The sequence below is a fragment of the Dermacentor silvarum genome, chromosome 10, assembly GCF_013339745.2.
Source record: "Dermacentor silvarum isolate Dsil-2018 chromosome 10, BIME_Dsil_1.4, whole genome shotgun sequence".
Lineage (NCBI taxonomy): Eukaryota > Metazoa > Arthropoda > Arachnida > Ixodida > Ixodidae > Dermacentor > Dermacentor silvarum.
The window spans coordinates 89,774,336-89,846,424 of record NC_051163.1 but is presented as its reverse complement, the minus strand read 5'-3'; the positions used below and the strand labels follow the sequence as shown (position 1 = coordinate 89,846,424).

The following is a 72,089-nucleotide window of genomic DNA, read 5'->3' as shown; positions in this document are numbered from 1 at the left end:
TAAATGGCCGCTTGATGAAATAATGCGGTAAAATGAAATCTGTTCAAACAAACCTCCATTGCATTTATCATGCCAGGACGGAAATGGTACGAGAACAGCATCACGGGTGGCCGCGGATCAGACCAGCGCTCATGTAGTACGGCCGGCAGAAGACTATCGTCTTTCGACGACATTTGCAGCGAAGCACGCAGATACGCGGCAATTTTTTGTAATCGGCCCGCACAATTTCCTAGAATTGGTCCACGGTTCTCGTTTTTTAAGGGGGTAGCTAGATGACCAGTAAGCTGAAAAAATATGGTTTGAGAAACCCTAGGATGATACAAAAATAAAAATCGGGTAGCTCTTTGCACGGTCACCGTCATTTCTCTTGGCGAAGGCTGGAACAATACTGTTCAAGCCCCATGGACTATCTTCAGAGCCAAGTCAAACGTGACGTGCTTTGCAGGGCGGTACGCAATTAGCAAGGTGGCTTACCTTCTCACTAAGTTCATTTGAGAGCACAGTCCTCGAAGGGCATGGGAGCTTAGTATCGCGGTAAATTTTAAAATATTTTTGGCTTTCGTTTCACACAGCGAAAACACGCAAAGTTCCTCGAGCGGCCAGTCGCGCTGTAATTTAACGTGTAGTCAGGGGGGCTTCATTCACGCTTAAAAAAAAAAAAACGCTTTTTGTGTATCACGTATTGAGCAACAGCAAACTGTATCAGAAGTTTTTCATGTTGCTCTACAATTTTGTTATTGACGCTTTTCATCTAACTGTAATATTTGAGAATTTTATATATTAAGACTCATAATTTTTTTAGTCGGACTGTAAAAAATAATATGGATATCTCCAAGTGACGGCAAACAGCGTTGCCTTGGTTCTGCCCAGCTACGTGGTACTTGCATATCTTTAATGTTTGGCTAACGTTTACGTGGGACACCCTGCACAGTACACGTTAACAAAGACGACACATTAACATAAAATCGAGCTCCCTCTGTCTGTCTATCTAGATCATATACTATCCTCCTAAGACCCTTTGTACAACACATTGTACATTGCCTCTTAAATTTTTTAAATAAATTCACTCGGAAGTAACTACGCAAAATATTCATTCTGGGTATAAAATATGGTGCATGTGTAACTGTGAAGAAGGGGTTGACGAATATTCGTGTCATCCGCTTTCGAGGAATTTGACACACAACTGATTTATACGTTTATGTCGTCACAGACGGCCGAAAGCAGCCATGAGGTGTGTTTCGCGACCACTGAGATTGCGTGAAATTACTGAAGGCGTCAGCAACATGGTAATCTACTGCAAGTAATTTTATCTTCATCCTTGCCTTTAAGCAATGAAATGCAGTTTTTACCACAGCAAACATGAAGAGATCAGGAGATGTTCACGTACATGAAAACGCAGTTGTTGGCATCTAACCGCAGTATTTAGATTTGAAAAATTGCTTTCTGTGTTCATAACATAACAGTAGACAACCGAAGTGACCTTTCAGAGCTTATATCGCATAGTTGTTTCGGGTCCAGGAGTATGTACACGGTGGTGCTGCGAACGCTATCGAAAAGTTTTAAAAATTAGCATAATTCTAATCCATGAGCTAGTCAACTTCACGAGGCGATGTTCCTTGCGTAATAAATTGAAACAATAATTGACTAGTTAACAAAATTTTATGTAAATAGTTTAATTACCTTATAGCACAAATTTCAAGATACATATTCTATCGGGTGAGACTACAAGGAGTATCGTATTGAAAATATTTGTGTTGACCATATAGGACAAATGCGCCGCCACACTTGCGCTAAAAATGCACTCTCGTTCCACATACTTTCTTAACAAAACGCCATTTTATGCACTGACAAACAAAACAAGAAAGCCAATGCACAAAGTTCAGGAATTACTATCTGGAAACTGGCGTCATCTTCAGAAAACGTTCCCAGTGAATCCGCCTTGTCAACTCTCTGGCTAGAATATGTAAATTGAAATAGCTGCGAGAAGGTAATTATTGAACAAGTGAATAAATCAATTTTTATTCTTTATCGATTATGCATTCCTATTTTTTGTGCAAGTAGGGTATGCACATTCGAATAGACCAGCTGATGGGCTAGAATTGGGCCGTCTGCCACTTGCAATAAAAAAAAATTCTTAATAGTGCTCGCTGAAGCACCCGGTACATATTAATATCAGCATCGATCATCATCAGACTATATTTACGTCCACTGCAGGACGAAGGCCTCTCCATGGGATTTCCAATTCCCCCTTCCTTCCGCTAGCTGATTCCTCATTGCGCCTGCAAATTTCCTAAATCATATATATATATATATATATATATATATATATATATATATATATAATGCTGGTATACGTCGGCACAGGTATCGGAACAGGAGCAGTTGTGCTGTGAGCGTCTCTTTGTGGATATTAACGTGACGTCGTGCCGGAACACCGCTGTCTTCTCTACCTTCTATTACAGTTGCCGCAGTAGAGATCAGAGGTGGCACTGACGACGACGCCCTTGAAAGGAACTTCGACAGCCATGAGGTTTTGTCAAATGTCGTGAAAGGCAACCTTGACCCCCTCCCCTCCGGTTCGACGCATGATGTCACCATTGCCCTTCCCAGGAACTGGGAGACGATGACCCATGGCGACAGGGACTCTATGCTGACGGCGTACCTGGCGGCGCGTGTTATAAACGCGGATGGACTCAAGTCAGAGGTGTCTAATATTGTTAGTGCTGAGTTAAAAATTTTAAATTTTACCGCCATATCGCCCACAACAGTAGCTGACACCACCACGCGGGCTGGGCAGCATGCGAAGCCTGGACAAGCAAACACAGCGCCAGAAAAACCGTATAAGAAGACAGACGCAGCAACGACCTCAACACCCTCGACCAAGGCGGTGCCACATCTTGATCCGGCGCCGACAAACACAGCAGAGACGGCGCATTCGAAGAACAAGGACAACTCATCCGTCATTATTTGGATTCTGCTGGCGCTAGTTGCCGTAGTGGCCATGACATCCATCACAATTATGCTGCTGCTCAGGGCAAAGTCGAGCACCACTTCCGAAAATGAGGGTGCCGCCACGAACACTGAAACAACGACAACTATGTGAAATTCAATAGGATAGACCGTGTGTTCTTTGTGCTGAAGTGTATATGAAACTATGTGAAGCTACTACACTGCGTGCTATCCGCGGTCAAAATAAAGCAATACGGCCGCCTGACAGCGCAAGACATTGTTTGACACACTCGCTAGCAGGGTAAGTTCTTTTTGCGATTTTCCCAGTGGCATCATTAACATGAGCTATTTCATTGTTTATTTTGACGAATCGTCAAACGTACCCCAGTGGTACTTCTTTAGTTGCTATTATCCCCAAGATGGAAGGGAAAGTAATGTTGCTTAGTTGTAGGGCCCAAGGAAGGGGGCGTCTATTGCTGCTTGCAGCGTAGTGATTTCGGTGAAAATGGTCGCATGATCAACTCCTAGAGTTAGTCGAGCTACCAATGCGTGGTGAAGCCATGTAGTCTCTCTCCCGGGAATGTCTCGCGTGCATCCCACCTTACGTAACAAGGTCCAACATTCATGAGGAAGGCATTCTTTGATTAGTACTATCGATCATTTCGGCACACATATTGCGAATGCGGCATTAAAGGTTGTCAGTAAAAAATGCATGTCGCTTGATAGAAACCCACCACCACAAGTCCCGGGATATTCATCGTCTATATCAGTCACGAAATACCCTATAATCCTACATGGTTCATATCACAGTGCTAGGGAAGACGTTATGGTAAACAATGCTTAAAAGGCTGGCTTGTTACATTACAAGCGCGAGGATGCCTACCTGTAATGTAAGCTCCTGCCAGTATCACAGATTCTAATGAGCTTGAACAACAAGTGGTGACTAGTTTCAACAAAATAAATGAAGCGTAAGTAGACTTTAGCTTTTCGACGAGAAGTTTTTTAGTTGCTACACCATAGCGACTGAATCGTAGCCTAAAAGTCCCGTGGTTACCACGGATAGGTTTTGTTTTCAGTGGGTTGCGCTGCCACACACATAGAGAAACTGCATGCGGACACCCTAGATAGAGGAAGGGGCTGAACACCGCACAGACCTAAAGAGCAGAGCGGCCGTCACTGCTGCACTTACTAATTTTGTTAGGCAATTAAAACCCAGTTGTCATGACGCGTCTTCACTGCGCAGCTATGCGGCATGAACCAAATCTGCCGTGATTACGTAAGCTTCTGCTGCTGCGTTGTAAAAGGTCGTCTCTTAAGAAACTCCCTCATGCAGTACAATTTCTGCTCGTGTGCAACACATAGAAAAAGCGGTTGGTAGAATTACCCGGTAGTTCGGTGTAAGCACGTCTCCTACAATCTTGCAGCGTTTTCGTATAGGAAGAAAACAAAATCCGAGGACACCTAAGCAGTTTGGGTTGTAAGTTCGAAAGCAATACCGTCCAATTGAACGGCGCTGAGTGGTCCTACAAGTTTTGCACTGCGAGCAATATACCAAAGCGGTACGTGCTGCCCAAGCCAGCAAGCCAGCCAGCGTAGCAGCACCAGCAGCACCAGCCTAATTTTCCTTACGCTTTCCTTGCTGTCGCTGTTGGCTTCTGATGATATGACTATTAAAGATCAGTGTTTCTATCGGGGCTTTTCTTGTAAAGCGACTGTATAGTTAATCAAAAATATAATGCACATGACATCTAACAACTTTATTGACCCCATACCAAACAGGCTTGCAATTAGCGCACCAACGAGTGAAAATAGCAACTGTAACGCGACGCCTTAAAAGTAATGGATTTCCATATTGCGAGAGATTTTTCAGGCATCTGAGGACGATCTTTGCTGAAGAAAACTCGTGTTCTATGTTTGCACTTGACACACTGATAGCAAGAAAATCAAAGGAAGCTTTTGTAGAGGCCAGTCATTCTTTCCTGTGCGCTCTCCAGACACTGTAAAGGCAAACTTTAGTAGGTGAAACTTTATACAAATAATATTCGACGAGTACCTCTTTTAAAAATAAGACGTTTATAAAGCTCACGAGAGGAAAAACATTCCAATAAAGTATTTTTCTATTATCATTGGTTCCTTCTTCCTGTTCAGTGCTTTGCTGCTGTATTGCGGGTCAACGATGCAAATTTCTTCCCGTGAAGCTGGCGTCGTCTGCTTTTTTTTTGTTTTTACTCCGGAGTCACACGGCACCGCTTCCCTGCAGTATAGTTATACAAGGAGGTCATGTGATCATTCGCGCGATCACGATGAGGAGAGGGGGGAGGGGGGTGAGCGCGCGTCTTGTCTAACCTGGCCATGGCTCCGCATGCGTGGCCCACGCATCCTATGTCGGGGGTTGTCTCCGGCGAGTGAAAGACTCAGCCTGGAGAACCAAAGTAAGCAAGAGATAGACAGCCCCATAGAGCCCAGCGGCCGAAGTGACTTTAATGCGCCCCAAGCGGCTCTTGTCACATTGAAGCAAACTTCCGGTTTCGGGGGCAGGTGCGCGCAGTTGGAACGCTAGATAGTACCTGTTGTGCCAGCTGCGCTAATCTGCGCAGCATTTGTTTTCGCTGCGGGATAAAATTTAAAAAAATAAATATAAACACGTGTAACGTAGCAGTATACAGAAACTGCAAGGGAATATTTTCAAAAGAAAGAGTTTGGGGTGCGACTGTTTTCACAACAATTCCGTGCAAGGGCCGGGCCTCTTCTCGATGATGTATCACCATTTTCTTTTGTTTTTTCGACAAAGACGACGACGCCCGAAAGCGATGATGTGGTTCACACGATGATGTGGTTCACACGCAAGCGTGGTTGTATGGTCTAGTGTTACGAGGCTCGCTTTGATACTGGAGTTGCGCGGCTTGGAAGCCCACCTCGGCAAGCTTATTTTATTTTTTCTTGGTATCACCAATTTCTTCTTTTTTTCCTCTCTGCTGACGCGGTCGGTTGTGCCCAGGTGCCGCGGCGGAGGCCGCGGTGCTGGGCGCCGACGCGAAGCGGCGGTCGTTGGAGTGTTGTGGAGCGTAGAGTAGCAACACCCCAAATAAAACCATACTGCTCCAGTCAGGTAGACTGCTCCCTCCCTGATAGTTTTGGATCATCAAAACAGTCATGCATTTATTTAGGAATACCATCGAGCCCTTAACAGCAGCCACAGTAGTGCCTAGTCACCAACAGCCCAGCGTGTTCTCCGTTCCCGCCGTCAAAAAGAGAAGAAGCCTACTCACCACGAGCCCAGCGTGTTCTTCGTTCCAACGCCGCCAAACACAGAGGAAGAAAAAAATGCGAAAATGATCATATGTCATCGAGGCGAGGTCCCGCCCCTGCACGGATTTGTTCTGAAAACAGTCGCACCCAGGAGTTTGAGAGTATGCGAAGCATCTGTATCCATCCACGTAGTGGCAAGGACTTTTCTTCAACTAACCCTTGAGACCCCTTGCCTGTCGCGTACTGCATATTCCCCGTTCTTCTGCGGCAGGTGAAAGAAACTGGTCCGAGTTTGGAAATGTACACACCAAGGTACGCAGCACCCTTGCAGGGCATAACCCTCTACATGCAGATAACCCCCTATGGGCAGTTCATAAACATTGGCATACGGTAAAGGCGTTTATACGCATAGTCCAATGGTATCGGTGTGCTTTCGTTTTTTTTTGTATATGGTACAACATATTTCTTTCTTGCTCTCTTAAGATGAACTACCAGACGAGCCGGTTATGTTTACTGGGGAGGCACAACTATTCAGAGTCCCTGCAAGGCAGGACTAATGGAATGGTTAAGCTCTCTGCAATTTCGTGATTCCAACACTGCCGGCAAGCTTTTCCTATCTATATATGCTTCTATAGGCCTACTGATATCTCTTCTGCGGGCTAGTTCACTGTGACGTTTCTGGCGCTTTGTAGTAGCAGAGGATTATTTGCAGGCATATGCTAAATTTTACTTTGTTAAGCTGCGGTAGCAGCAACACGGTGTGAGTTGACGACATGGTAAATGGTGGGACAAAAATCTTTCATCAATGCCTTCCCGATCACTTTTGTCTGCTTCGTTTTGTAATGCATTATAGTACTTCACAAATTTTCCGGGGGCTTTTGTTTATATGTATGTATGTATGTATGTATGTATGTATGTATGTATGTATGTATGTATGTATGTATGTATGTATGTATGTATGTATGTATGTATGTATGTATGTATGTATGTATGTATGTATGTATGTATGTATAAATGTATGTATGTATGTATGTATTGAGAAGTGGTTTATTGGCGGTGTCCTTCAAGGACCCTACGAGTTCCGAAAACGGCGAGGCAGCGTGGAGCACCGTCTCCAAAGACACCAGAGACCAACAGCGCGAGCAGAGCGGGCCAAGCGTTGGCGATGCGGCTGGACGGAGGCACGTCTTCTTTACAATCGCCCCCGCAGAAAAAGAGCCATCCTGGCGGCCTAAGAGGTTGCTGGCAGTGGGTCATGGTAGGGCTTGAGACGCGCCACGTGGACGAGGTCACGTCCACGGCGGCGCATGTCGTCAGATGGAGAAAGTGGCTCGATGACAAAATTTACCGGGGACGTTCGCTCCAAGACGCGGTAGGGCCCTTCGTACTTTGGAACGAGTTTTGAGGAAAGGCCGGGAGTTTGGCAAGGAACAGCCAGCCATACAAGAGACCCTGGGGCATACGTGGGACTGGGCGGCGAGTCGGCGCGTCCTTCCTTCTGGCGTTGTTGTTCTTGTGACGTAAAGGGGCACGCGAGCTGGCGGCACTCTTCGTCTTGTCGGGCAGCTTCGTACACAGGTGGGCACTCGGAAGCGTCAGGACGGTATGGAAGGAGAGTGTCGATAGTATGCAATGGCTCCCATCCATATAGGAGGAAGAAAGGTGAAACTCCCGTAGTAGCTTGTATCGCGGTGTTGTATGCGAACGTTACAAAAGGAAGTACGCGGTCCCAGTTCCCATGATCAGATGCCACGTACATCGCGAGCATATCACCGAGAGTGCGGTTAAACCGTTCCGTGAGCCCGTTAGTTTGCGGATGGTAAGCCGTGCTCGTTCGATGAATAATGTGGCATTCCGGAAGCAGAGCTTCGACTACCTCGGAGAGGAAGACGCGACCTCTATCACTGAGGTAGTTCTCGAGGTGCACCATGTCGAAGGATGAAGCGATGCTGGACGAAAGAGGCTATATCCCGCACTGTAGCATTCGGTAGAGCAGCAGTTTCGGCGTAGCGTGTCAAATGGTCCACAGCAACTATGATCCACCGATTGCCATCCGGTGTCATGGGAAGCGGGCCGTAGAGGTCAATGCCTACACGATCGAAGGGTTTGGCAGGGCACGGAAGCGGCTGCAAGGCGCCAGACACACGTAAAGGTGGTAATTTGCGACGTTACAGTCAGTGCAGCACTGAACAAACTTTCGTACAAAAGTGTACATTCCCCGCCAGTAGTAGTGATGGCTTATACGTTCGTAAGTCTTAAATACTCCGGCGTGACCACATTGCGCAATGTATGACGATCCGCGCGCGCGCGCGGATCGTCATGAAAAGAGGCACAAATTTGGGATCTTAAGCTGCGGGGAATGACTAGTAGCCATCTGCGGTCTTCGGGAGCGTAGTTGCGTCGGTGCAGGAGCTGATCACGAATGGCGAAATGAACAGCTTGGAGTCGGAGGGATCGGGATACTGGGGTGGTCGATGACCCAGAAAGATAGTCGAAAAGAGAAGCGATCCACGGGTCACGGCGTTGTTAGATGCCAATCGAGTCAAGGTCAAGAGATGACGGGGGGTGAGCGCAAGTGGTTCCGCAGGCCGAGTATGGACGTAGAGGTGAACGGACAGGGCGTCTGCGTCAGTGTGCTTGCATCCGCAGCGGTAGACGACGCGAATATCGTACTCCTGGATTCGGAGTGCCCAGTGTGCTAAGCGGCCAGATGGATCTTTCAACGTGGCGAGCCAACAAAGCGCGTGGTGATCCGTTAATAAATCAAATGGGCGGCCGTATAAGTATGGGCGGAACTTGCCAAGCGCCCATACTAAAGCCAAGCACTCTTTTTCAGTTACGCTGTAATTGGTCTCTGCTTTTGTCAGCGTATGACTCGCATAGGCGGCCACGTATTCGGAATAGCCGGGCTTGCGTTGTGCGAGGACGGCGCCAAGACCAACCCCGCTGGCGTCTGTATGTACCTCAGTTGCAGCTGTCGGGTCGAAATGGCGAAGAATAGGTGGAGATGTAAGAAGACGACGCAGTGTAGCAAACGCGGCGTCGCATGCGAAACTGCGTAGTTCTTTGACATTGGTAGGCTTCGGGAACTGAGCGACTGCGCGAAGTTTCGCATGGTCCGGTAGAACGCCGTGCTTGGACACGGTGTGGCCTAAGATGGTCAGATCTCGTGCGGCGAAGCGGCACTTCTTCAGGTTCAGTTGCAGGCCAGCGTTCGTGAGACACGTCAAAACATGCCGAAGGCGAAGGAGGTAGGTCGGAAAGTCAGGCGACAAAACCATGACATCGTCGAGGTAGCAAAGACACATAGACCACTTGAGGACACGCAGCTTATTGTCCATGAGTCGTTCAAACGTGGCAGGTGCGTTGCAAAGTCCAAAATCGTCAGTCCGACGTTTTTTTGCCGAGCGGATTAACTGCCCTCACGTAGGCGCATATAAAGATCATTTAAATCCCAGATCATTGAAATGCACGAGCTCTCTCAGAGGAACCAATTTGACACACCAGCTTATATCGCCTTCGGTTCCAGCAGTCTCTGAACGCGAACGCATTACTGCAGCGTTAGGTTAACATCTAAAGGGCCTGTTGTCAGAACTGTTATCTATGAGTAGTGCTGCAATACATTGTATTTTCACGTGATTATGACCGCAAAGCCTACAATATTGGGCCAAATGCTGGAGCAGATGGTACGCGAACAGTATTTACCGTTTACTTAGTAAAATGGCATATTTTTGTTGTTTACAAGGTTCATATCTCTGTGCGAAGCAAGAAGTATAAATGATTGAGGATAAGGACACTGAGCCCATACCAGAACGTAAATTGAACAACCACTCTCCAAAATGCACTCCATAGGGCACACGTTTAAATGAAACGAACCCTGATGGGCCTTTGCACTGGGCAACTTCCTTTACTTATTCGTACAATTAGGGTGTATAAACTCCCTGCATGTGTAATACGACTATACGCAATAAAATTACAGATGACACCGCACGTTAGACAATTCCAGAAGCCCTTTAAAAGTGTATGTATGTGAATCAAATGATATCTAGGTATAATGAAGTGAACGTCAATGCCTAATACTGGTACACAATCGAACTTACAAACCTTATGTTTCAATTTCAGCGAAATAACCTTTCATTCGTTATGTCGTTGTAATATTTGCAAGTATCTTTCACACGAATACTTGCTGGAAATGCACCGGGACGGCGATAGCCAACAACACAGTAAGCAGGAAATTATGCGAGTAGCAGATTCAACGGTGCCGCTGAAACAGAAGGAAGCGCTAGAAAGCCGTGTCGTCTGAAACACGTGGTCAACGTTTTGTTTAAAATAAACTTCTGTTTGGAATTTCCACGTTTAATATTGTCGGATGAATGCAGCGTTTCAACAAAGGTGGCTTGCAATGCATACTGCGTATGCTGGGTATACTGCAGTAATCGTTTTGATGTACCATGTGTCCTGCATACCTTGCGACCATTTTTTTAAATATGCAAGAGCCACGCACTTAGACAGAACCAAGGTAACGTTGTTTGTCGTTGCTTGAAGGAAGTCAACTATTTCCTTTATTTAGCCTAAATGCATAATTAGTTATTATTTATTAATTGCTCAAATAATATATTGGGAACAAAGGTGTCAATGGATAATTGTCGTAGTTTCACACTAAAGGCGAAGCATCAATTACGATAGCAAATTAGTAGAGAGCTATACGGAGTAAGGATAATAGTTTTGTCAGCTGTATAAACTTGGACATGCAGCAGCACGAGCAACGCGCAGAACTGTTGTCGACGCCGTCGGCGTTTTGCCCGCGTTCGCACCAAACGCGTGCGGCGTTGACGACTGTTGCCGGTGCCTCTGGGGGCAGCTCGGAGGTTTTCAACGAGATCAGAACGGGACACTCGTCGAGAGAAAAAGATATTGTGGTTGTGAAGAGGAAGATGCGCTATTTTCTGCAGCCCTTTAGGGAGCACGACTCAGTGCCTTGGGGAAGGGGCGGGAGATGTAAAGAAGAAAAGAGAAAGAAAAAGAAGGTGGAGGTCGATCGATTACACAGCCCTTGACCATCGGGGGTAGCCAGGCGGCACACTCACAATTTGCACCGACAGCCTCGTGTCCTCCAGGAATGTGAGAAGGTGTCTGAAGGCGTAGCCGGGGTGCCAACCGGGAAAGAGCAGATGCGATGCTGAGTCCGTAAGGAGTCCTAGGCGTCGGAATGACGTGTATAGAGAAGCCCTTTCTTTGGAGAAGGCGGGGCAGAAACAAAGTGGATGTTCGATTGTTTCCTCCTCTCCACACGCTGAGCAGGCCGGGGTTAGAGAAAATAGGTGGGAGAAAGAAAGGGCTGCAGAAAATAGCGCCTCTGCCTCTTCACAACCACAATCTTTCTCTCTCTCTACATACCACAAAAATGGCCGAGCGAGCCAAAGAAAGCTATTCGCTTGAAAATTGTTAAGCATCGCGAAATATTCCTGATCCAGCTTTTTGTTGCTTAATACGTCCTACATAAAGTTTTTCCAAGCCTAAAGAAAATCCCCGAGATACAAAGAACGATTTTCTGCAACAATGGCATTCAGGTGAATGCGAGAAACAACAAAATGAACACACGTAGTTTAGCTTATAAAATTGTCTCGCCGATGTAGCACTTGTCAGGCAGTCAGCAGCAGTCCGCTTGCTTAGGAAGGTCCGCATTTTTGTAATGTTTGTTTCAAAATCTGCCTATACTACCCGGTTACGACGGGTGAGCCTTTTGCCTAGGCGTCGTGTGGTGCTCGCTGTTAAAGAAATGGAAAGGAATTGATCAGCTGCACGGTAGGATGCGGAACGCACATCCGACTTCGTTAACAGTTTGACAGTCAATGCTGTTTTGCGTGCATTGTTCATCATACCTAAGTAGTGCTTCAATTCTGCCTGCGCTTCAATTCAATGTCTGCAATTCAGACAAATACTGTCATCTTCCCGCTGTGCGATTAGCATAAAACGAAGAGAGTTTCCCATTCACTGTCACTCGCTTTCGAAGCACATTCACCGTGTTTGCACTGGGCGACTTCCTTTACTCATTCCTAAAATTACGGTATATAAACTCACTACATATGTATACAGAATGTAATTACCGATGACACCGCATTTAGGCCTTTAGGCTAAATAAACGAACTAGTTGGCTTCGTTCACGCAACGGCAAACTACGTTACCTTGGTTCAGTCCAGCTTCGTGGCTCTTGCATATTTTTAAATTTTTTGACAACGTATGCCGGACACATGGTATACAAAAAGGATGAATACACGATACCTAGCATACGCAGTATACAGTATGCATTGCAATCCACTTAACTTGAAACGCTGCATTCATCCCACAATATTAATATTCATACAACGTTACCTTGGTTTTGTCCAGCTGCGTGGCTCTTGCATATTTTAAAATTCTTTCGCAAGGTATGCAGGACAAAGGTATATCAAAATGATGAATCCACGATACCTAGCACACACAGTTTACAGCAAGCATTGCAATCCACTTTAGTTGAAACGCTGCATACATACCACAATATAATACAATATTAATACGAAATTAATACAACACTACCTTGGTTCTTTCCAGCCGTGTGGCTCTTGCATATTTGAAAAATTTGTCCCAAGGTATGCAAGACACATGGTATATCAAAAGGGTGAATGCACGATACCTAGCATACGCAGTTTATAGCATGCATTGCAATCCACCTTAGTTGAAATGCTGCATTCATCCCACAATATAATACAATATTAACACAAAATTAATACAACGTTACATCGGTTCTGTCCAGCCGCGTGGCTCTTGCACACTTTAAAATTTTGTCCCAAGGCATGCAGGAGACATGGTATATCAAAAGGATGAGTCCACGATACCTAGCATACGCAGTTTACAGCATGCATTGCAATCCACTTAGGTTGAAATGCGGCATTGATCCCATAATATTAATAGAATATTAATAGAATACATAAGTAGTGGTTCAATTGGCACTTTCATCTGCAATTCAGACAAATACTGTCCTCTTCCCGCTCTGCGATTAGCACAAAACAAAGCGAGTTTCCCATCTACCGCTGCTCGCTTGCGAATCACATTCACCAATAATCGTACACGAACTCTCTCTCGATGCCACATAAGAGCGAACTACCGCTAAAGCACGTCGTCATTATCTGCTTAGTTGCGTGGTGGGCCCAGAAGGTGCTTCTAGCTTCGCCACATAGGCACGAAGGCCCTGGAAAACTTTAGGAACAGCTTCATCTCCCGGTCTCCAAATATCGCATAACAGTGATACAACTCTGTCTACGAAGGGCACATCGAGAAAACGATGTGGCGTCTAAGTGCATTTCCTACGTCCGCTCGTAGGTGATTTAAATTAGAAGTACCAACTTCGCTACGAAGTGTAGCGCCCTTCATTTATTCTGACAGGTCGCACTGGACAAAAAACATATCAGCGTAAGGACCTTCCCGTCCTTGGTCGTGCAGTCAAAATGCCAGCACGTCACACAGCACATTGTGGGCATCACCGCTGCCGCTTATTATAGCGTTACAAGGTCACTAAATGAACCATTACGATAGTAGCGACGGCATACAAGAACAAATGAAGAACATGAAAAATCGAATGGTGGCTGCCGCTACTCTAGTTATCCAGTGGCAGCTGCCCGGCTAGGCTTCCCTTCGATCAGTGCCAGCGCCGTGCTGCGGCTGCTTCAGGCAGCAAACCAATCACTCCAATACCATTTCGCAAATCGATTATGACGAGTAAAGCGATGGATTTTGTGAGCACTGAGAAGAAGGCACTACGCCACACATGAAAGCCCCAACTATTCCGGTTATATGACCGTGCTCTGAGTGGAAATTTTGGGTCGGTGGGATCCTCAATTAGACGAAGCAGCATTAAAATTTAAGTGTGCAAAAAATGGCCAGTATTCTTTCCTAAACGTAGGCAGAAGCGCAACGTCTCATAAAATGCCCTATACATGTGCTGCCAATTACCACATCTTTAGTAATGACTTTATGAGGGTGTGATTATTGCAGTCTGCAAAATAAACAAAAAAATAACTGCTTATGAGTGACAGATAAATGGTTGAACGAGAGCCCCTTGCACTCGATCGCAAAAAGAAACAAAGGGCGATAGAAAGAGTGGCCAGCGGAATTGGTCTGTGAAGAGTTGCGCTTCCCTGCTTCGGGTTCGCTAACGTTTCTAATAATTTCTGGGTTGCATTCTAGACTTCGACATGTCCGTAAATGCAACATGGGGGCACTTTCGCCAATCACTGAAGCTTATCGGTGGCAGAGCATAGCTGCATCATAGCTCATGGAAGCAACACACTTATCATAGTATCGCGTACAGACGCGCAGTAATGATGCCGCGCTGCTCGCCGGCATGTTGGGATTCCGATTTCTTACAGATGTTGCTGCTATGCAATGGGCGTTTCATGCTGAAAAACGGACGAGCGTTCGAAACTATTCAGAAGGCCTCCACTACAAGCTCCCTACATAACTTACTGTGCAGTTTATTGTCGCAATGGTTGGCGTTCACGTATGATGAATTTACGTATGACTGATATAGTACACGTATTAGGAATTTGAGTGAGCACAGATTTAGGTTTAGTCCCCTATCGGCAGCCACATGGCCCTCTTCGGAGGCTGACACGTGAGCCGAGCGCTCAGTGACGTCAGAATGAAATCCTCGTTCAGCAGCTACAAAAAGGCTGCGGCTTCGGTGTCTGGCTCTGCTTTTCCCATCCAGTGCGTACCTCAGGCTCTATGCTCAATTGTAAATCCCTCAAGCTGGCATCACTTAGCAGACTTCTCTCTCGAATAATGTTCGTGAAAAATACTGATCGAACACAGATATTCAACATAATTCTGATGTCGAAGGACTGAACGCCTACTGATATCTAGAAGGTACAGATAGACTATTAAAAAGCTTACATTCTGCTGCAGCCTGCATATAAAAAAAGACATTAAAAGACGGGAAAACAATAAAAGAAGGAAACTTGTTTTGGCTAACCCATGTAAAACTGCTGTGTACTTATGAAGTGGTGATTCTTTGTTTTTTAGTTGACCAGAAAGCTGCACTCACTGATTACCTAATTTTTCCCGTGCACTTCGCTACATACCATTCATTTTCTTGTGTTGTTTTTAGAATGTAAACTAGTCAGCGCTCAAAGCGTTCAATATTATTACAAACAGCGATACTGGCGGTATCTGAAAGGTAAATATCCTCTCACTCGCAACTTGATAAGCTGGCGTTCAAGACCTGATTTTCCGCAACGTCTACTTTGGCCTAGCGGGGAATAGACCACATAGGGTGACGGTGTACTTCGTGGCTAATATTGGAGACGAATCTCTCTGGATTGTTGCTGCTGAATGTTTCATTTAATTTCTGCTGTTTTGCGTGTCAAAAAGCAAGATGCGTTTATGAGGCAGGGCGTATAATGGGTGAATTGGGATTAATTTTGAGAACCTGAAGCTTTTTTACCGCGCACCCAGTGGTTGGTACAAGGGTGTTTTAGCGTTTCGCCCTTATGGAAATACGGCCGCCGTGGCCGGGATCTGATCATGCCCCTTCGGGCGTTGCACCGCAACGCCAACGCCGCGGCGCCATCACAACAGCTTGCGGAATTTATGTCAAGCAGTACGCATGTTACTTGAAATATTTAGTGCATTCTTTCACGATATGTGTGCCAAATTGATCAAAGTTACTAATCACGCAATGCGTCATTCGCACTTGTAGACGTTGGCACATTAGTTCAGACGCGATAAGTGTTCTCGCAAGGGAGACTACGTACGAGGGCGGAGGGTGGAGGGCGTGCATGGCCCCGTGACCGTGCTTAGTGAAGCCATAAGGAAGTGGCAATAGACAACCCCTTCTTGGTACCCTAAAACAAGCCACCATTACTTTCCCTTACGTGTTGCAGAGAAGACCTCGAGAAGAATTACCACTGCAGTAGATTTGATAATCCCTCAAAATGAATAATGAGAAAGCTCATGGTAATAAGTAGACCTTAGGGAAATCACAAATATAAAAACCGTGCACCTTCTCGCGAGTGGTTCAAACAATGTCTCGCATTGTGAGGAGTCCCTTATGCTTGGTTTTAGGCAATGAAATGATGCGGTATGCTAGCTTGACGTAATTATTGTTCACATCTCTTTTATGACGCTGTCATTTTCAGCAATGCTTCTCGACTTAACGAGCAGCAATAAAATTATAATGGACATCAGGACGACTCCGGCAACTAGCGCTAGCAGGATGCAAACAAGGACAGACAGTTCGTCATTTTTGCTCTGATCTTCCTCCTCTGCTGTGACGGATGGTTCCTCATTTTTTCTCAGATCTTCCTCCTCTGCTGTGACGGACGGTTCTTCAATTTTGCTAGAATCTTCCCCCTCGGCGGTATTTGTTGCCGCCGGTCCAGGCTGCGTGTGGTGCTTTTCCCCCGTGGTGATGTCAGCTGCTGTCGTGCGCAAATTGGCGGCGAAATTTGTAATGTCAAACTCCGCAATAACTTTCCTGGACGGCTCCGACATCAGTCCATCGGCGTTAATAACCCGCGCCGCCAGGTATGCCTTCAGGTTGAATTCCCCGTGGTCGTAGGTCGTCGTTACCCAGTTGCGGGGAAGAGCAATAGTGACGTCATGCTTGGAACCGGCATAGAGAGGGTCAAGGTTCCCTTTCACGACATTGGAGATAACCTCGTGGCGGTCGAAGTGCGATTCAAGGTCGTCACGGTTAGTGCCGCCTCTGATCTCCACTGCCGCCGCTGTAATTGAAGGCACAAAGGACAGTTGTCACACAGCAGGATGACGCGTTGATATTTAGAAACAAATTCAAACATGGTACCTGCGCGTTGACTCAATCGCTGATGGTTTAAATACTGGGCATGACTCACATCGGTGATCTACAGTGTACTTTCTTCTTAAGTGGTATTAAAGGCACGTTCTCCAATTCGCCGACTGCTGATAGCACAACTACCGGTATTGACGTCAGCGTGGCTACTGACTTCAATCTGCCGCAATTGTGCCGTGACGACGCGACACAGACAATCGCCCTACCAGACTCCTGAAAATCAGCCGCTGATTGAAATCGTCGCATCGGCGGCCACGACAGCGTATCTATTTTGCTTTATTTTCTAAGATGTGACAAACAGGCCTACATAATTACACGTAATGTTAAGTTAACACACTAGTTAGCAGAAATATTGCAGAAGCTCTTCCCAAGCGGACAAGAAGTTTTGTGTTGTTCTACAAAGATGGGTGGAAATCTGTCTCGCTCGTGTGTCAGTATTCTGGCATAAGCGCTACCGTCAGAAATTCAGCTACCGCGGTGCCGTTTTGCCTTCCTCTTTACGGGGTATTTATGTTTATATACTAGAACTAGCCTTCTGAGTGGTAGCCAGCGCCACCATTAACGGCCTTGCATGTGGAACATACACATGCTACCTGAAGGCAACAAAGCTGCCGGATTTCAGACCCTGCTGGCCTATGTTTGCCCTAATATGTTCACCGCAATCTTTGAAAAATTTTGTAATTGCCTGTTTTTACTTTATACTATTTTGTGCTATTGTTTTTATTTGTTAGTGAGATGTGTAATCTGTAACTATAATGCCTGTACGCCGGCGCACCCTTCCCCTGCATGTAATACACACGTGATATGGGCCTTTCGAGGGTACTTTGAATAAATAAATAAGTAAGTAAGCAAGTAAGTTTTTCTTTCTGGCGTTTTACGTGCCAAAACCAGTTATGATTCTGAGGCACTCCATAAAGGAGGGCTCCGGATTAATTTCGACCACCTGGGGTTCTTTAACGTGCACTACAACGCAAGCACACGGGCGTTTTTGCATTTCGCCTCCATCGAAATGCGGCCGCCGGGGCCGGGATTCGAAGTAAGTAAATAAATAAATAACGTTGTTTGTTGCAGTCTATTTGGGTAATGTTGTGCACAGGCCCGACCCGAACTGCGCAAAACAGCTGTTTCTAAATTTATAACATCATTCTTAGTCCAGGTTCCCGGTAGAAACGTCTAAAAAAGAATGTTTTTCAAATTATATATTCGGTGTTTCAGCTAATGTTAACCAAGCTGTTGCTATAAAAATAAAAGAAAGACACAATTTACGATACAATTTTAAGACCTAATGGCGTTCGGTCCTCAGAGGCCCGACGACAGAACATCCTACTGAGTCCGTGCGAAGCAGCTGTATGCGGGCCCGTGTTGGATAAGGATGGAGCAGCATTGGCAGCTGCCATCAAGAAGGCGGATTGAGTTGTTATATCGACACTGTGTGTATCCCCTATAGCAACCTGAAACCGATGTGGAGCTCCCCCTTTCGTTCCACCCTGGCACACCTGGTTTCAAGTAAGTGAGAGCTGCTTCCTTGCTCCACAGAAAGAGATCTTCTCTTTCACTGTGAGTCCGGTTATTTCTTTTTCTTTACTACGGAAAGGACAACATCGCGAGCAAGCTACATTATTTCAAGCTACATTTGGAGCAGCATTGCAGTTGTCCAAGGGGGTGATCATTAGCAATACACTTTGCGCATGTTGCTTTACGTCTGCATGATTGTGACGAATGCCCGAAACGCTGGCACTTGAAGCACCGTCTTGGATTCGGCATGTATGGCCAGTCGTTGATCTTTGAATACCCTGCATCGAGTGAACTGGGTAGAATACTCGGGCAAAAAATAAGTGTAACATGTGTGGTTCGGATTTCTTCGTCGTTAATCTTAAAAAATATTCTACAGATTTTGATTACATGTTTTTGGAACCCTTAGAAGAGTTCTTCGCCACTGAAGTTTAGGAAGTCTTCTTCTGAGAACATGCCCCTGGTTGTGTTTAGTGATCAGTGTGGTGACATCGTGACTTTGATGTCACCAATGCTGGTGAGATTGGATAGCTTTTGAAACTGTTCTTTCTTTCTGATTTCGAGGATAACGTCTCCACTTGTCGTCCTAGAGGTATCGTATTCTTCTCTGACTTTTTCTTGGACGCATTTGGCCACCAAGCAAGAACAGAGCTATTGCATTGGGATAGATCCTTCGCTTGGCAAGACATGATAACCTATGAATGTTCCTGCGTTTACTTGGAATATGAATTCGAAAGGTACTTTGGTATGACGTTGTTTCAGAAGCCGATCTGGAAGGGGGGGATACTTCTGCCATAATTGGCTTCCAATATTTGGCGGCGGTGGTTGTCACCCATCACCGAGCCAAACACGGGGACGCTACAGTATTTGGAGGATACCTTCGGACACCCCCTATGCACGCACGACTGGGTATAATACACAATGTTAACCCTTGCCATCTGGAAATTAAGAAGTGAGGAGAAGCGAATACGAGCCAGAAAAGATGTAAAATTAAGAGAGAAAGCGTTGGAAAGCGGGGTAGGAAAAGGTGACTGCGGACTTTCCCCGGGTGGGTGAGTTCTTGGGTGCTGACTGTTTAAAGTGAAGGCCCAAGAGGTGTGCTGCCTCCACCGAGGGGCCATAAAGGCCATACACCCGGCATTGGCTCGACCTGTAGGATACTATTTTCACCGCACATGCCGAAGCCGCTCAGAGCTAGGCACGGGAGGGTTCGACACCCACGTGCTCAGGTACGTGGTGCCGGAAGGCACCAAACGTCTGCAGACGGAGATCTGCACCTACGGGGCTTTTCCTCACAAATTTGTTTCTTAAACAATGCTTACGCATATGGTGCATACTTCTCGGTTTTAGAAGCTTCCCTGCAAAAAGGCTGACGTAACTTGTCACACCCAGGACGTAATAATCTTAACACTATTGGTATATAGTGCACAACCGACATGTCGTGAAAGGCTATACGAGAAAACCAGATCAGCAAAAAGGGCCGCGTTACCACATGCGTGAAGGCACTGTAGTTATCGAGATACAAATTACGCGTGTGAAAAGTGAGAATGATAAAAAGCACGTGGCAGAAAACAGTCTTACATCAGACGAGGCACACTTTATAAAGCAAACAGATGCTCGAGGTTGTGTTTTAGATCGCGTGTCTTGCAATAAGCACGCAATTTTGGCACCTCAAAGCTCAGATTTAACGAGGTCTATCTGTACAGCATATCACGAGTCATCAAAAAAAGCTATTTCGTTAAAGAGCCTTACTTATATCTGACTGATGAACGTTGTATCACGTTCTGGCAGTCATCATCGTCGTCATCATCAGCCTATTTTATGTCCACTGCAGGACGAAGGCCTCTCCCTGCGATCTCCTATTGCCCCTGTCTAGCGTATTCCAACTTGCGCCTGCAAATTTCCTAACTTCATCATCCCATCTGGTTTTCTGCCGACCTCGACTGCGCTTCCATTCTCTTGGTATCCATTCTGTAACCCTAATGGTCCACCGGTTATCCATCCTACGCATTACATGGCCTGCCCAGCTCCATTTCTTCCGCTTAATGTCAACTAGAATATCGGCTATCCACATATGTTCTGTGATTTACACCGCTCTCTTCCTGTCTCTTACCATTAGGCCTAAAAGTTTTCGTTCCATCGCTCTTTGCACGGTCCCCAACTTTTTCTCGAGCTGCTCTGTTAACCTCCAAGTTCCTGCCCCATATGTTAGCACCGGTAGAATGCAATGATTGTACACTTTTCTTCTCAACGACCGTGGTAAGCGCCAAGTCAGGATTTGGCAATGCCTGTCGTATGCACTCCAACTCAATTTTAACGCGATAGCGTTTAGGGCCCCGTGTCGCAAAAAATCCGGCGTCGGCAATTCCGCCCGTGTTCGAGAAAGCAATCCCCAACCAAGCAGGCTCTCCAAACATATTTTAGCACTGCAGTTGCTCACACTTTGCCCTTGCATTCTTTACAAAGTTATTACTCGGAATTTTGAGAGTGACAGCACACAGAAACAAAACAGCGCATGCCTTTTATGCTAAGTCTTCTCAGGCTGAAATATTAAAGGTGCAAACAATAAAAGAAGGCCGGCCCACGAAAGAGGCCGCGTTTCTACCAGAAAGCGCGCCTTCATGCATTGCGTTCACCACCAGCGTTTCCCCGTAAACATTACGGTTAGATGAGCTGCAGTTGGCGGGAAGTGTTAGAAACAGTCAAGGATCTTTGAATGCTATCGCGGTCCACTCTTGAAGGCCGAAGCTTAAGTGTCCTCCAAATTTTTTATTCTTCTGCAAATTTCTTTCTCATAATCATGACCTGTGAGTAATTGATCTAGATAAACGGTACTCCTTTGCAGACTGTAGAGGCTGACTGGCGATCCTGAATTGTTGCCTTGCCAGGCTATTGAACATTATATTTGTCTCCTGCATATTAATCTTAAACCCCGCTGTAACACTTTCTCGGTTAAGGTCCTCAATCATTTCCTGTAATTCTTCCCCGTTATTGCTGAATAGCACAATGTCATTCTCAAAGCGAAGGTTGCTGAGGTATTCGCTGTTGATCCTCCCTCCTAAGCCTTGCCAGTCTAAGAGCTTGAATACTTCTTCTAAGCATGCAGTGAATAGCATTGGAGAGATTGTGTCTCCTTGCCTGACCCCTTTCTTGATAGGTATACTTTTCTTGTGGAGAACCAAGGTTGCTGTGCAATCCGTGTAGATATTTACCTGGATACTCACGTATGCCTCCTGCACTCCTTGATTACACAATGCCTCATGACTGCTTTTTCATATTCTATGAAAGCCATATAGAGAGGTTGATTGTACTTCGCAGATTTCTCTATAACCTGATCTATGACATGGATATGATCCATCCTAGATTATCCTTTCCTAAAGCCAGCCTTTTCTTTTGGTTCGCTAAAGTGCTGCCTGGATTTTATTAGAAATTATCTGGGTGAATATTTGATCCAATACTGAAAGCAAGCTAATGGTTCTATAATTCTGCAATTCTTTACCGTCTCCCTTCATATGAATGAGTATAATGTTGGCGTTCTTCCAGCTTTCTGGTACACTTGAAGTTGTAAGGCATTGCGTATAAAGGACCGCAAGCTTTTCAAGTATGATATCTCCTCCATCCTTGATTAAATCGACTGTTATTCCACCTTCTCCAGCAGCTTTTCCCCTGGTCATGTCTTTGAAGGCCCTTCTAACTTCATCGTTAGCTATAGAAGAGGCCTCTGTACCACGAATTCTTCCAACATCTCCCCTCTACTGTTCCTAGAACCCATGCCGTAGTTACCAATTGCTTGATGATCACCCGCCTGCTTTTTCCCCTGCATTCAAGTCTCCCATGACTAGAGTATACTGTGCTTGCACCTTTCTCATTGCTAATTCAACATCTTTATAAAACTGTTCTATTTGTTCATCGTCGTGACTGGAGGTTGGGGCGTCTATAGGTTAGTACTACCTTCATTCTATATCTTCTATTCAGCGTTATTACGACGACTGCTACCATCTCATTAATGCTGTAGAATTCAATAATGTTGCCCGCTATGCCTTTATGGACTAAATATCCTACTCCGAATTCTCTCTTATATAGAAAACCTGTGTAGTAGAGGACGTGGCCGTTAGTCAGCACTGTATCAGCCTCACCAGTTCTTCTAGCGTCACTATGGCCAATAAAATTCCAGGCAATAACTTATAATTGTTCAAATAGCCCTGCTAAGCTAGCCTCACTCGATAGGGTGCGCGTGTTGAACGTTGTCAGGTTCAGTTGCCAGTGATGGCCTCTCCGGACCCAGAGATTGTTTGCACCCTCTGCCGCGTTGCACGTCTGACCGCCGCCTTGGTTAGGTGCTCTGCAGCCGCTGGGGACCGAGAGGCATGGGTTAATTGCAAGAGTGATTAAGGAGGAAGTGGCCGAATTGTGCACCAGGGAGGCCAATTCCTGTTCTGGCGAGGGAAGTTCTTGCAGTATGGATTGCCTAATGTATTTCGCGCTGGCGCTGACCCCACCGTTTCTGATTGCCAACGCGCTGCTAAAGAACGGCACGCACCCACTGTGTCGACAATCACTCGACAGATAAGAAACCTGTGCACCTCATAAACACATGTTGCTTAGTGGGGCCAATTGGTCCCAACTTTAATGGCAACATCACCGCGCCATAATGGGGAAATATAATACGCCATTGCGACTAGCGCACAGAATGCATACAGCTCAAGCATTTCCCAATATGAAACATGAGTACACATGCTTGGGCCAGGCATCTGGGATGCTGTCGACAGGGAAAAGGGGCTTTACTGACGGATAAAAATTATTTTGGTGGTTCAAAATGTTCAAATTAGCACGTTTATCTGAAGAAAACTTCCACTTTCTGTAGACAGTGCCTATCGTGGGTTCTTCGCTAGTTCCTAACTTGCATGCTGCTTACAATGAATGGTAAAAAAAATTCATTTGTAAACGTTGGCCATTATTATTCGCGTCACACTTTGCGCTAGCAATGCTTCTCGCAACGACTTAGATGCGGTGAAGGAGGGCCTCTTTTGACACACCTAATAAACTTTTATGCGCCATCCTCGTAAGTATGGGGCTGACAGCTACAATGCAAAAAAAAAATATTCGTTTTACAAGACGTCGGAACTTTTGTCACATACAGCGCTACATTGTAACTGAAAGCTGGCAAGCTGACATTTCATTGGTGCTTTCATGCTCTATCATACTTTCCTGTATATCTCGCAACATCTCCGACCAGCAACCGCGCGCTATCATGGCTAATTTCTATGAAGTGACTACCTAATAAAAACCACATATATGAAAATGAGGTTTCAAGCAATGCAAGATTTGTCCGGCCACTGTACTTACTAGTGCACCAGGCACATAAGGAAAAGCCGACATTTTCAAACAAAAAATATAGTCGCAATTGCTATAGCCTCATTCTAATCAGCTACAATCAACTACGTGGGCTTTGTCTTATATTTATTATTAATATTTTTGAGTGGCAGGCTGCCGAGGCACTATTATATGCTTTTAATGCTGTAGCGCGTTTTTTTATAGGAGACAAGAGTTCAACATCCCGTGTGTTCTACCATACTGCGAGTGATTACGAACACTACAAAAAATGCAATGAAACGCTTAACTCACTCGCGATTAAAATATTTAAGTGTTCTAGTGAGTAACCTGTTACATTGCATTATTCGTGTATAGGATGTTAGAATGGGTTGTTCCAATCACTAATCCAGCAAAAAACAAAAAGTGCTTCCCTCACTCATAATACTAGTCCTAATGCTCCTCTTGAGTATTCTGGCGTCACTTATGTCTGACTTCGAAGTGCGCGCTCATACGCGATACACACCTATCCCGTGTGTCATGTGAGCGCCAGGCCAAGTCCACGTGAGTCTGACGATAGGCGTTCCGTCGACCTCAACGTGCCCTTCGACAGCTCTAAGGTCCATGATGCTACCAGGAGGAACATCAGTCTGCCGCAAGTCCCTGGTGACCTTAAATGAAGCGCCGCCTGTGACTCTTTGGAATGGCTGCGTGGGCTCCAAATCTCCCAGGAGCGTATCCTTGAAAATGTAGTTGGCTGGCGCTGGTCTGATTGGTACTTCGTTTGATGGCACTGCAAATCATAGAGCGGCAGTATCAATACCTCGTAACTTTTAGGTACGGAAACCTAAGGGGGAATTTCACAAACAACAGTATTTTAGCTTGCATTTGACGGCAACCCTGTAACTCTGCCTTGAACGTCAGTAGAGAACCTGTACACAATGAGAGTGGCAACAGACTGAGGTATGTCGCAGGTATATGCGTGTCATTTCAAATATAACTTGTCAAAATAACTTGTTATTTATGAACGTTTTTGTGTAATATGGCGAGCCGCGGCCCCATATTATTTAATGTTACTCAGAATCTATTTCAAGAGGTACGGGCTCGATTGGTTTCTTTGCCAGTGATGGTACACACTTCTAAAAATACATGTTTTAAATAGATATTCTATTAGGTTTGAAGCAGTTGTGCTATGTCTATCATATAGGATGTCCCAGCTAACATTTGCCAAGCTCTTCAACGAAAATAAAACATTTAAGAACATGGGGTAAGATGCATTATTGGTACCTAAGGTATTCGGTCTCAGACCTCCAGCGTGCAAATACCGCATGTCTTATAATTGTATCTTGCACCGTGTTTTTAAAATCTTGTTTTTTTAGCAGCATAGTTAGGGTTATCTGGGACACAATTGTATGATAGCCGACACCTGAATGTAGGATCTCATTGTTTATAAAATTTCGGCGCTCAACATTTGCCAACTCATGCGCAACAATTAGGCCACTCGCCATCTATTTCAACAGGGCTTAGGTAATCTGAACTAGAGCACTGCACGGGCCGATTTTTGCGGCCCGAGCCCGGCCCGGGCCCGTTTTTACATTGGGCGGCCCGCCCGAGCCCGATCAAAACATTTATGGCGAGACCCGGGCCCGGCCCGGGCCCGGAAATGATCTACGTTACCCGCCCGGCCCGGCCCGCCACCCCTTTACCTTAAGCCCGAGCCCGGCCCGAGCCCGACTCAAAATCGGCCCGAACCTGGCCCGAGACCGAAAAATACATGTTTTTCAGAGTTGAGAAGCCCGAGAATAACTCGCAGAAAGCCCGAGCCCGGCCCGGGCCCGCGTCAAAAAACCCGAGCCCGGGCCGGGCCCGGGTCAAAAAGCACAAGCCGTGCCCGAGCCCGGCCCGATCCCGTGAAAAAACTACTCTACCCGGCCCCGGCCTTTCGGGTCAGCCCGAGCCCGTGCAGTGCTCTAGTCTGAACTACTTCGTTATTGCAAAAGGTTTTGAGTTCTGATTTAAAGCAATCAAAACATCGTCGACATGTACGAATATACGTAAAACGCTAGCACTATGTAAATCAAATTCCAGGTCAAGCTACAAGCAAGCTGGAAAGCTGCGGCACAAGAAACGCGCAACAAAGACCGTATGCATTGACCACAACGTTGCACAAGCAGTCGTTCAGTTGCAGAAACAAGGATGGGCCGCATATAAAACTCTTGCAGAGACACCAAACTATGAAGTAATGCAATTGTTTTGTTTTTGAAATTGTGTGACGCATTTTGTTGTATCTACTGCCATACAAGCACTAATAGCTGGCGTCGCCGCGGCAACGCCAGGTTGCGACGTGGGGTGTCACGTCCCTAGTCTTTCGTATATTCAATAACCAGCCCAGCAACTGATGTCAATGCTGTTGCACCAGCGCTATTGGCGAGGGCGTCCTGTGAAAATTACGATTGCTTCCATTCCTGCCATTACTCTAACATAGCACTGCTACCATTACTCTAAAGCCATAAAGCATTGCACCCCGCCATCAGCAGCTGTAGCGGTGGTTTTCAACAGCTTCGATGGACATCCACTATCGCAGGGCCGGTATTGCGAGCTATTTCTTTTTTAAACTTCATCCCGCTGCACGAACTGACCTTCATTGCTACGCTTTTACTATTGCCGTTGCTAGACTGCACAATTATTCCGATTTCTGATCGTTCTGTTGCGCTTAATTATAACAAAGAATCCGGGACATACACAATATCTGTCATCTTTAGGTCCTTCAAACTTCCCAGGGCTCCTTATACGAGTATTGACCAAACGCAGTCGATATTCATCGCAATAGCATCGCAATGAGTAGGTCATTACCACAGAGATACGACTAAGTTGCTCATTAGCAGTCCTAGTCTGAAGCAGCACCGGCTAAGAGATGAACACGGTCCGTTCAAGCATTAAGCATTCTCCTTTTCGTTTGAAATTAGAGCTTGACGGATTTTTATTTGCATGCTATAATTGTTGCAGCTGGGTGTGTTCAGATAAAGACACAGAAGGGTCACGAGTATTTTTCGTTACTTTAGCGATTGTGCTAGAAGATTGAACATTGTGCTAGAACACTGAAATTACAAATGGTACGCCGCCAAACATTTTTTGCTCGTTTTACACTATTAGAATTACCGGCTCAAGAAACTTATTTTTATTGAATAATATATTGACTATTATTTCTTTCTTTTCTTTCTTTTGTAGCATTGATCGATGCACTGAGTGGTCCCATAGCCCCTAGGCTAGTTTGGGTCAAATTTTTCTTTACAATGGCAATTCAAACAGGGTTAGTAACAGTGAACAATATCAATCATGCAACCATCATATACCTTATATCAGACCAATCAAATTTAGCAACAATAAATAAATTATTTTATTTTATTTATTTATTTGTTGTGCTCTCATGGCATTACAACATTGTTGAAGGGAAGAAATATATTATAATCTGAAGAGAGGAAATCTAAAATACTATACCCAAAATTTGAGAAGAATAAAAGACAAATAATTTGTATGTGCAATAACGCAAATGAATTATAGATTTCATGAGCCTTTGATTACGTCAGAGATTTACAGTATTGTTCAGTTCGTGGCGATTATTCAGTGCGTTCAGTGCGTTGTTCAGCACGAGCGCGGCGGCAACCACGCAACGTCGTGCTCAGCCGACCGCTTTGAAGAGAAAAGCACAAGTCCGTAGCCCGTCGTCGACGCCGGGCGGACAGTTCGAACTGTTGTCGGGAAAACACTATGAGATTTCCCTCCAAGGAGCCTCTAGTGCGGACTGCTGAAAATGGAGCTCCTACGAGGCCACTCCTCCTGCTTACGCTGTGACTGTGCAGCATGAGCCGCATAGCCCTGTGACGCTTTACTACTTGATGTAGCAAGCACATCGAAGCGCGTACACGAGTTGGTTAGAGATGGTCTCGTGAAACAGCTTCTGGCAATAGATTCTAAATATTCCTGCTATCTGAAATGCTCCCCGAGTCCCCGTACCTATGACCGATGCGCCAGCCCAGTGGGTAAGCGTAGTGACACCACCTAAGTGGAGGGATGAGCTGTGTGTATTAATTCAGATAAGGACAGTCGCAAAAGGGGTCCCAAATATTTTTTTAAACTAAACATTCTACACTGCGCAGAAAATTCCTCTCACACAATTAACCGTGACAACATTCACACATAAGTATTTGTTTCACACTGAAATAAACCGTAACTGAAAGGGCAAAAATCTCGTTACTGAGTCGCAAAATGTGGCAACCGAAAGAGCGCGTATTATGGAGTATAATTTTTTTTTACATATTGATCGTCTTAATCAACATTTATATAGCCTCTCCCATGAAATTAAGGTGCATTGAGTTTATTTTAGCACAGCATGGACAAACACGGCAAAACATTTTTATTATATTGAAAAGGCAAGAATTGTGTAGGAGGTGTCAGGCTGGTGCAATGAATTTAGTCATTATACATATGCGGACGAACATACACTCTGACCAAGCAGTTTCCTTGCAGGTTGCGCGTTGCGCAAGCACAAATTGTAAGAAGCTGTGAATGTGCAGTGTGAACCACCTACTACCCTGAGCGATCACTAATTGTGCGTTGTATACCGCAAACTATTACATTACGAAGTCTTAAACTGAAGCTGTGGTTCTCGCACTTTCATATAACTTTATCACACCCTCCCTCTCAACCCAAGTTGTGAATAATAAATTAGTCAATCTCTACTATCCTCGTAGCTTCTGAACATCTATTTGTAAAAATAAAGATTCGGCGTGCCTGCGTATAATTGCTACCTACTCCAGCCTCTGGGAAATTCATCACCTCAGAAACAAAATTACGATAACGACGTTGACCTTGATAACTATCCCCGTTGTCGATAGGTGACGCGTGTACCTCAGTCCACGTTGCATATTTTTATTGGTGACAATGCAGAGCAGCATCACTTTGCTGAGAACTCATCAGAAGAGAGGAACCTCAAGTAGTCTTACTGATATTGGACAGTATATTTTGTTATTTGAAGGGAAACACACGTGATATTCCGACTTCTGGAATTTTTTTTCTTTGCAGTTAGCATTCATTTCCAAGAAAAACAATGCGAAACTAGTGAATGCACTCTTTTGTAAGTTGTGTAGCGTAGCACGTACCAACGAATGAGCAAAATATTTTACAGTTACACCCATCGATCCAAAGTGCGTTAAGAATGTCCAAATAAGCCAAACATTTTTTCTCGTCTAATGAAGAAAATTTTCATTTTGGTCTATGCCGTGCTATTTATAATTAAACTGCATTTACTATTCCGTGAAAGAGGTTGTGCAGATTTAAAGTAAGTCGTTTATTCTTTAGAAATCCACGTGCTGTTCAAGTGGCAAACTTTTGCGACATAATAACGAAATTCTTGCACTTTGTCTCAGTCAAGCTGTTTTTGTGTTTGAAACAAGCACGTATGTCAGAAAAGTACTATCGGTTTCATTCTGAAAAATGTTTTTTACTTAATAGAAAAAAATTAGCACAAAAATATTTGGGATTCCTTTTCCGACTATCCTTATCTGAACACGCCACGCTGACTCCTCCACTGCCGTGGCATCATCGGGCTTTTAAACTAGGCTCGTACATCGGCAATACAACTGGGATGAATTTCAGATAGAAAGTGCAATTAGAGAGTAGTACTTGAAGTAGTTTCTCTAGAATATCTTCACACAGATCACTGTGTGCGCTTTGGCGATCGTGACAAATATGCATATGATAGGAAAAGCACCAATAAAGGAGCCCTGAAAACGCGAGCTCAACTGATTTTGTGTCTCAGAAGAGACAATTCTTCGGTCATTTGTTTTACTAAAACAAAAGAACCAGCTTGGAATGCAATAGGAATCTGATTTTGATATTACTGTTAAAACTACAGATATAGGCAGGACAATATAGGATTCTAAAATGCGTCAATTTTGTCAGCTTAAAATAAAAAAATGAAACATTATTGCGGTCCTGCGAGGGCATTCTGTGAAATGTTATTGGAAATTGGCTAATATTGTTTTTTTGCCCTTAAAATAGGCCAGTTTCACTCATTTTTCAATTTTCATGTTTTCGGTTTTTTGCTACGAAATATATACGGAAAGTAAGTACACCTTTTTTTGCGGTAATTTTCAAGAAGCTAGTTAAAGATGTGTCAGAAAATTTTCCAGCTTCGTCGTGTTAGCTAAAATGGCCCCACAAAGCCACTGATTTGGGAGTCAGTGAGGGGCGCTTTCTCAAATAGAAAAGTTGGTCAATTTATGAAAAATATTGTGGCCGGCATCAGTCTAAGTTTCTGTGGGCCAGTATTTTTAATTATTTGAAATTACCAACTAATATTTAGCTACGTACAATGCGTTAGTTTTGCAGTGACAGGTCTTGAAGCTCGTTAAATCTGCAAGTCGCAAGAATGCTCTTCTCCGTCTTCAGTAAATTACAATTTTCTTCCTGTAAATCCCCACTGCGTCTCGCAAGAGAAAGGTTGCTTCTTTTCTACTGGGACATTTGGACACCTCATAAAATCTTCGCTAAAAACAAAAATATACACGGCCCAGAGAAGTCACAACGTTCATTACTTAAGGCTGATTACTGTGCAAAGAACCCTCTGAAGGAAAGTCATTTACAGTTATTATAATATCTCTATATGGCCATTTGACCAGTTATGGTTATATAAAAGCATGGCGACGAGAGACATACGTATGCCACGGAAATGCGCGATTGATGAACTCACCGCGATGGCGGTTCCCATCCCAGACAATAGCGTCGGGGGGGAATCCCGGCCTACGATACGCATGTCGGGTCTTCTGGTCTCCGTCAACGTATGCCATGACGGAGTATCTTCCTTGGCCCGTGAACTGGGTGAAGTAGCCACTGTACGTACCGTCGTGTTTCATTATATCCGGGTCTGCAAAATTAGTAGCAAGAGCTGCTGAATACGGAATTGAAATGAATTTATTCCGGTTTGAATGTTCTCCGCACGAGGCGAAGTGATGTCAAAGTCTACTTGCTCAGCAGTGTTGGTAACCCACTACGTTATCTACCACCGCGGATTTTTAACGATTTGAAATGTGGCGCTTCTTTTGTGTCTTTTTTTTTTTGGGGGGGGGGGGGGCATTTCCCAGCTCGGAATGCGCGAGCTTGGATATTGCGCCAGCGTTTCTAGACGCGTGGTAGCTGCCAGTGCGTTACATCTGCTGCTCAGCTGCTGTTGCCTCACGTGCTGCCATTGCACCAATCACGCCACCCCAGCGTATCGTTACGGAACTGTCGAGGAGATTGAGCACAAGGGTAACCCTGCTATCGCCGTAAGGTCATAGTTGGAGCGTCTGACAAAGGTGTCCAAGGGATGCAAAGGACCGACATGATGGGCCAGGAGGGCGAGCAAACGCCACTTCCCCCTTTCCTGGACAGTATGTTTGAGTGCACATGCGCGTATGCGATGGCCACTGTTTATGATTTGTCATGCTTTAGGTAAATTAACTGCAGTTGTTGCTGTTGGTGGAAATGAAGCACTGACTTCGCTTGGAACAAATGAGATACAGAAGTTAGCTGAAATGTGTTGCAAAATTGGTGGGTCAATATCTCCTTCTTATAGTTATTTTCTTGCAGAAGCGGTTTTGATCAAGCTGAAACATGGTTTTAAGATCATTTCCGCGGACGAGAAATTAGCCTGCTCTACATGCTTGCTAGAGCTATGGAATATATGTTTTATTCTTGACATTGGTATAAAATTTCTCCTGGAACCACCGACCAGTTTGAAGGTTCTTTCAAGGTCATTAGTAATTCAATACTGCGCACGAGAGAAAAAAATGGAAAAATACTAAAAGAATTCAGCCTCAGGGGCTGGGATAGCTTTTTCGCTCAGGAGATTACAATGAAAATTGACCTAAGTGAAATCTTTTGTAAAAAGTGCGACAAGTAAACACAATAAATCAAATTTTGTTGTTTACGTCCGTCAACAACTATCTCAATAAGACGCACATTATATTGGAGCAAATCATTTTTGGCCCCCTGGGGCTCTGTACACTGCGTGAAATAGTACAAAAACTTTTTTTCTTGTTTTTTTGTTGCATTTCGCCCGCAATGAAATGCGGCCGTCGTAGCCGGTATTGGACCCACCTCCTCCATCGCAGAAGCGCAAAGCGATAGCTACTAATCTACCATAGTGGGCATGCGAAAGATTAGTTTCGATGCGTAATATCACATTACCTACTAATTAAAGTTGTCCAGTATTCTACTTGCGTCGATTAGTGCCGAAAGTTTCAAAGAATGCTGCAATTCCCCCAAAGGAACCTGCATACGGGTCCTTCTTGCCTGTTAACATGTATGGTTGCATTATATGGGTTTATTTTTCTATTAGAACGTTACTGCGCCGCAAGTATAACGCCAGAGCCATGTCTAAAATGTGTGACGCTTTCTGCCGAGCCAACATAGAACAAGCGATTGCCGGGATGTCCTTACCATGGCCGTCGTCCCTCAGTCGGATAGGGCACCTAAGCCCCTGCGTGTTGATGACCATCGCCATTACGCTTGCGTCGAGGACAACGTTGTCACCTTTACTCACATCAACGAATATGACAGCATCATGTGGATCGCTGAACTCCTGCTCCGACACTTCGCACAAAGTCACTATCGGCTTGCTGTTGAGATGTCTGACTTGGGACATGACCAGCATGTTGATCACGATCCGTTTTTTGGTTGTGGTCACCACTCGAAGCACCCACGTACCCGGCTTGAAAATTAGATCGATCAGTCAATTAATTGATCAATCAAGCAATCAAGAGGTCAGTCACTCAAATAGGTAGAAAGCAAGGTTACTAGCTGTCACGCATTATTCCCCAACTCAATCATGACAATAAATATTATTGCCGTATTTTTCTCGGCGATATATACGACGTTTGTCACGTCTATATAAACGTACATAAGTCAATCAACGAGTAATGTGTCAGAATAAACATTTGTCAGGATGTTTAAAAGTGCAAGATCAAATCAAAATGAAGTGCATTGCAAAAAAAAAAAGACAGGAGTTGTGTACAAGTATCATTTTGTAACCCACATTTGCCGAGTTACGTAGTCAGAAACCTGTACGGATTACTCCCAAGAGGAGATCACTAGTTAAACAACCATACAACTTTTACATTTATTCTATTTCAGACAACAATAAACGCTGGTGAATATGAATCCAGTGAATATGAACCCCCCCCCCCCTCCCAGTCCTTGCGTACAAATAAACACCCTGGTCTTCCTGGCCATGTTCGAGCAAGATAAGTAGGGGAATGCAAGGCAACACTAAAATTGCCCGCCACAGGTACAGGTATGGAATCTCTAAAATGCATATACTAGAAGGCTTCCAGAAAACCGTGTAATATATTCTACGTAGAAACACATCACAGCTGCACAACCAGCATTAGAGCACGAATCACCAATATGTACTATGGAAGAATCTTGTTTATCAAACTCGATAGATAAATACAACGATGAGTTTCAAAGAAAGAAGTGTAGGAATGTGTCAAAGCTTTTTATTGTCAGTTTCTTAAATGTGGAGAACTTATTCGCACTGAATTTAGTCAGTACCAGTATTACCGCTTACACAAAGTCCAAAATGCACGTGAATTCCTAGCTGGAAAATCTGATATAGACGCAATTGTGAAGCGGACTTCATATAATGTTGATGGTGCCACAAAAGCTTCAGGCAGAGGCTAAAAAGTTAGAATTTTCAAGGCCCATACGCACAGATTGCTTTTAAATTTTGTTCCGCGTACAAATATCACTGTTATTTTTAATTCCTACTGTTTGTAACGTATTCGCTTACATGTTGAATGACAGTTATTTGACATGGTTCAATTTTGTTCAAATAAACAATTTGCACTTTGCGGATACCTTGAGCAGACTGATTTGGAACATTCTGCCAGAGCTTCGCGCCCCTTACCCCGTGATTTGTTTTCGCTTCATATCAGAGTGATGATGCCACAAATGCTTCACACAGGGGACCAAGAGCCAAAATTTTCAGGCCGAAACACAAAGGTTGTTTTTCAGTTGCTTTATTCGTAGCAATATTCGTCGTATTAGTAATTTGTAGTGTGTGTAACGTATTCGGTTAGATGTTGGATAGCAGTTATGTGACATGGTTAAATTTTGCTCAGCACAACAATTTTCTCTTTGCGGATATACTGAGCAGACTTTGAATTGAAACATTCGAGCATAGCGTGCGACGCTCCGCGAGGTGGTTGCTAGGTAACGCAGTGGCAGGTGGCACACATTACGACCAGCTGAAGCAGCTCCGCTGTTAAAAAATAACAGTACTGAGCTCCTCCTACACTCTCCACGCGAAGTCTGACGTGATATAATTCCGTGCGCAGTTACTCTGTCCTCATCTCTCCTCCAACTCCCTCAGGATGAGGGTCTTTCACCTAATTCAATTGAAATTGAATCGCTTTCTAACTTGTTTGTGTGTTTGCCGCCGGCGCAATACGGCATTAACGCCCCCCCCCCCCCCCCCCAATCGTCGTCTTTTGTTTATTTATTTATTTATTTATGTATTACATACTGCAGACCCTTGGGTCCAAGCAGGTGGGTAGTTTCAAAAAAACAGTCATATTACAAAAAGCGACAATACAAACTGTGTGAAGATTAACGCAATAACATAGATAATAAAACACAAAAGAGCAACAATAGAATCTGTTTCAAGATTAGTGCAATAAGATATAAAACAACTGAATGCAAAACAACCACGGAATCTGTTACTAGATTTTTGCAAAAATAGTGCTACAATAAGAGATGTGAAATGGTGCAATAGTGATACTTCGGTGTGGTAGGAGAGACTAAGATGTCTGGATTAATTCGTTCCAATCTAAGACCGTGCGTGGAAAAAATGAATACTTACAAGTGTCAGTTCTAGCAAAATAAGGTGTTAAAGAGTTGGGCTGATGGTGCCTTGTAGGTCTGGTTAGTAAGGGTGATAGATACGGTGATGGATCTATAGCAAGTTCGTGATTAAGAAGCAGTGAGAGGAAGTCGATTCGGAACTGTTTTCGGCGCGTTTTAAGAAGGGGAATGTCATTAGCTATCATTATATCGGTTGGAGAGTCAGTTCGTGAGAATTTGTTATAAATAAATCGGACTGCTTTCCTCTGTATTCTTTCAAGACACTTAATGTTTATTTGAGTATACGGGTTCCAAACTACACTGGCGTACTCCAATTTAGGTTTGATTAAGGAATTATAGCAAAGTAGTTTAACATTGCTTGGGGTGGTTTGAAGTTTATGTTTTAGGAAGCAAAGCTTTCGAAAGGCCGATGAACAAATATTGTTAACATGCATATTCCAGGATAAATTAGTGGTTAATGTAACACCTAAGTATTTGTAATTGTCAACTTTTTTCAATGACGAAGGGCCAAGTCTGTAAGTAAAAGACAGAGGTGTTTTTTACGTGTTATAGGGAGGAATACAGTTTTGTCGGTGTTAATAACCATCCCCCAATCTTTGCACCACTTCAATATGTTATTCAGGTTGTTATTCAGGTCAATTTTATCATCGGAACAAAAAACTTCTTTGAACAAAACGCAGTCATCTGCAAACAGCCGGATTTGCACACCAGGAGTCATTACATTTACAATATCATTAATATAAGCCAAGAAGAGCAGGGGGCCCAGGACACTACCCTGTGGAACCCCTGACGTGACTGGGAGACTGCCAGAAAGTTGTCCTCCAATGTCAGTGTGTTGCTTCCTGTTAGTCAGGTATGCGGAAATCCAGTTGATAAAGATTTCAGGGATGCCAAGGATTTTAAGCTTTAAAATATTTACCAGTTTATCATGCGGGACCTTATCAAAAGCTTTACTAAAGTCAAGAAATATTACGTCTATTTGGCCGTTACGATCAAGAGATAAAGCGAACGAGTAAACTACCGTTATAAGTTGGGTTACCGTAGAATACCCTTTTCGAAAGCCGTGTTGGTACTCGGTTAATGCAGCATTATTTTCCAAACATTTGTGTATACAATTAGCAATTATATGTTCTACAAGTTTGCAGCATTGGGAGGTTAGTGATATTGGTCGATAATTCTGCATAAGCAACCGGTCGCCTTTCTTAAACACAGGGACAACCCGGGCAGTCTTCCAGTCATTTGGCAATTGTGCTGTAATGAGTGAGACACGGAATAAAATCACAAGAACTTTGGCAAGAATTTCAGCATATCGCTTGAGAAATACGTTAGGAGTTTCGTCCGGACCACATGAGCTCTTTGTTTTCAAGTTAAGCAGCATATTAAATACACCAGCATAAGATATGAAATTTACATCTGTTAAATGGGGCGGTGGGACGTCGCATGTGCACACCGTTGAACCAGAGAACGCCTCTTGCTGAGCGCCTTCTTCAGAATGCGGGAATGTAGTGTTACAATATGTACGACCGTGTGTGGACAGTCGAACCTTGGCAGGGACACTAAAGTGTTTATTTGGATGCCTTTCTTTTACATTTGTTCAGTTCTCTGAAGGACACTGCGCCTCTGCTATTGCCGCGAATGACAGGTCATGAGCGGTGGCTGGTGAGAAAGAAATACAGTCGAACAAAGGTAACTTCTATAACATAACAATCCTGCTTTAGACAGTCTTACCATTGCGGGGCTTGGTATGGTAATTGTTTTTAGGCGTCCACTATCAACTTCACGGCAGTTCTGACATCTCTGTCCAGCGGGGTCCACTAACCACGTATGGAGTGAGTACATTCCAGGGGAGGCACGGCTTATGGTTACGATTGTGTTGTTCCCCAGGTCATCATCAAGAATGAACCTTTCTAGCGTATTTATGGTAAAACTCTTCACTTTGGACACGACCTGCAATACGAACACACTCCCAGGTGATTTACAGGACAGTACAATACAAGTACATCATATTTCAATGAAAGGGGTGGAGGAGGCTGTGGGCAAAAGCTGCCTCTCAGAGTATTTTGACAGAAGTACTGCCAACTCAGTAGAATCGATTGGGCGATGCCAGCAAGCAAGCGTCCAGTATATGAAAAGCAAAATCACGTAATGAGAGAAAAGCTTACTAAAACCAAAAGAGAAATACATATGTGATAGATGATGTAAATTACCATCAGGCTACGTTATTGCTGAAAGAGGAACGATTTCTTCGAACAGAAAAATGTTTCGAAGGCTTCTGTTCTGTGGTTCTGTGGTTACATAATCGACTTCTGTTGGGTTCGCGCAAAAGCGGGACGAATTTGTTTTTTTTTCGAATGTTTGATTTGTCCGTTGTGAACAACCCATTCATTTTCTTCAGGTGGGTGACGTGACTAAAGCATTCTACGATTTATAATACGTAGTTCGCGTGACGTCTGGTGCACATTGCAGTGAACATTGTGTAACATAGATTATGGCAATAGATGAACGCTAAGTAATTACTGCGAAGTTCATTACTACCGGTTCAAGATATACTACAAAGAAGTAATGGGACGGTGGCGGTCCCACTCCGGCGGCACGAGCCCCCCGTTTTCTGTAATTTTGGAGCAACCGTGGCGGCTCTTCTACTTAGGATATGAAGTTGTCGTATAAACCATAAAAATCTTAATACTTGTTGATTCCAACTATATATAATAAAAAGAAATTGATTGATGTGATTTAGAAATAAATGTTCAAGGACAAGCATCAGATACATGGTTTTTGCGAACTGTGTCTCAGTTGTGACCATATTTAGAAGAAACTACCGCACTTGCTGCATTGCGGCTTGCTCTGTAGCTTTATGACATATTTATCTAGTTCCTAGACGTAGCAAAATAATTTTGAATTTTTACTTTTCGGATAATTTGCTTTTGAAAATTGCCAAATATCGCAATCTTCTGTTGTAAACAGCCCGACAACTACATGCTCAAGGAAGCTAAATTTTGGATAAAGTAGAGTTCAAAGAATTTTCATTTAGGACGCAAAATTTCATTGGATTTAAATATCAAAATAAGCAAATACCATCACATATACATACACGTTTTCAGCACATTTAACTCGCACAATAAACGTTGTTTTCTAAAACCCGCTGTTCTCGTTAATAGGAAGGTTTAGCCCAGAGCTACTTTCTGAATACGTGGGAGCAGAGCAATCGTTTTCTATTTCTCCGCGGAGAAATCGCTTTCCTGAGCAATTGCTGCATCAATTTTCTTTAAGTGTGTTGAAATAAAAAGGAAATGTTAAAATTGATGACTGTGCAGAGCGGGCTTTTTATTTTAACCGTGAGGGTTTTATTTTTATTTTACAGTTGCAAGATTTCAGAAGCCAAAGTTTCACTTGTACAGCTCTCCAACTTGGCACTCAAAGCGGTATGAAAATTCAGTAAACTATATCCCATAATACATGTGACGCAGACAAAATTTGTATTATTCGCCGATCTGAACATACCTCCAATTGTTGAATAGGACTTTTGTAAGCGTCCATAGACATTGTAGGTATGTTAAGTAAACGTTAAACTCTCTCCTGGTGGTAAGATGATGCTGTTTACAGAATTGTGATATGTGTTTTCTTTGCAGAGTTTAAAATTGTGAACTTCAACAGGCTCCTGAATTTTGTGGGACAAAGCAGTTTCTGGCATTATTAAAACAAATTTGAGGCAAGAAATCAATTATCGTAGAGTAACTAGAATATTAGTTTCACACAATAAATATAAGAACCTTCACTTAACCCAATATTACCAAAATGGTCAGTCAGTTGCCTGACAAATGCCTTTCTGCGTTTTACGTGTATTTCAGCAGGGCCTTCTTCTTGCTACCTTCTTGCTACCAATCGAAAGCTGCGTAACGCACTATCTCTTGGCTGACATACATGTGCAGAACACTTGGCTGGGTGCACGAATACTCTTCCTTGACACGTAGAAAACGTATACTCACATAGATAGGCTTGAGTGTGTCACGTATGTCCAGGCCGAGGGCATCCCCAAACGCCATCTGCATGCGAACGTTGGAATCGTATCCGGGGTCGTGGAAGCACTCGGTGCTGGCAGATTGGAAGATGTCCGCCAAGTTGTCGAGCTTGCTTGTCACCTCAAGGTGAAGCATCTCAATGTTCGCTTTGAATGTTACTATTTGTGGCGTGAATTCACTGTTATCGGAGGCCGTGGTATCCATTGGTTCACTGGCGTTACCTTTCGCAGTTTCACAGCGAGTGGTGAGCCCCTGAAAGTAAAAGATACCGGCATACTGTCTTTGATTACTCAGCAGGTTCGTGTATTACGTATATGATGAGCACAGGTTGATGGTGAACAGTTACTTGACATATCTATCTTCCGTTTTAATAGAAATTAAACAAAATATGCCGCAGTAACACAACAGGACACTGCCTATGAAATGACGTCCAATACTTTTCACCAGCATCAACGAAATTCTTGACCATATAATATTTACCAACCTTGCAAACTTTCTTGACCCAATTTTTTATATCGAAAGCCCCGTTTAGCAAATTGTCATCTGAAAACGGTGAATAACTTCTAACGGTACACAACAGTAAACACTTGGTTATTATTCAATTCTCCCGCATATCTGCTATTGTGCTATAAATATCACACTTCAAGTGCGTGCAGGTCGTTGGTGCCCAACGTCCCATCATCATGCTGACGCACTATCGACAGCAGCAAATGCGTCACTCTCATTTGGAGCGTTGAAAGGTCATGAGAAGCACCCGAAATGCGTTTCCCTGGAAAATTTCTGCGGAATTTTCATAGCGGGACTTGTCAGATAGTGCATAAGCATTCTTCCAGTCGCTCATCTTGCACACATATATCTCTGACGTATCTGAACGCGTCTGTTGGTATGATGGCAACGTTTGCTCTGTTTTTTGTGGTAATTAATAATTTTTACTTATTAGGACAATTATTCCTAACTAGACACAAGTCATCCTAATTATCCTTAATTCAGATCTGCCCTAAGCAGTTTAGTGTTAATTCAAATTAGGCCTAATGATTCTTAAGTACCCTTAACGTATACTTATTATGCATCAATACTTTGGCCCAAAATATTTTTATTAGAGTAATTAACTTAGCCGAAATTAACTTATTTAGCCTAGTAATCTTAATTCCCCTAGACATTCGTGATTCGTCTTAACTAATTTATTGTTAATCGAAATACGGGGCATAATGATATAAAGTCCGCTAATTTTTCTTGATTAGGCCGAAATATAATCCCTCGCTTAGTTAGGTTTAGAAATTACTTGTTCCATCAACTTAGTGGCCTACTTTATTTCTGAGCCGACTGCATGGCATAGCTAACTGTATGGTTTAGTTGATGCGGCAACCACCATGGCCTACTTTCTTTCTACACTGTAATGGCCTACTTTCTATGGAGACTCTAACTGTAGATGTTCTACGGTGATGCTCATAAATATCAGTAGTCATACGTAGTCACATACACACCCATCGGACCCAATTTAGTGTCAATGAGAAAATTACACAGCAACATTAAAAATTCCCGATACAGCTTTCTGTTGCTCAATACTGCTCATAACAGTGCTACATAACAGTGTTTTTCCGAGCGTGAATCAAGCCCGCGAATACAGGCAACGTTGCCTCGCGACTGGCCGCTTGCGGCACTTTGTTAGCAAATTCCTGCTCATATCATTCTCTTGCGATATGCATGTAAAAATCTCACATACACAATAATTTGGTGGCGACGGCGAAAACCACATGAACAAGTTCTTGCACAACCATATTCTTTCAGCGCAGGCAGAAGTGTATATAGAAATATATATATATATATATATATATATATATATATGCATGGTACCTAAAAGCCCATTTTGGGAACTCATGTTACTTCTACATAGTAATTATGCAGTGCGCAACATGTAATACTCCTTAATTCATGTAGAAACATTGCAATGCATGCACCCATTTAATATTTCGTGGTGCATGGAAAAACTATATACGCTACTGCAGAGGAAAATCGGCAAATTTGCCTTTAAGGTGGTGCGAGGCTCTTAGCACTGAGAACATACAATATCTTAGATATTGAAAGCTCGTAGTAAGTTCCTGGTATTAATTGTAACAAGTTCAGATATTTAGCTTTTTATATCGATGTCTAGAGCTGGACCACTAACATCTTGTAAAATTACCATCTACGCAAATTTCCAAATAATTAAAAAAAAACTATTTCTTTCAGACCCATTACCAATGTTTTTACTATCAAGCAAGAATATCTTAAAAACTAACTATAAACTATAGACACAAAATGAAATTAGACGCAAAGTAACGTAATGGAAACGCGTTGTGGTTTCTATCGCGCATGCAGGCGAAATCACACAGATGACCAAGAAACACTAAACAAAACTGCGCGTAAGCAGCTGTGTCTATTTGCTGGAATGCTGGGACTGCCGCACTTCAGCTGCAAACACATCGTCCGCCGCAGTACATTTTTGGCACACACCACCCAAATGGGACATATGCACGCTGCTGAGACATTTTTGTTCCGAGAAATCTTCGTGGACTGGCACGATAAACAACGAAACCTCGGACGACAAGAGCGCTACGCGAGCACGATAAACACACACAAGAAAGCAAAATACGGACGACATGGGCGTATCCTGCGCCACCCAGCAAATAACCCTGGTAGATTTCTTGCTTTGCGACTGACGCAGTTACAAATTGCGTGCGGAAACAGCGCACTGTACATGTGTACCTCCGAGATCGTGTCAACGATTTCTCAGGCTGCACTTGGGGTTGAGGACAGCAGGTACCTATTTAGGCGGGGACATGAAATATAGCGCTGACTTTGTTATTTCTTTATTAATTAAATCTCACAAAACTAGAGATGTTCATTCAGTTTTTTTGTTTCGATCCTAAATATCAAATTACATTTTGCATAAACATTGTTTGCGAGATCATTATTAATTACCTTCTGTTGTTAGGTGAAACATTCAAAATTCACCGGCACAAGGGAAAGTTGTAAACAACTTATAGGTAGATACTACAGTGCATAAGGATAGCAACGATTCCAACACATTAAAAATTGATCAATTATTTGTCATTTTATATCCCAATAAAGTTCTGTCTTCACGCTATCAATAATAAGCGCAAATGTAAATGTCAATCAAAAATGTTAAAGCTGAAAATGAAAAATTCGTTCACAGCGTTGCCCTCCAAACACATTTCAGTTTCCGGCTGCAAGTGAAATGACAGCTCTAGCTGTCTTAGCTTCACAGATATGGATACAGCAAACACACAAGTCACCAAAAAGCATGCTTTGAGAAAAATTAGAAAACAGAATGAAGCTTTACTCAGTGCTATACAGTAAAAATCATTTACGTATCTACATTCAGATTTGATTATTAAGCTCCAGGCTGCCCCCGGCTTATAGTTCGACTGTTTGGTTGCACCGACGCGCCTCTTTATGAAAATCTACTCCAGGTTTTCGGCTGATGAGTGCTTGCGTGCCGATTCCACAGAAGGCGGTGACGGTTTTCGGCCACGCGTTTGGAACTCAGGGAACTGGGGTTCATTCTGAGCACTTCCAGTATGTCTGCAGAGCTTCTTTCATTGCATTCATTAAACTTCATAATGGCCTCAGCTACCACCGCTTCAACGCTGAACAATGAGGCATATTGTTCCTTAGGTGCAAGTGCCCATATCACTCAGTGCAAGCACTCATTGCTGTTAGGAGTTTTGCCCCGTAGACAGCGCTGACGCAACTTCTTGTCAGAAAGTTTCTCATATACTGAATCAGGTCCCTACAGAAGGGGGGAGGCAAGCTGCGGGGAGGTTTTGGTGCAGGATAACCCACAGCCTCTGCACCATTCTGTAGACACCAAGAGTTGGGTCCTGCTAGGCGAAAGGTGTAGTTGACCACTGCATCATTTGAAGTGAAATGATGGTCAACATCATCAACAAACATTTAGCACTGCTGTTTTGCCTTCCGTACGTATTGCACAGCAACTTGTCATCTACATAATAAACGTAAACTAATCGGTAACCATAGTAAATATGCACACTGCAGCATAAAACTGCGACAGTGTGATTCACGTATTCTTAATATATTGTTACGGATGAGGCGTGTTTATTTATAAATTATGGATAGGAGTCTTCGAAAACAGTCTAGCACCAGTTTCGTTCTGCGCTCCGCACTAAAAAGAACCGTCGTCCTCCTAATCTTCTTTTCGCCTCAACCAAGGTCTTACAATATAGATTTATGATGCCTGCTAGAATTTCGCGAGCACACCAGAATGCACAAGCATTTCCCCAAAACAGGACACCACGCCAGGATACATGGAGCACAAGCAGACCACATCAAACACACTACGCCGAACACACCAAGAACACAACGGCGGGTACACTAAGCACACCAGACCAAGCTCACTGTAAATACCAGGTCGGTTACACAAAGCACACCAGAATGGGCTTATCGTAAACACCACGACAGATGCACCAGGCAGACCAAACACACCATACCCTGAAATGCGGCTATGGTGTAAACAATAAAAAAACATCAGGCACGTGGTCTGGTGAATTTTGGGACTGGGCATCTTGAGGGAGTACACGTATTCAACAATTTATACTTAGCTCCTAAACATAACAGGACACTTCAATCATTACAGTTCCCGTCCCACATAATGTCCCCAACTCACCATCCTCTCGCACTGCAAATTTTAACATGTTTTTTCATTTCGTTCAGGACGCGACGAAAACACGCATCGAAGTTCACCGAAAGCCTCTAGTGGCAATGAGAGTTTCCCTAAAGAAAGGAACTTTTGCTCTTGGAAAAACATTGCGCAAAGGCCTTGAAGCAACACGACATGCAATACAGTTAGCGTTGTACGATGTAATCGCAGATAAGAGGACACTGACCGATCGATGATTTATGGACTCGTGCGCCACACTGTTGGCGCTTTCGATGTAAGCCCTCGACGTGCTTTCAGTGCGGTCAGGAAAAAAGTAGGTTTTCCCTTTATTTTCTGCAGCCAGTTTCTCAAGCTTGTCTTCCACCTTGTCTCCCATCGCCATAGTTACCAGTTCCACGTTGGCCGCGAACAGTTCCGGCATGACGTCGTCAATGTATGGGGCCACGTTCTCCACGCCGTCGGTCAAAAGCACAATTGTGCCACCTGGTGTGTGAGTGGAATTCAGCACCTGCACGTAATAGTTACACACTCAATATCTTGGGGCTGGAATAGTAATATTAGTAATAATAATGTTAATAATCTTTATTTATTTTGCGCCCACGGAAGAACACCGCATATGTCCTTGCGCTGGCCGCAGTTCACACTGCACACGAAAAAAAACATTGCTATGATTTCAAAATTTGTTCTGCCTAGTTTCAGGTAGGATGCTTCTGCTCTAATGCCAGTGTACGTGACAGACTCAGCCTTCCTATTCCTCTGTAAATGAGAAAATGAATGATTGAACGAGATATAAAAATACATGACTGATTATAAAAGCACATATAGATTATGGAAACAAAATGAAGACGGTAGCTTCTCAGGTAAGAAACACAGCTTTTGTGCTGGTACGGGGAGCGTTTCATGCGCAGCCGCTTAAGCTTAACTTTTTTTTTCAAGTAGTAGTTCTGAACCTATTGCCTGCACGTACGAGTCTCTTGTATAAGTGTAGAAGGATTGCAGCGGAAATGCATTTTGATTTCTTTTTTTACAGCAATAATTATACGCATACTGATTGCTCAAAAGAGGGCTTTAATATTTGAAATGGCAATTCATATACTTCGGACTGCGAATTCAATACGCCTGCATTTTTAAAACGTATCGGACATGTTTTTGTAGCATTTTATTTCTTGGAGCTTCGTCTTGAGAAGCTTGGTAGGGCTTAATGCTATTGAGAGCCCACCGTGCTAACGTATTATGGAACGAAAACCTTAAGTTAAATACTGAGTATCAACTGAAAGGTCGCGCAGTTGCTAATAAAAATTCGCATCTTCGCCCGGAAGGCGAAGCATAAAACGCAATAGCAAATTAATAGAGAGCTATACGATGTAAGGATCGTAGTTTTATCAGCCGTATAAAGTTCTTCTTTCTGGGGTTTTACGTGCCAAAACCAGTTCTGATTATGAGGCACACCGTAGTGCAGGGCTCCGGTTTAATTTTGACCACCTGGGGTTCTTTAACGTGCACTACAACGCAAGCACACGAGCGTTTTTGCAGTTCGTCTCCATCGAAATGCAGCCGCCGCGGCCGGGACTCGATCCCGCGACGGCCGTATGAAGTTGTAAATATTCGCTTACTAACTAAATAAACAAGCACGGTGCACGGTCACGCGGGCACAGGTAAACATGAACACATCTCGCTCGATGACCGCGCAAACTCGTTAAAACGCCGGAGTGAGAAAGCGCGCCAGTGGCAACGAGCAAATTGACATTCGCGCTGACTCTCGCTTCAACGCGATCTAAACGTCGAAAGCGCAGCGCATACGGCGACCCGCGGGCGCACACTTCCTCCGCATTGCAGATCGCTTTCAAGATGGCTCCGTGAGCAGCAGCCGCGGGAGCAGCACGCACCCCCCCCCCCCCCCCTCCCGTCTTCGTCGCCTCCTCCCCGTACTTCGAGCGTAAACGAAGACTCTACGTTTCCGGCCGCCTTCCTCTCAGGCGTGCGGGCGATTAAGCTGCGGTTGCCGGCTCACCCTCGCACGCTTTCGCTCACACACACGTCGCCGTTGGACTTTATACGGAACCTCACGACGACGGCAAAAATGCGCTTGGAGTGTCCGTATAATTCATTTCGCAATAAAACGATGGAAAGCACAAACGCATCTGCGCACGAAAAAAGTACAGCCAAAGCTGAGTCGTTCATGCGTGTGGGCACTCGCGAAAGATAACTGTTTAAGCACGAAATTTCCTCTTTTCGCGAGTTTATCGAATGCTGATTTACGCATGTACAACTGCTGTTGTTGATACCCACCGCGGTGGCTTAGCGGCTATGGTGTTGCGCAGCTAGCAGGAAGTCGCGGAATCGAATCCGCGGCGGCCGCATTTCGATGGGGATGAAAATACAAAAACGCCCGTGTCCCATGCATTAGTGGCACGTTAAAGATCCTCTGGTGGTCAAAGTTAATCCGGCGTCCTCCACTACAGTGTACCTCATAATGCAAAGCGGTTTTGGGACGTAAACCACATAATGTTGTTGATACCCAAGCCTCTATCTTAGGGCGAAGTTTTTCTGACTTGAATTAAGGATTCAGATCACACATGCTATAGCGACAGTGTAACAAATATTAAACCGTGTTACACGGTAACAAGCCACCTGCTCGGCAAAACATTGACGTCCGTGGTGCACCACGGTACAGAGAAACACAAGTTGCATAGCTGAATGGCTGGAACAAGACTGAAGACGTTCCACTTCTTTTCGGTGGCTTCACACCTTCTCAATGGCGCGGAACGAGAATCTGAATAATCCTGAAGGCTCTATCGCAAAGGCACATACGGTTGTACAATGAGTGCTTTTGTGTTAATTTACACGTCACCACCCGTCCCACTGAGGCTGCGAGGAAGTTTCGAGAACTTGGCTGAATTATTTTCCAATCAACCGAGTTCCTCTGGAAGACCCAACTGCTAAAGCTTCCTGTTCTCGTGCCTGTGAGACAGCGTTCGCTCAAGTGGCGGATTCACAACCCGAAAAAATTTGAACTTGCGCCTTCCCCTCACTGACGTGCTTTCGCTGGGAACAAATCGTGGTTTAACCGAAATGTACGCCGCCAGACCCCCTGGCTACCATCAAGTAAATCTGTCGGCGCATTTCTGAGCAAGAGCAGGAACGTTGCATAGCAGACGGCGTCGATGTCTTGAGCGGCTGTAAGCCAACTGTTTCAAAACTTCTTGTAAAACATGTTACTTTTCTAAAAAAAAAGCAATCCTTGTGTATGCTCCCTGCAGACAAAAAGAGTAGTCTCGCAGTATTTTCTGTTGAGTTGTATCAGGATAAGGCACGACGCACGGCTTCTTCATTTTCTTATTGTCACAACAGGGTTTCCTTGCAAAGGTCAAAAGCAAAGCCAAGAGCATTTGTCTCGAGTTAAACCTCGAGTCTGTTCTAAATGTCATGTCTAACGCACAAAATGATTTTCTTGATGTCTTCTTCACTGCGAAAACTCATAAAGTTCACATGCATTTTAGGCTTATCATTTCAGAAAATGGCACCTGGCAAAAATGTGTCGCTCTTTTCTTGCAGAAAAGCCTAAATTGTTTACAAGTGGATGATCCGTTTTTTTGTAAGAAACTCAGATGCACTGCGGCAGTTTGTCAGCTCATGATGTAATGAAAGCCTGTCTGCCTTGACGCTAAGGATCATTATGATTCTATACCACATGATTTACTACTTCACTGCATTGATCAATGCATTAATGAATTTGACCCTTCTAAGTTCCAGACTCAGTCTGGCATCAGTGTCAGCGGCTTTTTAGAATTACTTTGCCTTTATCTTCAGTCGCCGTACATCTATTGCGATGGTAATGCTTCTCTTCAAAAAGAAGGAATTTGCATCTGATCATGCATCACTCTCGTCATCAGTGATTTGTTTTTAGCAAAACTGGACAGATCTGTTTTGGATGCGTTCACTAACACTAACGTCTTAGCTGCTTTTAGATTTGTTGAAGGCTTTTTTATTTTTCTTAACACTGATGACAGCTCGTACAAGTCTGGTGCTTTTTTAGTTTTGGACACAGTGAGTAAATGGTTTAGACCACTTGAGCTAAGCCGTGAATTTTCCGAGAATGGTGTAACAAGGTTCCTTGATGTTAAGCTATTTTTGCATGGAAAGCCACTCTTGCTGGATGTACTACCCACGTGGTAACAAGCCTCTTCTTCCTTTTAACTACGCGCATTTAAACTTATAAAACGCGGCATTGGCAGTTCATGATTTACTAATTCCCTAAGAAAATCCTGCGAACACAACAAATTGGCCGAGAGTTTTCGTGAGCAATCAGAAAGGTTAACTTCTGCAGGCTATGGAATCCTTGTGCAGCTCTCTGTTGCTGAAGGCCTGCTGCGCAGTTTGGTCTTCCTGAGGAACTCGGTTGATTGGAAAATAATTCAGCCAAGTTCTCGAAACTTCCTCGCAGCCTAAGTGGGACGGCTGGTGACGTGTAAATTAACACAAAAGCACTCATTGTACAACCGTCACTGGTAAATATAAATCCAAAGGGACCAACTCCGGATAGGCAAAAAATTGCAGTAATTCCGTGCATGTACAGAATCGCGCATAATCTGAAGAAGGTCGCTCAGCGTGTAAACGTCAAAGTTGTGTTCTCTGTCGCGGAAAAATTAGGTAACCTATGCGAAATGGCGGTCCCAGCATCTAGGACGAAACAAGGGTTCTCATCGCACACCAATACGAGATTGCGCAAACAACGTCGTATACCGGATTACCCTGTCTTGTGGCAAATATATCGGAGAGATGGGCCGATGCATGAATGAATAGCTGAAGGAACACAAGTGTAATGTAGACCGCGCTAAACAGGAATGGCTTTCTGCCCACTGTTGCACATTTGGATGCAGGCCAAGGTTAAAAAATTTAGCACTATTGCAAAACATATAGACCGTGTTACGCGTCAGAAAATCGAAGTGGTAGAAATTGTACCTACAAAGGATGGTTGCGTCAGAACCCCCTCTGTCACTCTCACTGACACGCAGATCAGATATGTCGGGCTGTCGCCACGTTGAATTTTTTGTGGCTTTGTCTTGGCGTTCTGCGCATGGCTGGTGTGCTATTGTGTGACTATATAAATGTCGATGTGCTTTCTTAAAAGGAAATAAACTGTTGGAAGTCAGCGCTCTGTTCCCTCATCTGTCCCCTTTGGTGGCCTTGCGCTGTTAACTTGACTTTAAAGCACGATATCAGCAGTTAGCGTTGCACGCAAATGCTGTACATTTTTATAGAAATGGTCAAGAAGAATGCTGGACATGTCCTATTCGTATCTTCAACAGAATGATAATGCAATTCTGCATAAGTTCGTACCATAAGAGCGCGCTGAAGGCCACACCCAATGCAGGTAAGTCTTTGATGCTGCATTACATTGACAGCATGCCGGAACCCTCCTCTGGTTTGTCCATTTACAACCCTCATAGGGTGCCGCACCTCCGCAGCGCTGCTGAACGTGACGATTGCGAGCTCTAGCACGTTGTCGAGCAAACACAGGAGGAAGCCATCGACAGCTTCTTTCAGGGTTTTTAGCCGGTTGTAGTCCTGCAATATGGAAGACAAGAAATGCTGACAATGTCTCAAATACGGGGTGCTCTAGGACAAGAGAGCGGGTAGAAATCATGCGGCAAACGAGAGGACCGCAGTCTTGAGTAGTTCAAAAAGACAGCTGTAGAGAAAGCTCTAGTCAATATACACTGAGACGAAAAAAATTGAATTAAACTGTTTCTATACAATAAATTTTGATGGTGTTAGCGCATTGAAAAAAATAGTACCGGCCCCGTTTATAGGCTGATATAAAATGAACAGTTCGTGATATAAATTATAATAGAAACGATAAAACAAATTATAAGGCTGTTTTTTCTGCAATAAAAACACAGTCCACAATAGTGTGAACTTCATTCATTCTGCCCAAACGGCTTATTGGGCAAGTTTGCATAACATATTTAGTCTGTAGTGAAGAAGAGGGATGATGCAGTGGGGCATCCTTACCAGCGCTGTCTAGTGGGTCAGTCTCTCCAGCGCATCGCTCGGACTACGCCGCTCGCGCTCGCGGTTTCTTGAACTGACTCAATGGTTGGCCCTAACGCCTGTGAGCAATAACCGCCTTTACATGTGGTGGAGAGTGCTACGCTCGAACGCATCCTGGAGCTACGATCCTGTACCCTCTCTTCAGCCATGTCTGAGGACGCATCCCAGCCGACGTCCCAGCAAATGACTCCTGCACCCTCCATCGTGTGCTCTGGTCTACCTCGCCACAAGGATCCTCTTGTTTTCAGCGGCACCGACGACACCGACGTGGAGGACTGGCTGTCCACGTACGAGCGCGTAAGCGTCATCAATAAATGGGACAATGCCGCGAAACTCAGCAACGTGATCTTTTACCTCGCCGGCGTGGCCAGCCTCTGGTACAGCAACCACGAGACGGAAGTTGCGACATGGTCCGCGTTCAGGACCTCATTAGTCGCTGTGTTTGGTCGTCCTGCTGCGCGCAAGGTGCGAGCAGAATCCCGCTTGCGAGAACGAGCCCAACAGCCGGGAGAGTCCTTCACGAGCTACATCAAAGATATCCTGGACTTGTGTAAGCACGTGGACGTGACGATGTCGGAATCGGACAGAATCAGAAACGAATTGTAAAAGTACTGAAAGTTGGGCGAGTTGGTAAATATTCATCTTGAAACTGCAGCGCGCACACAAGAAACGAGGACAATAAGGCGAAGGACAATAAGGACAAACGAGGACAATAAGGCGAATCTGTCTGTCACCTTCGCCTTATTGTCCTCGTTTCTTGTGTGCGCGCTGCAGTTTCAAGAATCAGAAAAGTCATGAAAGGGATCGAGGACGCCGCTTTCAACATGCTGCTCGCTAAGAATCCGCAATCCGTCACCGAGATCGTTACGTTATGCCATAGTTACGAGGAGCTACGCAGGCAGCGCTCGTTGAGTCGTCGGTCTTCATCACGCGACGATCACATCGCTGGTCTGTCTACCACCTACGACCAGACCGCACTGCTTGCGGACATGAAAGCTTTCATTCGGGAGGAGGTAGCACGACAACTCTCCTTGGTACCCTTTGCTCCGCTGCCGCATGTCCGACAGCCCGCTTCACCTATCGTGCCTCCGCTCCGCCGCGCCATCGAGCATGAAATCGCGGAGGTCCGAAATTGCCGCGATCAAGAAATAGCCGACCAACGCCACCACGTTCCTGCGCCTGTGCCACTGAGCTATACCGAGGTCGTGGCACCACCCCAACAGGCCCCGGCACCAGCGCCACTGAGGTACGCTGAAGTCGCCGCGAGGCCCCAACTAGAGCACTGCACGGGCCGATTTTTTGGCCCGGGCCCGGCCCGGGCCCGTTTTTACATTGGGTGGCCTGCCCGAGCCCGATCAAAACATTTATGGCGAGAGCCGGGCCCAGCCCGGGCCCGGAAATAATCTACGTTACCCGCCCGGCCCGGCCCGCCACCCCTTTGCCTTAAGCCCGAGCCCGGCCCGAGCCCGACTCGAAACCGGCCCGAACCCGGCCCGAAACCGAAAAATACATGTTTTTCAGAGTTGAGAAGCCCGAGAATAACTCGCAGAAAGCCCGGGCCCGGCCCGGGCCTGGGTCAAAAAGCACACGCCGAGCCCGGCCCGAGCCCGTGAAAAAACTCCTCTACCCGGCCCGGCCCGTGGGCCGGGCCGGGCCGGGCCCGGGCTTTCGGGTAAGCCCGAGCACGTGCAGTGCTCTAGCCCCAACCACTCTCTGCTTGTGTGCCCCTCACTTATGCCGACATCGGGGCTCGGCCACCAGTGCAGCCCGTTATACCATCCTATCACCAGCCGCTCCATCTAGGGCGTGCTCCGACGTGGCCGGGACCAGCTACAGCGAACCGGTGGCGTACATCTGACAACCGGCCTATATGCTTTGCCTGCGGCTACGCCGGTCACGTGGCCCGTTTCTGTAATCGTGTGCAGCCGCCCAGCGTCGAATCATCCATGACCAACCGTTCGCCCCGTCCATATTACGACCCACCATCCGGTGTGTCACCGACAAACCGCCCGCCGCCGAACACCCGCCGTTCCTCATCTCCTCGCCGGCGCTCGTTATCGCCGATGAGGCCTCGTGCCACCCCTCGGGATGAGGAAAACTAGCAGTCGCAGTCCAAGAGGCAAGGGCTGCGAAAACGTCGAAGTGCACAAGTCCTCATTGCAGCCCATCTAATGTGATAGACGTGTTTGTCGACGGTGTCCGCTCGTCTGCACTCGTGGACACAGGAGCAGCCGTATGTGTTATGGACGCTACACTTTGCCGCTTACTTCGGAAAGTCACGACGCCCCTGTCCGGACTATCCTTTCGCACAGCCAGTGTTCAGCATATTCGACCCTTGACGTCTTGCACTGCTCGTGTAGAAATTCAGGACGTTGTATACGCCATAAAATTCTTCATCATTTCCTCCTGCTCTCACGATGTCATCCTCGGCTGGGATTTTCTCTCGCGCCACAATGCCGTTATCGATTGCGCACGGGCCGAAATAGTAACTATCGCCGCTGCTAGATTTGACGCCCACTGACGCTCCGTCGCTTTCCAGGAAGCTGATCGTCGAATCCGACACTCAAGTGGCTCCCAACGCCTCCATGATCGTGCCCATGCACTGCAGTGGAATCTCGGACGTCATTGCATTACTTTCGCCCTCTGGCCGTTTCCTCGCAAGGAAGGGCCTGCTGCTACCTTTTGCGACCGTGGACATCACCAAGGGCACTAGCGCAATTTTCGTTTGCAACCCATGCCCATACCCTGTCATGCTGCTACGAAGAGAATGTGTTCGTACCGTGGAAGCCATCGACGACGTGCAAGTTATCGACGTGCCCGACTACCAGAATTGCGCAACCTACCATACGCTGAGTGCTGTTTCTACATCTGACGCATTGTCCACAGATGTATTTGGTTCCTCCATCGCTGGAACCCTTACAGCGGCCCAGCGTTCCCAGCTGCTGTCCCTCTTGGAAGAATTTCGTTCGTCTTTCGACGTGGGGCAAGCTTCCCTGGGTCGGACTTCAACTGTCACGCATCACATCGACACTGGCTCTCACCCACCATTGCGACAACACCCGTATCGCGTTTGTGCCAGTGAACGTCGTGTGACTAACGAGCAAGTCGACGACATGCTTCGGCGCGAAGTAATTCGACCCTCGAAAAGTTCATGGGCTTCGCCTGTCGTCCTTGTTACAAAGAAGGATGGCTCCGTAAGGTTTTGCGTCAATTATCGCCGGCTTAACAAGATCACTCACAAGGAAGTCTATCCCCTGCCACGCATAGACGACGCAATTGACTGCCTGCAAGGAGCCGACTTTTTTTCATCTCTGGATTTGCGCTCCGGGTATGGGCTAGTCCCTATGGAAGAAGTCGATCGGCCGAAAACAGCCTTTATCATGCCCGACGGCTTGTACGAGTTCAACGTCATGCCTTTTGGACTCTGTAATGCGCCCGCGACATTCGAGCGCATGATGGACACAGTTCTGCGAGGCTTGAAGTGGCACACATGTTTGTGTTATCTTGACGACATTGTCGTTTTCGCGCCTGACTTCACTACGCACCTCGAACGCCTTCGGCGTGTTTCGACGTGTTTATCGAAGGCCGGCCTACAAATAAACATGAAGAATTGCCGATTTGCCGCGCAGCAACTGATGATACCTGGCTATGTGGTATCCAAGGACGGCATTCTTTCAGACCCCGACAAACCTCGCGCCGTTGCCGAGTTTCCCAAGCCAACGTCCATCAAAGAATTGCGCAGTTTCTGTGCTCCTACTTCGGACGCTTCATTCGGAATTTCGCCGCCATCGTATCGCCCCTGATGAAGCTCCTAGGGGGCAACGGGCGCCTCACCTCGTGGTCATCAGAGTGCGACGAGGCGTTCACGAGTCTTCTTCGTTTGCTGGCTCCCCCCCCCCCCCAATTTTGCGCCACTACGACCCGACGGCCCTACAGAGGTACACACAGATGCCAGCGGTGTTGGTCTTGGCGCTGTCCTCGCGCAACGCAAGCAAGGGTTCCCTGAGTATGTCGTTGATTATGCCAGCCCAACGCTTAGGAAAGCCGAGAATAATTATACCGTGACTGAAAAAGAATGTTTCGTGATCATCTGGGCTCTTAATAAGTTCCGGCCATATTTGTATGGCCGCCCATTTGATGTCATCGCGGACCACCACGCACTATGTTGGCTGTCGTCGTTGAAAGATCCGTCCGGCCGTCTTGCACGTTGGGCACTTCGCCTGCAAGACTACGACATCCGCGTACTCTACCGCAGCCGGCGACACCACTCGGACGCCGATGCCCTCTCGCGCTCTCCCTTGGTGGACAACAATATATCTCGGTTGACTGTGTCTTCCATCGACCTTCGCACCATCGCTTCCGAGCAGCTCAAGGACCCCTGGATTGCGTCGATTATAGGCTGGCTCGCTGATCCATCGACCAGGTCAACAACCCGCGCGTTGCGCCGTCAAGCTCATCATTTCGCCATTCGCGAGGACCTGCTTCACCGGCGCAATTACAGCTCCGACGGTCGCCAGTCGTTGTTTGTAGTGCCTCGCAGCCTGCGTTCCGAAATATGCGCAGCTTTCCACGCCGATCCCCAGTGTGCCCATGCTGGCGTTTTCAAGACTTACCAGCGCCTTCAACAGCGGTACTACTGGCAAGGGATGTACAGCTACGTTCAAAAGTTCGTAGGCTCTTGTCCCGATTGCCAGCGCCGGAAATCTTCACCCCACCTCCCGCCAACTGGGCTGCAACCTTTACCTTGCCCCACCCGGCCCTTTGGGCGCGTCGGTATAGATTTGTACGGGCCCCTTCCTATGACTTCGGCTGGAAACCGTTGGGCCATTGTGGCAGTTGACCATCTTACGCGATACGCTGAAACTGCGGCGCTTCCGGCAGCTACAGCGCGCGACGTTGCCTCCTTCCTGCTTCGTCGATTCATCATACGTCATGGGCCACCCCAGGAGCTGCTCAGTGACCGCGGACGGGTCTTCCTCTCCGAAGTAGTTGAAGCTGTTCTCAAAGAGTGCCACGTTGTTCATCGCACAACAACGGCGTACCATCCTCAAACCAGTGGACTCACGGAACGATTCAACCGTACGCTCGGTTACATGCGCTCAATGTACGTCTCCTCCAACCACACGAACTGGGACGCCATCCTGCCCTTCGTCACCTACGCGTACAATACCGCTACGCAGAGCACTACTGGGTTTTCGCCATATTTCTTGTTGTACGGCCGGCACCCATCGCACACCATCGACACAATGCTACCATACCGGCCCGACGCATCTGAATGTGCGCCCATTTCCGATACGGTGAGATGTCGAAGAGTGCCGCGACGTCGCCCGGGCCTTTACCTCTCTAAAGACCAAGAGCGCCAGAAGAACACTCGCGGTCACACCACCTCTGCGCCCACCTTTCTTCCTGGAGCGCTTGTGTGGCTCTCAGTTCCAACCGCTGCACCTGGTCTGTCTTCCAAGTTTATGCCCAAGTATGAAGGTCCCTACTGCATCGTCGAGCGTGCATCACCCGTCAACTATGTGATAGAGCCCGTTGAACCATCGTCGGACATGCGCCGTCGCGGACGCGACCTTGTCAACATCGAGCGCCTCAAACCCTATTATGACCCACTAATAGTGACGAACTGTAGGGTCGCCGGACGGCTCCCTTTTTCGTCCCCGGGGTAATTGTAGTGAAGAAGAGGGACGATGCAGTGGGGCATCCTTACCAGCGCTGTCTAGTGGGTCAGTCTCTCCAGCGCATCGCTCGACCTACGCCGCTCGCGCTCGCGGTTCCTTGAACTGAACCAACGGTTGGGCCTAACGCCTGTGAGCAATAAACGTCTTTACAAGTCTATAATGCGCCATGCATCGGCCAACACGAGAACGACAATCCGCTACGGTAGATCAGTGGCTATTGAGCGTGCTGTGGCCTCCGGAACTAGCACCCGTGGCCTAGAGATCAGCAGTAGACGATGTCGCGGGTATAATTCCCAGCTGTGATTCTTATTTAACCTGTATCCAAAGGATGGTACTCGAGCGCTCTTGAATTCTGTAGAGTGCCGAGTGCGAGAACACTCGTGTACCCATCGCGTGAGTGCACCATGAATTACGCCGGTGTACGTGAATGGATCACAGTTTGGAACACACAATAGAAAACCCAAGGAAACAAACAACACAGACGTCCACTACGATGTCCAGTAGAAAGACCAGGCGGTTTCGCACCGTTAAGCTTTCGAATTTAAACTCTGAATGCTCCGAAGCTGACTTGACAAAAAATATACGGAGCTCACGCACTGTCGTAATCGATGTATGCGAAGCTTTCTGTGCTGTTTGCTATGATTGACGATGAATAGCAGTGATGTTGACGGCGAATGTTTAATTCGTGTTCCATTTATGGGCACCTGTAAAGTTAGTACCTCGCATGGACGCGTTATTTTATGCCATGAAATATTGCCACCTGTAGGTAGTGGCTCGAGGGCAAGAGTGGGTCGAGCCCAAGAGAACAAAGAAGACCACGCGCCCCCTTCCCTGTTCAAGCCAGCCCCGACGGTCGCGTCTTCCAAGAGCCAGCTGCTCTACGGTTATTAAACCTTCAGGACTACTTCTTGAGGCTCGTGACAAACTGGTGGAGGTGCTGGGTAAGCGTCCTCACGGATGTTGCGGACCCCTCCAAGAATGCGCGCTACGAATCCAGTGCCTGTCGACACTCCCGTGCATCGGGCCAGCCGCAGGATCAGGGGACCTGTCCCCAGAAGTCGACAACGCTACAGTTCCCACCAGATCAGTCGGTATGACCAGCGCTTCCCTTCAAACCGCCCCAACCGGTACGGGAAGCACGATGTCAAACCGGTACACACTTGAGAGCCCGCGGATCCCGAAGACGTTTCATGACACAATGTTCGAAGACGTCGAAGACTGGATGGTCGACTTCGAGCGCGTGGCCTCCGTGAACGAATGGAACGACACGGCAAAACTCATACACGTGTACCTCATACCTGGAGGATGGCGTGCGTACGTGGTTTCAGAACCGCGAGGAGCAACTGTCGTCGTGGCGCGAGTTTTGTCGTCAGCTTTTGGAGACATACACCAGTGCTTATCGCCATGAACGAAGGGAAGTGCGATTCAGGCCCGCGTCCAGTTGCCAAACGAAACTGTGACCACGTACGTCGAAGACAGACGCGCCTCTTCCGACGAGCGGATCCAAGAATGACGGAGGAGAAGTTACGTCATCTGAAGCGCGGGGTCAAGGAGCAACTCTTCGCTGGCCTCGTACGGAGCCCTCCGAAGACGGTCGCGGAGTTCTTGTCCGAGGCTGTGACCATGGAAAAAATGCTTCTGCATAGCTCGAACCTGTATGAGCGGCAAGCGAACAGCATATCTGCTGCTGACATTTTCACGGCAATAGGAAGCAACGGTGACTGTGTCCGAGAACTCATCCGCTCTGTAGTGCGTGAAGTGTAGCAAAAGGCTGCCGTAACACCGCACCCTTCGGTAAGTTCCATAGCGAGCATTATCAAGGAAGAACTGCACCAGGCGCTCCGAAAAACCTTGCCTCCTGCTACCGCTGCGGCAGTATCTCCTGAATATCCCCGTGTGACCTACGCGGAAGCTCTGAAGCGCCCTGCTCCCTCTCCGCCTCTGTTCGTTCGTGCTTCTCCTACGGTGTCAGTTCAGTCGGCGCAGCCTATATCGTACTACGACGCTGGGTATACACCGCCGCCAGTTGTTCATGCCGCTCCATTTGCCCATCGATCGGAGCAAGCGCCTCACTACGTCGACGACAGACGCCCGCCCCCTCGGAAGTCGGATGTTTGGCGCACACCCGATCATCGGCCTCTGTGCCTCCACTGCGGTGAAGCTGACCACTTGTACCGCCAGTGCCCATACCGGCGCCTTGGGATTCACGGCTTTTCCGCATACTCGCCGCCGCCCCGATACGGCAAGCGACCCCGGGAGATTCAGGACTACCTCTCTCAGCAGTGTTTGCCACCGCCTGCCAGGCGGCAGTCGTGATCGCCGTCTCCGAGACGATTTTAAACTCCGCCCCAGCGCTATTCTCCCGAGCGGTCGACTAGTCCCCGCCGGGAAAACTGACTCTGATGGTCGAAGCGCTGAAGACCTCCGACGGACGCATTTACGGAAAAATACCGATCCGCCATCAGCTGCAGCTGAAAGGGACGACCGGCTTTCGCTCGATATACCAGTGACTATTGATGGTTATGCCGTTAGTGCTTTAGTGGACACCGACGCAGACTACACAATACTAAGCAGGAGAATAGCAACGCAGCTGAAGAAAGTGATCACGCCCTGGCATAACTCGCAGATTCGAACGGCTGGCTGCCACGTCGTTACTCCACTGGGCGCCTACACGACTAGAGTTGATATTCAAGGATCTACATTCGTAGCGAGCTGAATTGTCTTACGCGAATGCTCCCGCGACGTTATTCTTGGGGTTGACTTCCTGCAGGAGTACGGTGCGATTATCGATCTGCAAGAGCGTCGTATCACTTTCTCTGCCGAACGAGCAATCGACATGCAAGACGGCCAACGGCGCGACGACGTACTTCGTGTTTCTGCAGACAGTGTACCGCTTCCTCCACGAGCCAGTGTCCTCGTCGACGTCACATGCTGTGGCTTACGCATTGGTGAAGCGGTAGCCGAAAGTAACTTCGAACACCTACTGAAGCAAGGTGTTTGTGTGGCTCGAAGTGTTATACAGATTCATGCTGGTCATTCGCAATTGCTTGTTACCAACTTTAGCTACGAGCACCGACACCTGTTTCGCGGCACTTCGTTAGCGTTTGCAGACGCAGTAGCAAATGTTAACAACAGTTTCACGTCAGAAGTAGTGGAGACAGCAGACACGTTTCTGGGCCATCTCGACATCAATTCTGAACTGTCCACCGATAGCCAGACAGCACTGCGCAAGCTCTTGCTTGAATTCAGGACCTGCTTCGCACATTCTTCTAAGGTACGCTAGACTTCCATCACTAAACACAGGATCATCACGTACGAAGACGCACGCCCGATACACCAGCAGCCTTACCGCGTGTCGGCAAAAGAACGCGAAGCCATACGTACGCAAGTCTGGGAGATGCTTGACGATGGCTTCATCGAACCTTCCAACAGCCCGTGGTCGTCTCCGGTCGTTCTTGTCAAAAAGAAAGACGGAACGCTACGCTTCTGTGTCGACTACCGCAAGCTCAACAAAGCGACTAAAAGAGACGTGTACCCGCTGCCGCGTATCGACGACTCGTTAGATAGACTAGGGCGTGCCCACTATTTTTCTTCTCTTGATTTAAAAAGCGGGTACTGGCAAATCGAGGTAGACGAACGCGGCCGCGAGAAAACAGCCTTTGTGACTCCAGATGGTCTCCATGAATTTCGAGTCCTTCCTTTTGGCTTGTGTTCAGCCCCGGCTACTTTCCAGCGAATGATGGACACTGTCCTTACTGGACTGAAGTGGCAAGCCTGTCTTGTGTACCTGGATGATGTGGTCATCTTCTCTGAAACGTTCGAGCTGCATCTTCACCGCCTACGGAGTTTGCTAGAAGCCATCCGATCGGCAGATCTCATACTTAAGCCCGAAAAGTGCCACTTTGGTTATGAAGAGCTCAAGTTCCTCGAGCATGTACTAAATGCTAAAGGGGTCCGACCCGATCCAGACAAGCTTGCCGCTGTGGCCGCGTTTCCAGCTCCTGCCGATAAGAAGGCCGTCCGGTGCTTCCTGGGTTTATGCGCCTACTATCGCCGGTTCATTAAAGGCTTCTCGAAGATAGCGGAACCACTGACTCGCCTTACAAGGGACGATACGCCATTTCTGTGGCATAATGAGCTGCAGCTATCTTTTGCTGAATTACGACAGCGCCTGCAATCAGCACCCGTTCTTGCACATTTTGACGATGACGCTGATACTGAATTGCATACCAACGCCAGTAGCATCGGCTTTGGCGCAGTGCTCGTCCAGCTCCAAGATGGAGTGGAAAGAGTTCTAGCGTATGCCAGCCGCTCCCTGTCCCGTGCCGAGGCGACTTATTCGACTACGGAGAAAGAGTGCCTCGCGGTCGTGTGGGCGATCATCAAGTTTCGCCCCTATCTCTATGGTCGTCCCTTCAATGTATTGATGGACCACCATGCCCTCTGTTGGTTGGCAATCATGCGCGACCCTTCAGGACGACTGGCACGGTGGAGCTTGCGGCTACAGGAATTTGACATCACCATCGTTTATAAGTCTGGCCGTAGGCATGAGGACGCTGACATGCTGTCCCGCGCACCCATTGATCCTGCCAGTCCGGAAACAGAGGATGATGATGGCTTCCTGGGCGCCATTAGTTCGTGGGACTTGAGCAGAGGGCAGCGTGACGACGCTGAGATTCGACCGATCATCGATCATTTAGAGGGTCGCGACACAACCATACCACGCCATCTGTCTCGCTCGCTGACGTCCTTCTGTCTGCGAGACAACGTGCTGTATAAGAAGAATGCTCGTTCAAACAGCCGTGCTTACCTCCTGGTGGTTCCAAGGGACATGCGCGACGACGTCCTCTTCGCTTGCCATGATGAACCGACATTTGGTCATTTAGGCTTTTCACGAACACTCGCTAGAGTAAGCGAAATGTACTATTCGCCCGGGCTTTCGGCAAGCGTCAAACAGTACGTTAAAGGCTGCGTGAATTCCAGCGCCGCAAGACACCATCCGTTAAGCCGCCTGGCTTACTTCAGCCAATTGAAGCACCTCACACGCCTTTCGACCAAGTCGGCATGGACATTCTTGGACCATTTCCTCTGTCTGCCGACGACAACAAATGGGTGATCGTCGTGACTGATTATTTAACACGCTATGCTGAAACGCAGGCGATCCCACGAGCCACGGCCTCAGAGGTAGCGCAATTCTTCATGCACCACATCGTCTTGCGAATAACAGAGGGACAGCATTCACAGCGCAGCTTATGGACGAAGTTTTTAAATTAAGCAACACCAGTCATCGCAAGACGACCGCGTACTATCCGCAGACCAACGGACTTACCGAGCGACTGAATAAGAGGGTCACAGACATGCTCGCAATGTACATCGACGTCCAACACAAAACATGGGATCGTATCTTGCCCTACGTGACCTTCGCTTATAACACCGCCGTGCAAGAAACGAGGCGCTTCACGCCCTTTCGCCTTCTCTACGATCGCGAAGTCCAGACGATGCTGGGCGCTATGCTGCCGTGTCAAGACGCTGACTTCTTGACAACTGACGCCGAGGAATTTGCAGAGCATGCTGAGGAAGCTCGGCAGCTCGCGTGGCTGCATATCGGCCAGCAGCAGCAGGCAGACGCACGACGCTACAACATCCGCCACAGCGACGTGTCCTACAACCCCGGGGACAAAGCTTGGGTGTGGACCCCCATTCGCAGTCGTGGCCTCTTTGAAAACCTGCTGAGCCGGTATTTCACTCCGTATAAAGTGTTCCGCCGCGTCAGTGACGTAAACTACGAAGTTGTTCCGGACACGACATCGCAGACACGGAGTAGCACACAAAGACAACCGAGCTCAGACATAGTTCATGTTGTGCGCATGAAGCCGTACATTGCGCGTCCGTAACTTTTTTTGTTTTCGTTTTTTTTTCTCTCATTCCCTTCTTTGTTTCTACTTTTCATTTCTCTTCGGGAGCTTGTTTCTTCGTTCATTGACTGTGTCGGCGTGACGTTTACTTTTTTTGGGTACTTTAGCTTTGCCTGCCTTCTTTGTCTTCTACGCCTATATATTTAGCGTCGAGGCGATGCTTTTGTTCGGAAGCGATTGCCACCTGTAGGTAGTGGGTCGAGGGCAAGAGTAAGTCGAGCCCAAGAGAACAAAGAAGACCGCGCACCCCCTTCTCTGCTCGAGCCAGCCCCGACGGTCGCGTCTTCCAAGAGCCAGCTGCTCTACGGTTATTAAACCTTCAGGACTACTTCTCGAGGCTCGTGACAATATTGTACGGGAAAATCCTTCCGTCATCTTCGAGGAAGTCTGAATTTTCCCGGAACTTTTGCCTTCGTCGAAGGAAACGGGCAACGTCCTATTTCTGCACTCGAAGCGGAATATTAGCCTAGAGCTGCACTAGTGTAGAGGACGGCGCTGCAGGGCGTGTAATGTTCAAGGCATGATCACGTGACCGCAGCTCGCCGCGCCTGACGCTGTGAGAGCAAACGGGAGGTGACTGTCAGAAGACTTCGTGCCCGTGGCTTTCTCGTTTGCAGGCCTTGTTCCATACGGCTCGTTTGACAGCGTAGACGTTACTATGATAGCCATAAATATATAAAACGATGTATAAGCGCGTCTAAAACAGTGGTTTACTGCCCATTGCAATAATGCATGAGACACAGCTATAATGATAAAGACACTGCTTTATATGATTACTCTAAAAACAAGATTGCCCAATAAACTTCGCTATTTGAGCTTATGATTGAGATGCATTGCACGATTTGAAGATACCGCTCAGAAATCGCTTCAATACGTAGGCCATTTTGAGTGGTTCAATTTCCATTATGTACTTTGGCCCAATACACCGAAAGGTTAGTACTACCGAACAGCGCATGAAGCAAAGGCTCTTACCTTCATACTGTCGGAGACGTCCAGGACAAGAACAGCTCGCGGCCTCGTGGCATCTTTTTGTTGAGTTTCCTCAAACATCACCTGGATGACCTTGGACATATTTGGTGGGGGAAGACTGGAGGCAAGGTTGAAGAAACAGCACACTTGTCGCATGCCAAGAAATATACCTATATTGTAAAGCCATGGTAAATGGCAATTTTTAACTTAGTACAAGGAGGGAAAAGACGAATAAGGGGTACTGCACTGTGCAGCGCAATGGCGGTGGCCATCTCCATATTTAATAACAATGATCAGCTTGACGTCGAAAACATGCTTCGAACAAGATCTACTAAACTATAATCCATGCATATATTAGCGATTGAAAGTTTACATACATCCACTTTTGACATTAGTTAGTGAGAAACGAAATAAGGACACTGGACATATTGTCACGGGTGGCGATGCTGTGGTCGGTGCTTGGACGATGACGACGACGACGACGGTGTGGCTATCTGGTGTACGCGCGTTAGCACTATCATTGCTGCAGCGTAGTGCGCCTTTCCTTGTAATTATATCCTTTGCATATTGATTTTCCCTGTAACAATATCTATGTATTAACAAAGTGGGATCCTTCTACACATAAAGCATACTTAATTAGAGGACGCGCAACTATGAAGGGAAAAAGAGCAAATCAGGATGTATAAAAATACATTGCGAAGCTATACAATATATTAGCATAGATTGGAAGACATATTCTAATAAATCAATGAAAGAACAAACAAAATTGGAGGTGGGGTTGAAGCTGTCCATCACAGCATTTAACCTGTGTATGCTTCAAAAAATTGCCAGCACTATTCGTGTCATGGCTATATAAAAATAAATTTTATAGTGGAGGTGCATAGATGCAAATCATGCGTTCTCCCAGTTTGTGCTGCAACAGCGTATATTCCATTGCTCAGGATGACGCGTGTTGGAAGCACTCGTATTAGCCAGCTGCCAGATGCGACGACCAGGTGACCAGGTGCAATGTGATCACAGTGATGACACGTGTGGGTTCGGTACTGGATATATGTATATATATTGTTACGTGTGGAAAGACACACACGAAAGAAGCTATTTACAATATATTTACACTGGAACCAAAACCGCCAGGCCGACACCTTGCTCGAGCCAAAAGCCCAGACACACTTCATCGTCTTTCTCGCGGCGGCTCGTCTCTTTAGCATCTCTAGATGGTATCGTAATACTACCCCCCGGCGGCGAAAGCACCGTCACGGTGCAGTTAAATATCTAAGGCGCTTGGAGAGGTGTAGGGTTTGAGTCGGGCGACGTGGACAATATCACTGGTTGTCCCAGCGGAGGACGTAGTGGGCGTGGCTAGAACGATTTCATATGTGACATCGGTCACTTGGCGGAGCACGCGATATGGGCCTGTGTAACAGGAGAGCAGTTTTTCACAAAGGCCCACTTTACGCGATGGTGACCAAAGCAACACAAGGGTGCCGGGCGCAAAACGCACATCACGGTGACGGAGGTCGTAGCGTTGCTTCTGTTTGTCTTGGGACACTTCCAGACGAGCACGCGCAAGTTGACGAGCATGGTCAGCACGGGCGATAGCATCACGGGCATAATCGCTAGTTGAAGCCGTGGTGGACGGAAGCACAGTGTCTAGTGGTAGCGTCGGCTCTCGGCCATACAAGAGATAAAACGGGGAAAATCCAGCAGTTTCAAGACGGGAAGAGTTGTACGCAAAGGTAACGTAAGGTAGAGCCAGGTCCCAGTCACGGTGGCCGGTTGAAACGTATTTGGATAGCATGTCTGTAAGGGTGCGGTTCAAACGTTCAGTGAGGCCGTTCGTTTGTGGGTGGTAGGAGGTGGTAATTTTGTGCTGTATTGAGCAGGCACACATGATGTCGTCAATGACTTTGGACAAAAACATACGGCCGCGGTCGGTGAGCATTTGACGCGGAGCACCATGCATCAAAATGACATCGTGTAGGAGGAAGTCCGCAACATCAGTAGCGCAACTGGTCGGAAGAGCGCGTGTTATGGCGTAGCGGGTCGCGTAGTCCGCAGCGACGGCAACCCATTTGTTTCCTGATGTAGATTCCGGAAATGGGCCGAGAAGGTCTAAGCCGACACGATGGAAGGGTTCGGCAGGGATGTCGAGCGGCTGCAGGTAACCAGCGGGGAGCTGGGAAGGCTTCTTGCGTCGTTGGCAAAGCTCACAAGCGGCGACGTAACGCCGTACGGAACGTGCAAGGCCCGGCCAGAAAAAACGGCGACGTACTCGGTCATAGGTTCGAGATACGCCAAGGTGTCCTGCCATTGGAGCGTCGTGAAGCTCTTCTAGAACGGTTGAGCGGAGGTGTTTAGGTACTACAAGTAGTAACTCAGAGCCGTCCGGATGAAGGTTACGACGGTATAGAGTACCGTCGCGGAGGACGAAGAGGCGTATAGTAGCATCGGCCGGAGCGTCTTCAAAACGGTCGATGAGTGCTCTACCATCTGAGCTACACCTCCACCAGAATGTTACGTGTGGAAAGACACACACGAAAGAAGCTATTTACAATATATTTACACTGGAACCAAAACCGCCAGGCCGACACCTTGCTCGAGCCAAAAGCCCAGACACTTCATCGTCTTTCTCGCGGCGGCTCGTCTCTTTAGCATCTCTAGATGGTATCGTAATAATATATATATATATATATATATATATATATATATATATATATATATATATATGTTTGTTTGTCTCCTTAGTGTTATTACTGATCCGCTGTCAGCGTATAAATAACACGTGCGATCAAGTAAAACGTTCAGCTGAAAGATAGCGCTGTGTATGGGTCTTCTTATTGTACTGTTGATCACTGTCGTGTGCGCTGCTGAGTGTCTGTTATGAACTCGCTCAACTTCAAGTTGTGCCAAGTTAATATTTATTAGATGTGCGCAGCTTTTCGTACCCTGCCGTGCGAAAAATTATGCATTAGCTTTAAAATATGGTAATTATATAGGTACTTTTCTTGCATACCGCGTTATACTTTCGACTAAACGTGTGGTAAACGGTAGCTTCATATTTGTGCGCAATATTTACGACAGTGAGATCATGTTTCAGGGGATCTTTTTCAGCTTTTTTTTACGTGTCTGCCCTCTTTTATTGGATATAACAGTATTTTGGGAAATATTCTGGTGTGCGCAAAAGTTACAAACTTTTATTTTCATCGTCGAAGAAGCTGTACAAACAACAGTCTTGCACCAATTCTTAGTTATCTTGGCATCACCTGAGCACTTACATTGGCAATGAGCAACATGCGCAGAAACTTATCAAGGCTTTCAAGTAATAGCTACCGCACCAGCCGGAAAGCACCATTGGATGTAACATCCAATGCAGCGCAAAAATCAGCATGTCCTGCACTCTACCACAATCTTGCGAAGTGCACAAGAAAGAGCATTTTGCAGGTAATAACAGGGACATGTGCATCAGTTTGCCTTAGGTAAATGTATTTTCTCGATTACGATGTTATTCCGCAAATTTTAATCCCCAAGCGACGGTGCAAACTCTGGCATCGTACAGACCATACAACGTTGACTGAGTGGTTCAATTTACAAAGAAAAGAAGAAGTAACAAATGTGCAACGAGAGACATCGTCCTGCAGGCTTCCAAATTATTCTTGACCGTCTAGCTTTTTATAACGTGCTCCTGAATCTACGTATGTGAGATGGTTCTTTTTTTTTGCTTCCAAAAAATATGGTTGCCATGGCCTTGATTTACATACACCGCCAGACGGTCCGGAGCAGAACACCGCATTAGTTAAAAAAACCCGAATAATGCTTCAGGTACCAATGTTTTTCTAGGGAAACTGGGACCTTTTACTCCTCAATACGTGTCACAAATTGCTGCCATCATCAGGTTTTATAGAGAGAAGTACACAGAAGAGAAAATCCTTTCAATTTTCGTCTATAGAATCTCGCCTAGGGTGTGCGGCATTTGAAGGGTCTTGACGTCGTCGGCATCGTCTCAGTGGCGATGCCGCCACCGTCGTGCCGCGGCTGTCCTCGATGTCATTGCATGCCAAGCTACCTGTGTTTTTAGTTGATCCCAAAATTTCGCATCGGGTAGTCCTGTATTTCTTTCTATCACATTGAAATTCAGACCGTTAGCTCATTGAAACCAAGCAGAAAATTCAGAGTTTTGCATAGTACCACCTACGTTCTAGTTTTCTATTGAGAGAATAGAGAAACAATTGCAGTGGAGAAGAAAAGAATGAGGTTAACAAGTTTGAAGCCAAGGATCGCCGTAGATTTGTCATCGTTATCGTGTGCAAACAGTACATAATAATTTGTAGCGCCCGGTGTTTTTAATATATCAGGTATAGTATAGTATGCAGGCGCGTAGCCAGGGGGGGGGGAGGGGCTGATGGGGCTTCAGCCCCCCCCCCCCCCCGAAATTTTTGCCCGGCGCCCACCAAAACAACCACCGGCGCCGGGAATCATTAGGGATTTTGTCTACAATGTCTATTTCACGCTCGAAAAGACATTGCGGCACGAACATAGATAGATTGGGCTGGATTTCGTGGCAACGCTTCTGCGCTTGGAGTCACATAACGCAAGGAGCCCCATCCGAGCACAAAGTTTCAAGGGCTTTTTGACAGCGAGCGGGCGCATCGCGGCATCTCGCAGCGGCCGTGGAATCTACGGAGCGCATGGATTTCAATTCCTAACTTTGTGGGTATAAAATTCTCATAAACTTTTGATGCAAAAAGTGCACTGACATTTCCAAAGCCGTGCTTCAGATTTTCAATTGTGGAATTTGACGGGTTTAGTGTTCTTTTAAACTTGGGCCAACATGTGCACACTGGAGCCCTTGTATTAACGCCGTTCCATAGATGGAAGCACGCGCTCGCAATCTTCTATACACGAAAATACTAAATATCACCGTGATTGTCAGCTGGCAGCCGATAAATTTCTCCTGTAATGAAGCAGAGGCCGCCCCTGTGTATGTGCCGACTGAAGAGGCAGACGAAGTATCGTGCCGTGATCGCGAGTGAGCCCCGTGCTACAAAAAGCCCTTGCAGTGCCTACCTTTACGTAGCGTTCTTGACGTTATCGACGACAATAAACCTCGTCGCATTGAGCGGTAGCGTCACTCGATTGCGCAGGGGAACGCGGATGGCGCCGAGTAGGTCGGACGCGCTCCGATCGGCTCCTGCTTTTTCGCGATCTCTTGAAGGTTTATGAAGTGGTTGCCCGTGAACTTTGAGTGCATTATTTCAGTGAAGTGCTGCCGAACACGTGGATACCATTTCTGGAGGTGGGTGGACTTTCTGAGAATTTATCGCCGATCTTGTGCCGACCACGCCGAACTGAGTGCTAACACTAACTCTAAACGCAACGGCGCCAGTCGCGGCGAGACGCTGGACCTGCTGCCGCTGGCCTGCGTTTGCCTCTAGGCGCTAGTTCACCGCTTTTTCTGTGATGGATAGTCAGGACGATGGGGACTATTTATCCCCCGAAGGTTTTGGGAAAGATTCTGGCTGGATAACGGTCACCAAGCGGCGCGTTTGCAAGAACGCTGCCGCGCGTCTTTGCGCCAACTCGGCCGCGGCCCACCCTGACGGCCAAGATACGCTGCCTAGCCGAAATAGATACAAAGATGCTAAAAGCAAGATTCTCCGGGGCAGCAAGATGCCAACACTACCGAAAGACGAAATGAAGATTGTGGTGAGACCCAGAGGCGGACTGAGTATTACCAAGGCAGGCCCCACAGTGGTCGCAGAAGCCATATGGGCTGCAACGGGTATCAGTACGACGGAAAGAGAATGGGACACTATGTACCCCAATCCGATGCGAAATGTGATGGTGATCAGCACATCTAGCCACGAACACGCGCTTTGTTACACCGCTGTGGAGAACATTACAGTCGCCGGGCAACAGCATCAGGTAAGCGCGTATGTTGCTGCGCCGCACGCCACTTGCAAGGGGGTAATTCGGCGCATTGCAATCGAGGACTGACCTGAGGTAATTGACCGGAAGATCGTCAACCGGAGAAATACACTCGCGCTAGGTGCCAAAGAATCAAGGATACTGGAACTGTGGTGGTGCTGTTCGAGGGATACAAGGTCCCAAATTACGTTGCATATGGGGGCACTCTGATCAGGTGCAAGCTTTTCCGCAAACAGATGGATGTTTGTTACACCTGCGGACGCCTTGGACACCGCTCCGATGTCTGCCCGTCACCAGAGGAAGTGGTATGCAGGGCATGTGGAGCAACCAATCCCGATGAACAACAAAGCTGCGATCCAAAATGCAAGTTATGCGGCGAGGCCCACCTCACCGCAGCTAAGGAATGCAAGAAGCGCTTCCAGATGCCGTACGTGGTTCGACGCAGAAGAGGAGAACGCGCTCGCAACGCTGAGCAGGAGGAAAGAAGCAAGCCATCACCACCTTTCAAGGATGATCAACACTTTCCAGGTATCTCCGGCGAAAGGCACCCACGCTCTCAAGAACTGGACTCATCAGCCCCATCCGGCACCCGAGGCCGTTCCCGATCCAGAGGGCGATCCAGATCCCGGGGACGCTCCATATCCCGGGGGCGCTCCAGATCCAGAGGACGGACAGAGTCCAGAGGGACGAGAATCCTCATCAATTCCGGAAGCCGCATTAGGCCTGACAGCCGCACAAGGTCCAGTTCCAGACCCAGGGGGAATCAGACTGGAGCGGTTCCTGGATCGGCAGGAGCGACCACCTGGGCTGATATTATCCGTGGACGACAGGCAGAGGTGAGGTCGGGGGCATCCTCAGAGCATGCGACAGGAAGCACGCATAAAATAGCACAACTTGAACGCGAGAATGCTAATATGAGGGAAGTTATTAAAAAGCTTACGTCCGAAATCGCGGGTATCAAACACGTGAGAGGAACGCGTCCTCCGCCTGCGTCCGCTCCGTTGAAAACACCCCAACCTATGGAGGTGCCCATAGCGGAGGGCGAACACGATGAGGCGAGACCCTCTAAGAAACAAGCAGTGGTTCATGAGCAGGATAGTCTTCCGGGACGCGTAAAGTCAGAAATTCGCGAAATGTTTTCAGCGCTCAGCGACAGTGTAAGGCAACTGGCGGAGAAGGTCTCCCAGATACAAAGTGAGATGGCCTTTCAAGCTCAAAGTATGAACAAACGGGTGTCGAAATTAGAATCTTTCCTAGAGAACGTGAGGTTCCCAATCTCTGGTCCTAGTGTCAATGTCGTACCACATATTACCACTGGGCCCCAATAACTAGCGACAATCCATCCGCAGAAAATGGGGGCAAAGGTAGAGAGCAACAAGATGGCGGTCTCAAATGATTTTTTTTCGCATTTGGCAATGGAACTGCAGGGGCTTTCTTAAGAAGAAAGCGCCTCTGCAGCAGTACATTCGCAGCAATCGCGAAAAACCGCATGTAATCCTGATTCAAGAGACCCAGCGCTCAGCGACAGTGTAAGGCAACTGGCGGAGAAGGTCTCCCAGATACAAAGTGAGATGGCCTTTCAAGCTCAAAGTATGAACAAACGGGTGTCGAAATTAGAATCTTTCCTAGAGAACGTGAGGTTCCCAATCTCTGGTCCTAGTGTCAATGTCGTACCACATATTACCATTGGGCCCCTATAACTAGCGACAATCCATTCGCAGAAAATGGGGGCAAAGGTAGAGAGCAACAAGATGGCGGTCTCAAATGATTTTTTTTCGCATTTGGCAATGGAACTGCAGGGGCTTTCTTAAGAAGAAAGCGCCTCTGCAGCAGTACATTCGCAGCAATCGCGAAAAACCGCATGTAATCCTGATTCAAGAGACCCTGTCTGCTGAAGTGAATTTATCGGGATATCAATCGATTATCGGTCCAAGTGGGGGGAGAGGTGTATGCACCCTTGTAAGTCGTAAGCTCACGTACATCACTCACGACCTCGGAATGGCCACCTGTAAGGCGGAGCATGTGATGATAGAAATCATACCAGGCCAATTGAGATGCCACAGCGTTTTCATTCTTAACGTGTATAGTAGCCCCAATGACCTTCGCCAGCGTTTCAAAGCACTTCTAAGGAAGGCAATCAGCCTCGCAGGAACTAATCCTTTGGTGATAGCCGGAGACTTCAATGCCCCGCACTACACGTGGGGCTACATGTACAACACGGTCAAGGGAAAGGAGTTATGGCAGAATGCTACAGACTTGGACCTTACGCTCGTCACTGACAAGTCTTTTCCGACCAGATTCGGAACATCTTCCTGCAGGGACTCGACTCCGGATTTGACGTTCGTCAAGAATTTGTCTAAGGTGCAATGGACTAATACTGCTGTTGATCTTGGCAGCGATCATTATATTCTTGCTACACACTTTCCGACAACCCCCAAGAGGCAGAAGGAGTTCTTCACGGATTGGGACAAGTTCCGCAAGATAAGGAATGAGCGCCCACCTCCAACCACCAGACTGAGCCTTGAGCAGTGGATGGACCAGATCAGGGAAGATATCAAGAGTAACACTCACAACATATGCACGGACCTTCCCGTGGAAAAGATAGATAGTTGCCTCGCCCATCTACTAGAGGCTAAGCAGTCACTCTTCAATCGATGGAAGGGCTAAAGGCTAAATCGTAGACTACGCAAAAAGATTGCTGAACTGAACAGAACCATCGAGGAGTACTGTCACACCCTCTCAAAGCAACAATGGGACGAGGTGTGCAACTCGGTTGATGGTCAAATGCGGAACGGTCGAAACTGCAATCTTTTAAAGCATCTTCTGGACGACACCAACACAAGGTCAAACCAGCAGCATGTGATGGCAAAGCTTCTGCATACAGCCACACGAGTAAAAACCACTGAGGAAGTCCTGAACAGCCTGGTGGAGAAGTACCTCCCCGTTGGTCCCCGGCAAGAGACATAGGTCGCCTAGGCAGACTACCTTGGGCCACCCAACTCCGACCTGGATGCAGACATCAGCACGGAAGAGGTTAGGAGGGCGCTACATGAGCTTAATAGCAAGTCTGCCCCTGGTACCGACGGCATCACAAACAGGACTCTCCGAAACCTGGGCGATCACTCGATAGAATACCTGACAGAAGTCATCAGCGAGGCATGGAAGGAAGGCAAGGTTCCGGAAGCATGGAAGCAGGCGCTTACAGTACTCATCCCCAAACCTGGCAAATCGTCAAGCCTGGACAACTTACGACCAATATCGCTCACATCCTGCGTTGGCAAGGTCGCGGAGCATGTCATACTCAACAGGCTCATTTGGTTCATCGAACACGAGGAACTCTACCCCCACACGATGATTGGCTTCAGAGAAGGTCTGTCCACACAGGACGCCATGAAGCTCATCAAGTGTCAGATAATCGACAATGACACGCGGGACACTCGGGCCATCCTTGGATTAGATTTGGAGAAGGCTTTCGATAAGATATCCCATCCATTTATACTGCAATCTATATCCGACCTTGGTCTGGGAGTAAGATTCCATGATTACGTCCGGTAATTTTTGCACCGAAGAAGGGCGACTCTCCGCGCAGGAGACATGATGGTGGAAGAGGTGGAGCTTGGAACAAGAGGCACTCCACAGGGCTCGGTGATCTCGCCGACTTTGCTTAACCTGACCATGATCGGCCTTTCCAGTACACTCTCACGAGTCGAGGGCATCAGGCATACCATCTATGCGGATGACATTACCATTTGGTGTGTTGGAGGAAGTGACGGACAGGTTGAGAGTGCGTTACAGGAGGCCATCGAAGTCACGGAGAACTATCTTCGACCCACGGAATTGAACTGTTCGGCTAAGAAGTCGGAGCTTTTACTCTATCGCCCCATAAGAAGAGGTCGCAAGCCCATCGGCTGGATACCACTGTCTGACAGCACCATTTCTCTTCGCACGGGCAAGGGCGACAGCATTCCTAGGGTCGACGCAATAAGAATACTCGGCATGGTAGTGGAATATGCTGGCTCTAACGCGCAAACGATAAGCAAGCTCACGACCAAGACGGAAAACGCAGTACGTCTC

At 46.6% G+C, this 72,089-nt stretch overlaps 1 protein-coding gene across 1 annotated transcript; it reads right to left on the bottom strand.

Moving 5' to 3' along the window:
• Positions 1–16,338: 16,338 nt before the first annotated feature.
• On the bottom strand, positions 16,339–62,246 carry LOC119431688 (calcium-activated chloride channel regulator 1). Its single transcript, XM_049657991.1, has 8 exons — positions 62,094–62,246; positions 48,812–49,039; positions 43,698–43,979; positions 38,758–39,042; positions 32,348–32,618; positions 30,618–30,791; positions 24,393–24,659; positions 16,339–16,958 (listed from the first exon to the last, which is right to left on the bottom strand). Exons 1-8 carry the CDS (start codon positions 62,244–62,246, stop codon positions 16,339–16,341), a joined length of 2,280 nt encoding a protein of 759 aa, XP_049513948.1.
• Between the last annotated feature and the right edge of the window lie 9,843 nt (positions 62,247–72,089).

What these genes read in the sequence shown, in the direction of transcription:
- LOC119431688 (XM_049657991.1), bottom strand. Translation starts at nt 62,246, where the DNA reads ATGCGACAAGTGTGCTGTTTCTTCAACCTTGCCTCCAGTCTTCCCCCA. An exon ending in ACGTCTCCGACAGTATGAAG is followed by an intron (nt 49,040 to 62,093) that starts GTAAGAGCCTTT and finishes TCCATATTGCAG; the next exon opens with GACTACAACCGGCTAAAAAC. An exon ending in GCCTTCAGCGCGCTCTTATG is followed by an intron (nt 43,980 to 48,811) that starts GTACGAACTTAT and finishes TATTACGTGCAG; the next exon opens with GTGCTGAATTCCACTCACAC.